Here is a 71073-nt window from a genome sequence, read left to right as displayed (position 1 = left end):
GAAAGTCTGGATGCCAGCCTGAGTTGATGGATGTAACTGAAGTATGTCTGGTCTGACTGTGAGCTAAAGCATACTCAGAAGCAAAGAATTAAGTCCTTAGAGAGGAACCTCTTCACCTTCCCAGACTAGGAGGAGGCCAGACACCAAGAGGCAGGTTTCTGTCAAGGCCCTCAGCTAGCCAGGCTCAGCTGGTCAGAGGCTTGTGGGTAGACTCCTGAGTTCACTAAATACCCCATTTCTTGTTGACTTTCCAGGCCCACTTCTAATCTTAGTGGGCATTGCATTAAATTCCTCTCACAACTGCAGCTCCAAAGAGCTGGGCGGACACCATTTCACTGACATCAGCACCCGTGCAGCATTGCTATTCCCCCGAAAGTAACTTTGCTGAAACCAACTGGGTTATGTCCCACATGTTAGAGATGGCCGTGACCTGGGACACCACATATTTCTCTGTCTCCACAAGGTGCTATAGCTATTATATCCCTGTCTTCCAAGATATAGGGAATGTGCTCTCCTCCAACTTCTAGCCCAGGGGATTGGTGCAGAGCAATCGCCTTTTCAGAGGGGAATGAGGGCTGGAGAAATGGTTTCACAGTCAAGAGCCCAGGAAGAGTTCCTGCTCCTGCACTGAGGAGATCCACCCTCAGTGGAGAGTCAGTCACAGCATAGATTGGACCAAGATGCCAAGACTCTCCTGGCTGCATTTGAAGGACGAGATGGGCAGGTGCCAATGTAAGAATTCCTCCAACAACCTGAAAGGCAACATGACAACACCAGAATCCAGGGATCACGCAACAAGAAGACTTGAACACCCTATTCCAGAAGAAGTAGAAGAAATCTACTTTAAATGTAACATTATGAAAATAATAGAGGACCTTAAACAGGATGTGAAACACAGCTTTAAAGAAATGGAGAAGACAAACAAAATCAAACAGGTAATGGAAACAGTTCAAGACTTGAAAAATGAAATGGAGGTAATGAAGAAAACACAAACCGAGGGAAGGCTGGATATGGAAAATCTAGGTAAATGAACAGGAACTACAGAGACAAGTATAACCAACAGAATACAAGAGATAGAAGAAAGAATCTCAGACACTGAAAATACTATAGAGGAAATAAACTCACTGATTAAAGAAAATAACAAATCCAAATTTATTTCTTAAATAAATAAATTCTTAACACAAAACATCCAGGAAATCTGGGACACCATGAAAAGACCAAACCTAAGAATAATAGGGGTAAAAGGAGGAGAAGAATTACAGCTCAAAGGCCCAGAAAATATATTCAACAAAATTATAGAAGAAAACTTTCCCAACCTAAAGAAGGCTATTCCTATGAAGGTACAAGAAGCCTATAGAACACCAAATAGACTGGATCAAAAAAAAAAAAGCATCCCCTCGCCATATAATAATCAAAACACAAAACATACAGAATAAAGAACGAATATTAAGAGCTGCAAAGGAAAAAGGTCAAGTAACATATAAAGGTAAACCTATCAGAATTACACCTGACTTCTCAATGGAAACCATGAAAGCCAGAAGGTCTTGGATAGATGTGTTGCAGACACTAAGAGACCATGGATGCAAGCCCAGACTACTATACCCAGCAAAGCTCGCATTCACCATCGATGGAGAAAACAAGATATTCCAGGACAAAAACAGATTTAAACAATAAGTAACCACAAACCCAGCCTTACAGAAAATACTAGAAGAAAAACCGCAAACAAGTAAGCCAACAACACCCATAATAACACAAGCATATAACAACCCTCCACCAGCACAACTCAAAGAAGGGAAACACACAAACACTACCACAAGAAAAAATAACCAGAGTTAACAACCACTGGTCATTAATATCACTTAATATCAATGGACTCAATTCACCTATAAGAAGGCAAAGGTTAAGAGAATGGATATGAAAACAGGATCCAACATTCTGCTGTTTACAAGAAATACACCTCAACCTCAAAGACAGAAAGTCCCTCTGAGTAAAGGGTTGGGAAAAGGTTTTCCAATCAAATGGACCTAAGAAACAAGCAGGTGTGGCTATACTAATATCTAACAAAATTGATTTCAAACTAAAATCAATCAGAAGAGATGGAGAAAGACACTTTATACTCATAACAGGAACATTTCATCAGGAGGAACTCTCATCCTGAATATCTATGCCTCTAATATAAAAGCACCCACATATGTAAAAGAAACATTACTAGAACTCAAAGCACACATCAAAACCCACACTCTAATAGTAGGAGATTTCAACACTCCTCTCTCACCAATGGACAGGTCAACCAGACAGAAACTTAACAGAAAAATAAGAGAACTAACAGATGTAATGAACCAAATGGACTTAACAGACATCTATAGAACATTCCACCCAAACAGAAAAGAATATACCTTCTTCTCAGCATCTCATGGAACCTTCTTGAAAATTGATCACATAATTGGTAACAAAGCAAACATCCATAGATACAAAGAAATTGTAGTAACCACCTGTGTACTATCGGATCACCATGGACTAAAGTTAGAATTCAACAATTCTACCCCCAGAAAGCCTACAAACTCATGGAAACTGAACAGTCAACTACTGAACCACCCCTGGGTCAAGGAAGAAATAAAGAAATTAAAGTCTTCCTTGAATTCAATGAAAATAAAGACACAACATACCCAAACCTATGGGACACTATGAAAGCAGTGCTAAGAGGAAAGTTCATAGCACTAAGTGCCCACATAAAGAAAATGGAGAAAGCACACATTAGAGACTTAACAGCACACCTGAAAGCTCTAGAAAAAAAGAAGCAGACTCACCCAGGAGGAGTAGAAGACTGGAAATAATCCAAATGAGGGCTGCAATCAACAAAATAGAAACACAGAAAACAATCCAAAGAGTCAATGAAACAAAAAGCTGGTTCTTGGAGAAAATCAACAAGATTGACAAACCCTATCCAAACTAATCAAATGGCAGAGAGAGAACATGCAAATTAACAAGATCAGAAATGAAAAGGGGGACATAACCACAGACACATAATAATTCAGAGAATCATTAGATCTTACTATAAAAGCCTGTATGCCACAAAATTGAAAAATGTGAAAGAAATAAACATTTTTTAGGTAAGTACCATATACCAAAATTAAATCAAGACCAGGTGAACAATTTAAACAGACCTGTAAGTCACGAGGAAATAGAAGCTGTCATCAGAAACCTCCCTACCAAAAAAAGCCCAGGACCAGATGGTTTCAATGCAGAATTCTACCAGAACTTCCAAGAAGAGCTAATACCTATACTCCTTAATGTGTTTCACAAAATAGAAACAGAAGAGTCATTGCCAAACTCCTTTTATGAAGCTACAGTTACCCTGATACCAAAACCACACAAAGACTCAACCAAGAAAGAGAATTACAGACCAATATCACTCATGAACATTGATGCAAAAATTCTCAATAAAATACTGGCAAACTGAATCCAAGAACACATCAAAAAAATTATACATTATGATCAAGTAGGCTTCATCCCAGACATGCAAGGCTGGTTCAACATATGAAAATCAATCAATGTAATCCATCATATAAATAAACTGAAAGAAAAAACCATATGATCATTTCATTAGATGCTGAAAAGCATTTGACAAAATTCAACATCCCTTTATGATAAAGGTCTTGGAGAGATTAGGGATACAAGGTTCATACCTAAATATAATAAAAGCAATATACAGCAAGATGACAGCTAACATCAAATTAAATGGAGAGAAACTCAAAGCCATTCCACTAAAATCAGGAACAAGACAAGGCTGTCCACTCTCTTCATACCTCTTCAATATAGTGCTTGAAGTTCTAGCAATAGCAATAAGATGACATAGGGAGATCAAGGGGATTCGAATTGAAAAGGAAGAACTCAAACTTTCGTTATTTGCAGATGATATGATAGTATACATAAGCAACCCCAAAAACTCTACCAAAGAACACCTACAGCTGATAAACACCTTTAGTAATGTGGCAGGATACAAGATCAACTCCAAAATATCAGTTGCCCTCTTATACACAAAGAACAAAAAAGCAGAGAAGGAAATCAGAGAAACATCACCTTTCACAATAGCCACAAATAGCATCAAGTATCTTGGGGTAGCTCTAACTAAGGAAGTGAAAGATCTATTTGACAAAAACTTTAAGTCTTTAAAGAAAGAAATTGAAGAGGATGCCAGAAAATGGCAGGATCTCCCATGCCCTTGGACTGGGAGGATCAACATAGTAAAAATGGCAATTCTACCAAAGGCAATCTATAGATTCAATGCAATCCCCATCAAAATCCCAATAAAATTCTTCACAGACCTTGAGAGAATAATAATTAACTTTATATGGAAAAACAAAAAACCCAGGATAGCCAAAACAATCCTATACAATAAAAGTACTTCCCGAGGCATTACCATCCCTGATTTCAAACTTTATTACAGAGCTACAGTAATGAAAACAGTTTGGTATTGGCATAAAAACAGAGAAGTCGACCAATGGAATCGAATCGAAGACCCAGATATTAACCCACAAACCTATGAACACCTGATTTTCGACAAAGGAGCTAAAATTATACAATGGAAGAAAGCATCTTTAACAAATGGTGCTGGCGTAACGATGTCAATCTGTAGAAGAATGAAAATAGGGGCTGGAGAGATGGCTCAGAGGTTAAGAGCACTTACCTGCTCTTCCAAAGGTCCTGAGTTCAATTCCCAGCAACCACATGGTGGCTCACAACCATCTGTAATGGGGTCTGGTGACCTCTTCTGGCCTGCAGACATACACACAGACAGAATGTTGTATACATAATGAATAAATAAACATTTAAAAAAAAGAAAATAGATCCATTTCTATCACCATGCACAAAACTCAAGTCCAAATGGATTAAAGACCTCAATATAAATCTGGCCACGCTGAACCTGACAGAAGAGAAAGTGGGAAGTACTCTACAACACATGGGCACAGGAGACCACTTCCTACGTAGAACCCCAGTAGCACAGACAATAAGAGCAACAATGAATAAATGGGACCTTCTGAAACTGAGAAGCTTCTGAAAGCAAAGGACACTTTCAGTAAGACAAAAAGGCAACCTACTGACTGGGAGAAAATCTTCACCAACCCCACATCAGACAAAGGTTTGATCTCCAAGATATATAAAGAACTCAAGAAATTAGACATTAAAACTCTAATTAACCCAATTAAAAAATGGGGTACTGAACTGAACAGAGAATTCTCAACAGAAGAAGTTCATATGGACAAAAGACACTTAAGGTCATGTTCAACTTCCTTAGTGATCAGGAAAATGCAAATCAAAACAACTTTGAGATACCATCTTACACCTGTCAGAATGGCTGAAATCAAAAACACCAATGATAGCCTATGCTGGAGAGGATGTGGAATAAGGGGAACACTCATCCATTGCTGGTGGGAATGCAAACTTGTGCAACTACTTTGGAAATCAGTGTGGCGGTTTCTCAGGAAACTGTGTGGCGGTTTCTCAGGAAACTGGGAGTCAACCTACCTCAGGATCCTGCAATTCCACTCTTGGGAATATACCCAAGAGATGCCCAATCATACTATAAAAGCATTTGTTCAACTATGTTCATAGCAGCACTATTTGTAATAGCCAGAACCTAGAAACAGCCTAGGTGCCCCTCAATAGAAGACTGGATAAAGAAGGTGTGGCACATATACACTTTATAGTTCTACTCAGCGGTTAAAAAGCATTGACATCTTGAATTTTGCATGCAAATGGGTGGAAATAGAAAACACTTTACTGAGTGAGATAACCCAGACCCAAAAAGAGAAATATGGTATGTACTCACTCATAAGTGGATTCTAGCCATAAACAAAGTACATTGAGCCTATAATTCATGATCCTAGAGAAGCTAAATAAGAAGGTGAACACAAAGAAAAACATATATTTATCCTCCTGGATATTGGAAGTAGACAAGATCACCAGGCAAAAGTGGGGATCACGGGGGTGGGGGTGTGGTGGAGGGAAGGGGAGATGGGGATAGAGAAGGGAGAAGGGGAGGATTGGGGAGAGCTTGAGAGAATGGGATGGTTGAGATGGAGGAAGGGTGGATATGGGAGCATGGAAGAAGATATCTTAACTAAGGGAGCCATTTTAGGGTTGGCAGAGACTTGGCTCTAGAGGGGTTCCCAGGTGTCCAAGGGGATTTCCCCAGCTAGGTCCTTGGGCATCAGAGGAGAGGGTGCCTGAACTGGCCTTCTCCCATAGCCACACTGATGAATACCTTACATATCACCATAGAACTTTCATCTGGCGATGAATGGAGATAGAGACAGAGACCCACGTTGGAGCACTGGACTGAGCACCCAAGGTCCAGATGAAGAGCAGAAGGAGGGAGAACATGACCAAGGAAGTCATGACCGCGAGGGTGCATCCACCCACGGAGACGGTGGGACTGATCTAATGGGAGCTCACCAAGGCCAGCTGGACTGGGACTGAACGAGCATGTGATCAAATCAGACTCTATGAATGTGGCTGACAATGGGGGCAGACTGAGAAACCAATGATAATGACACCAGGTTTTGATTCTACTGCATGTACTGGCTTTTTGGGAGCCTAGTGTGTTTGGATGCACACCTTCCTAGGCCTGGATGGGGAGGGTCTTGGACTTCCCACAGGGCAGGGCACCCTGATTTCTCTTAGGACTGGAGAGCAAAGGGAAGAAGGAGAGGGGGGAGTGGGAAAGAAATGGGAAGATGGGAGAAAGTGGAAATTTTTATTAAATAAATTTTTAAAAATAAAACAAAAAAAGACAATTAGAATTTTTGCTACATGGAGAACTATATTAACTTGCATGAACAACAGTTTTGTTAAAATTGTACAAGCCTGGGCAATTGCAAATAGGATAATGAACAGTCCTTAACAGCTCAAAGTACAATTTGGTTTTATAGTTCCCTTAAGCAGAGTAACTTTTAACCTTTTTGAACGGATTCTGTCCTGTGCAAGCGTGGGAAACACGGCTGTAGCAGGCCTTGTCCTTCTTGCATTCCCTCTGTCTTGCTAAACAAACCTGTTAGATTATATCCCCAAGGCTAGCAGCAAGGCCTGTTCCCGTACATGGATACTTTCCTATGTCAGAGTCCTTCCTGAGGATGAGTACAGAAGTCCAGCAGGCTAAATCCCCATTTGGTTCAACCAGTTAACATGACCAACACAAATACTCCACTGCACCCTAGCCCATTCTAACACAGACTCCCCTTTTCCTCTTCTGAACATGACACGTGCAGGCCATTGCTGCTGTTTTTCTGCCTGAGTCAGAGAGCAGCCGCTTTAACTTTTCTTTCCCACTAAATAAAGGATTTCTGTGAAAACAGGTGTTTGGGTGTGGTCTGTGGGAAATCCCTGGGCAGGAAGAAACCCCTGCTGTGTGCACACACGTGGGTGGGGTCGTGGGGTTGAAGTGTGTCCTGCATTTATAACCCTGCAAGGTGGTTTCTTCCCCTTTCCTCATTGGCTGAGTAATCAGGAGGCTGCAGGCTCACACATCATCTGCAATATACATGGGATGTTTTCCCAGTGGAAACCATAGGTGGGTGTATCTCCACATTTTACGTCCTGATGCTTTGAAGTGTTCTCTGGTGTTTGACCTTCTTATCTGTGCAGGATTTTACACATGTGTGACTGTTAACAGTTTTCTGTTCTTTTTTGTTAATTGTGAGGCTAGAGAATGTGGTTCAGCTGTTGAGAGTGTTGCTTGCCTCCCGTTTAAGTCGTATTTGTGTTCCTGTCCTGACCTCCTTCAGTGATGAACAGCAATGTGGAAGTGTGAGCAAAACAAACCCTTTCTCCCCATATCTCTGACCCCCCCACCCCCAAATATTGTTGACTGCTTGAGGCAGGTACCAGGGTCTCAGTGAGTTCAAGGCCATCCTAGTCTACAGAGCAAGTTCCTTGTTGGGCTCCAAAGAGACACAGAGAAGCTCTGTTTAACAAAACAAAACAAAACTAAATAAAACCTCCCCCAAAAAGGGCCTGCACAAAAAAAGGGGTTTAAGGACCAATAGATGGCTTGATAGGTAAAACGTCTTACTGATGACCTGAGTGATCATTCCCGGAAGAAACCAGTGGACTCCGGAAAATTGTCATCTGACCTTTACACATGTACCGTGTAGTGTGCGCACCCACGTTCCCGAACACACACAAAAATAAAAGTCAAATTAAATAATGAAGACAAAACAACATCAAAGCATTTGCTGCGAATGATGCTTCACCAGGAGGGAGAGAGGATGAGTCACAGACTGGACAGACCGAGTTCGGGAGGGAGTGTTAGCTACCCACAGACTACAGGATCCAGACGACTGAAGCCAACACAAGATGCTGTATCCACACTGTGCTGTGTTCTTTTTACAGCAGTGTGATGCCCTCTCTCCAAGAATGAGCATCAGACCCTGAGTGTCAAGAATTAAGACCCCTGAAGACAAGGAAGAAAAGAGACACTCACAGTTAGGTAAAGAGCAGTGTTTGAGGTGGGTACAGCAAACACCTGTAATCCCCGTATTCAGGAACCCACTGCAGGAGGATCTTGAGTTTGAGCCCACCTGCCTAGACTACAGAGTAACCTTGTTTCAAAGAGAAAAAACAAAACAATAAAGCAAAGAAAGCTCACAGTTGGATCCTATCATGAGGTTAACTGATCAACAAGATTCCTCCAGGATTAGGACCTTTCTACCTTTAATATCTAAACCACTTAAATCAACAGGTTATGCCAGAGACACCCAGAGATCTGCAGAATTTTCTCCATGGGCCACTCACAGGCAGAAGACAATGGGTACTCAGTGTCCATGGATGAGGTCCATGGGCACCTTGTCCCCTGTGTGTCCTTCCCTGAGCATAGCATGCCCATGCTGAGGTCTCACTAGCACTGTCTCACGGTCTCACTACACAGATCCCTGCCAACCTCTAGAGCAGATACTTGTGTCAATCAGTGACACACAGCTCATCCACAAGGGGCTTCTGGCTGGTTATGAAGGCTGTGACTGGAGATACATACTCCTCATGTGACTCAGAGGGATCAGAACCCACTGTGACCCATTCCCACCTTCGTGGGACTACAAACCCTCAAACCCTGAAGCCAGAAGTTGGGGAGGACGTTTTTCCATCCAGACCCACTGAGGAAAACTGCACGGGGCATCCATTAAACACCGACAACCGTGGCTAGAAGATGGCTTAGCAGGTAAGAGCACTCCTTACTCTTCTATAGATCCCACCTCCAATTCCCAGCACCCACAGTGTTCAAAACCCTCAGTAACTCCAGCCTCAGGAGATCTGATACCCTCTTCTGGCTGCTGCAGTACCAGGTATGAGGACACCATGTGAAGGGAGAACCATCTACGTCAAATAATAAAATTTAAAACACCAACTTTATTAAGACAAGCAGCAAAAGGGGCAAATAAAAGCAAACAGCATAAATACTCTGTACAGTGTACCCTGAAAGCTGGTCTCATGACCCCCTTAGATCTAACTACAGCACACACCAGGTTATCCAGAGCCTCAGAGGACATGCACATAGTGGGCAAGAGCTCTGAATCCTCACCCAGGACACCCGATATAGAACACCCCACCTACACATATAGCTAGGCCTCACCTTCCAAACACTGAACAGTCAACTGAGCACAGTTAAACTCTTTCTGTAAACATTCCAGACTTCCCTCTGAGGTCCTGAAGCCCCTATGCTGTTCCAGATGTTCCCCTAAAATTCTGGACCAACCGTTCCCCTGAGGCTCAGAACAGGCAATCACTGGCTCTTCATATTCCCTGGGGATCTGGGGCAATGGGTGCTGCCTAAGTATCAGTGCCTTAGATATTCAGGATTCAAAAAGAAGGCTCAGAAGATTTTCAGAATTCGAATATGTTTGACAAACAACTTCTCCCCTGGCTCCCTGCCCCAGTCCTTTAGGGTTTCACTCTGCCAGGGCAGGTAGGAGTGCACCTTGAATCCTTTCTTCCACAGGGTGCAGTCGGCAGGCACGAGCTCCAACCCCAGTTCTGAGTACTCCAACATGCTGAGCCTCCAGCGGTTTATGTCCTGCTTTTCAGGTCCAGTCTCTAGGTAGGCCACCAACAAGGCTTCAGGGTTCAGCATCATCTGCCAGCGATTGACCTGTGTCCTCACTACCCATAAAGGAATCATTGACACCAAGTACCAACCAGTATCAGAGCCACCCAACACCAAGAAGAAATTCTGTTTTTGCAAACAGGATTCTACTAGCTTGTTCATGGGCCAGATGTGGCTCAACTCCAACAATAGAGGTTGGTCAGGATATACTTCCACACTGAAAATATCCCAGAAGGACAGAGGGGGGATGATGCACTTGTGGGGGCAGGGAGAGAACCTACCTAATTTCCAGGGAAGGGCCGAATACCTGTCATAATCCTCAGGGCCTGGGTCCAGGGGTACAGCTTCCTCAGGCTTCAGCTCGGTTTGTGTAGAGCCTGGGGTCAGGATGCCAGGATTAGTGACGTCCACTGTAAAATGAAACTTCTTTTCTTGGCCCTCTGCATAGCTTTGCCCTAACCAGTCCTCCACCTGAGATTCTTCCCCTGACTCAGGTTCTCCCTTCGGCTGAGATTCTTTCCCCAGCTGAGATTCTTCCTCTGGCTCAGATGATTCTTCCACCGGCTGAGAGGATTCTTCCACCGGCTCAGAGGATTCTTCCACCGGCTCAGAGGATTCTTCCACCGGCTCAGAGGATTCTTCCACCGGCTCAGAGGATTCTTCCACCGGCTCAGAGGATTCTTCCACCGGCTCAGAGGATTCTTCCACCGGCTCAGAGGATTCTTCCACCGGCTCAGAGGATTCTTCCACCGGCTCAGAGGATTCTTCCACCGGCTCAGAGGATTCTTCCACCGGCTCAGAGGATTCTTCCACCGGCTCAGAGGATTCTTCCACCGGCTCAGAGGATTCTTCCACCGGCTCAGAGGATTCTTCCACCGGCTCAGAGGATTCTTCCACCGGCTCAGAGGATTCTTCCACCGGCTCAGAGGATTCTTCCACCGGCTCAGAGGATTCTTCCACCGGCTCAGAGGATTCTTCCTCCGGCTCAGAGGATTCTTCCTCCGGCTCAGAGGATTCTTCCTCCGGCTCAGAGGATTCTTCCTCCGGCTCAGAGGATTCTTCCTCCGGCTCAGAGGATTCTTCCTCCGGCTCAGAGGATTCTTCCTCCGGCTCAGAGGATTCTTCCTCCCGCTGAGAGGATTCTTCCTCCCGCTGAGAGGATTCTTCCTCCCGCTGAGAGGATTCTTCCTCCCGCTGAGAGGATTCTTCCTCCGGCTGAGAGGATTCTTCCTCCGGCTGAGAGGATTCTTCCTCCGGCTGAGAGGATTCTTCCTCCGGCTGAGAGGATTCTTCCTCCGGCTCAGATTCTTCCTCCGGCTCAGATTCTTCCTCCGGCTCAGATTCTTCCTCCGGTTTGGCTTCTGACCCTGAGAGTTCCAGGTTCTCCTCTTCCCAAGGTTCTTCCCAGTATCCCATCTCCAGGAATCTTCTCTCTTCCAGGAAAGCTGCCTTGAAGCAAGCAAAGCAGATCTTCATCTTGTCATTGTTGACAAGCTGGTAAATCCATTCCTCATAGAGGCAGGACATGCCCTTGGCCCCACGGCTAACATTAACTGGGGGACACATGGCCAAGAAGCCTGCCTGCAGCTGATTGGATAGAGAGGAAGACTTGATTGATTGGTCTCAGGATCTGAGGACCATGTGATGCTGGGGTCAGTTGGAAATGGCTGAGAATAGAAGAATCAAGAAAAATGGGGTGCAGTTGGAGTCTAGGGTATTTTGGGCTCCAAGCTATGGGAAAGTAGTGCGAGACCTGGATGCCATTTCAATGAATACCTCCTTGAGGACGTGGACAGACTTGAGATTCTAGAAACTTCTCCAGCTTCATCCTTGCTCTAATGTCTGGGGAGCTAGAAAGGAAAAGAAAAAAAAATGAGTCTTTGGGTCACCTGGGGGCTGACTGCTGAGCTCACTGAAGGGGAGAGGGAGGGCTGGGGTCAGGTGTCCTAGTTCTCGCCTTGAACAGATTGGGGAACCCCTTAACCACAGACCCAGATACAGCAGCTTCCTCAGGTTTCATGACCCCAACCTCATATGTGGGTGTGGCCACCCAATGGGGTGGCCCACCCATATCAATATCCACAGGAGGTTCTAGTCTGTTCTGCCTCGCGGCAGCCGCCCCCTTCCACTCGGTCACGTTGAGCCGCGCCCGGGCCTCCACAGCCGCCCCTTGCCTCCCGCCTCCCGACCATGGATCCCCGCAAAGTGAGCGAGCTTCGGGCCTTCGTGAAGATGTGTAAGCAGGACCCGAGCGTCCTGCACACCGAGGAAATGCGTTTCCTGAGGGAGTGGGTGGAGAGCATGGGAGGTAAAGTACCACCTGCTACTCACAAAGCTAAATCAGAAGAAAATGTCAAGGAAGAAAAAAGAGATAATAAGACAGAGGAAAACATAAAGACGGGGGAACCATCAAGTGAGGAGAGTGATCTGGAAATAATTGAGCCAGACACTGATGCCCCTCAAGAGATGGGAGAGGAAAATGCAGAGATAACTGAGGAGATGATGGATCAAGCAAATGAAAAGAAGGGGGCTGCCATTGAAGCCCTAAATGATGGTGAGCTGCAGAAAGCAATTGACTTGTTCACTGATGCCATCAAGCTAAATCCTCGCTTGGCTATTCTGTATGCCAAGAGAGCCAGTGTGTTCGTCAAATTACAGAAGCCAAATGCTGCTATCCGAGACTGTGACAGAGCCATTGAAATAAACCCTGATTCAGCTCAGCCATACAAGTGGCGAGGGAAAGCACACAGACTCTTGGGTCACTGGGAAGAAGCAGCTCATGATCTAGCCCTTGCCTGTAAACTGGATTATGATGAGGATGCCAGTGCAATGCTGAAGGGGGTTCAACCTCGGGCTCAAAAAATTGCTGAGCATCGGAGAAAATAGGAGCGAAAACGTGAGGAGCGAGAGATAAAAGAAAGAATAGAAAGAGTGAAGAAGGCTCGAGAAGAGCATGAAAGAGCCCAAAGGGAAGAAGAAGCCAGAAGACAGTCTGGGCCTCAGTATGGCTCTTTTCCAGGTGGTTTTCCTGGGGGAATGCCTGGAATGGGAGGGGGCATGCCTGGAATGGGAGCAATGCCTGGACTCAATGAAATCCTCAGTGACCCTGAGGTTCTTGCAGCCATGCAGGATCCAGACGTCATGGTGGCTTTCCAGGATGTGGCCCAGAACCCAGCAAATATGTCAAAATATCAGAACAACCCAAAGGTTATGAATCTCATCAGTAAATTGTCAGCCAAGTTTGGAGGTCAAGCGTAATATCAAACAGCCCTTGCTGAATGAAGAGCAGCTTAGCTCACTTACTGGATGTTGCAATAATACAAACCAGTGTACCTCTGACCTCATCAGGGGAGCTGGGGTGCTTCGAAGACTATCCCTACCCTTCTGCGTCAAATGCGGCTGAAGCATTTTACAGTGGTTTGCCATTAGAGTCTTCATTCAGATAATGTTTTCCTACTAGGAATTATAAACATTTTTCAACCTTAAACATATTTTTTAAAAATTTAGGGGGTATTAATTCCTCCACTTTTCTTTACTAATCTTTGGGTTTTTCCTTTGAATTACTGGGCAAGGAAGCTGAATATGGTCGACTTACTGCTCTCATGAATGGAAATAAAGATTTGTTAGTGGGAAGTAAATTAAAAAAAAAATATCCACCATCTGATTGCAGGTGATCTCACCCACCAGTCCCAGCCACCCCTTCAGCCTCTTCCCTTCCTTGCCTTCCTGCCTGAGCTCCCATTCAGCCTACCAATGGACACTGACTGAACCAAGGCTCGCCCCAACCACAGCACCAGGACCTAATAAAAGGGTCAACACCCATGATGCTCCAGCTCATTTACATGTCTTCCTTGAGCCCAAAATGCAGGAAGCTAAGGCACTGAGTCACCCTGCTCCCCTCTTCCCAGGTGTGCATATGGTCTTGCGTCCACTGACAGGACACATGCGCTGCTTCCCTGCTTGCACCCAAGTGTCCCTCTGCTCCTGTAGGCAGCCTTGAGGTGCCCTGTGTCCCTGGGTCACTGTCCCTTCGAGGGACACGAAGACCTGGGCTTGCGTCTCATCTTGTTTGGAAAAGAGGGTTCCTTCTTTCCTGTCTCCTTAGCAAATGTTCTTTAATATTTGTGAAACTGCTCACTTGGCCTTCGACTGAGTTTTAAACATATTTCCCCTTCTGTGTCTTTTCTTCTTAAACAACTCTTGAAGGAGTTCTTCTTGGAGTTTATTTGTAATGGTTTGGGGATTCCTAGAAAAATGAGGCAAGGGATACAGGGATCCCATTGTCCTTTCTCTTGAGTTCGCCCTTCACTGAGATCTGTTTGTTTACATCTGGGAGCAGCACTCTGGGTGTTGTCACCTCATGCAGGTGCTCACTGTCGAGTCTGGACATCCCCAGGTTAGGACTTGTGTATGATGACATGCCCTCATCAACACAGGGCCATGGGCACCAGTTCACTGTCTCTACATATGCCCCGTGGCACTCTGTCCTCCCCAGGCCCTAGAATCACTGACATGCCCTCTGCAACTGTTTTGCCCTATCCAAAATGTCATATACCAGCCACAAGCAACAAGAAACTACCTCAGTTTCCTTTCTTGGGAACAAACAGCTAGGTTTCCGAGCTGCCGTGGGGCAGCAGAAAGCGAGGTTCACCTCGGGGTTCAGTAATACTCCATTAACTGGACACACCTCTGTTTATCCACTCACCTCCTGAAGAATACCGTGCTGCTCTCTGGGAGTTTGACAAGGAAAGCTGCTATGTTCAGTTGTGAGCTTGACAGATACCTGGAACTCTTCACAGGCCCGGTATGGTCTTCTCTCCTCCTCCTCGCCCCTCTCCCTTATCAACCTTTTGTCTGTGAGCTCTTGAACTGCTCAGCTGTCTCTTCTTCAGCTTCAACTAGTCAGCTGTCTCTCCTTGGTCTTGCCTTTGGGCCTTTCTGTTCAACTGCCAACACCTGTGGGATTTAAATGACAATGTTCCCCATATTATTGTGTATTTGAACACTTGATTTAACGTTGGTGGGGCTGCTTTGGGGACGTTTAGTGGGATGCAGGCTTACTGTAGGAAGTGTGTCACTGGCGGTGGCCTTTGAGACTTTGAGAGTTCTTAACCCCACCTGCTTCCAGTTTGCTCCCTCATCTTCATGTTTGTAGCTGGAGATGTGTCTCTCACCTTTCTGTTCTGCCTCCCCTCAGATGTCTTCTCTTCTGTCAATATGGTTTGTGTCCACTCAATGCCACTGAAACTGTTTTCACTTTTTAGGATGAGAGAAAAACTACCCCACTTCATTCAATGTTCCAGAGAAAACATAGGACAGATAAAAACAGAGGTCTTTATTTAAAACCTTTGCCATACCCCTCCTTCCCATATAACCAGCCCGTGTTCCTTACCTTGTCCTTCCCATTGCCTTCTGCCTGTTCTCTCTGCCTGTGCATGGCCCATCTAGAAATTTCTGCAGTTCCCTGGGTGTCCCTGGCATCACCTGGTGATTTAAGTGGTTTAGTTATTAATGATAGAAAGGTCCTAATCCTGGAGGAATCTTGTTGACCAGTTAACCTCATGATAGGATCCGACTATGAGTTTCCTTTGCTTTATGGTTTTGTTTTTTCTCTTTGGAAAAGGTTACTCTGTAGTCTAGGCAGGTGAGCTCAAACTCAAGATCCTCCTGCACTGGGTTCCTGAATACGGGGATTACAGGTGTTTGCTATACCCACCTCAAACACTGCTCTTTACCTAACTGTGAGTGTCTCTTTTCTTCCTTGTCTTCAGGGGTCTTAATTCTTGACACACAGGGTCTGATGCTCATTCTTGGAGAGAGGGCATCACACTGTTGTATAAAGAACACAGCACAGTAATGAGGCGGCAGCTTAGTTTTGGCTTCATTGGCCTGGATCTTGTGGTCCATGTGTAGTTGAGTGTCCCTTCCCAACTTGGTCTGTCCTGTGTGTGGTTCGTCCTCTCTCCAGCCTGGTGAAGCATCCAGCACAGCACACAATTTGCTGTTGTTTTGTTTTCAATATTTAATTTGACTTTTATTGTTGTGTGTGTTTGAGATTGTGGGTGCACACACTCCATGGTACATGTAGAGGTCAGAAAACAACTTTCAGGAGACCAGTCTCTTCTTCCAGGAATGATCACTTAGGTCATCAGTAAGAGATTTTACCTATCAAGCCTTCTCATTGGTCCTTTTTTTTCTTTTTTTGGTTTTTCGAGACAAGGTTTCTTTGCAGCTTTTTTAGAGCCTGTCCTGGAACTAGCTCTTGTAGACTAGGCTGGCCTCGAACTCACAGAGATCCACCTGCCTCTGCCTCCCAAGTGCTGGGATTAAAGGCGTGCGCCACCACCGCCCGGCTCCTCATTGGTCCTTAATCCCTTTTTTTTTTTTTTTTGTGCAGACCCTTTTGGGGGGAGGTTTTATTTTGTTTTGTTTTCTTTTGTTAGACAGGGTTCTCTGTGTCTCTTTGGCACTTGCTCTGTAGACCAGGATAGCTTTAAAATTACAGAGACCATGGTGCCCGCCTCTAGAAGTCAACAGTTTTTTAGGGGGAAGGTTGGGGAGAAAGGCTTTGTTTGGCTCACACTTCCACAGTCAGGACAGGAACTCAAACAGGACTGGAACTGGAGACAGGTAACACTCTCAACAGCTGAACCACCTCTCTCACCTCACAATCATTAAAAAAGAAAAAGAACAGAAACTATTAACAGTAACACATGTGTAACAACCTGCAGAGGTAAGAAGGTCATGCACCCGAGAACACTTCAAAGCATCAGGACATAAAATGTGGAGATAAATCCATATGGTTTCCACTGGGAAAACATCCCATGTATATTGCAGATGATGTGTGAGCCTGCAGCCTCCTGATTACTCAGCCAATGAGGAAAGAGGGGAAGAAACCACCTTGCAGGGTTATAAATGCAGGGCACACTTCACCCCCAACACCCACCCACGTGTGTGCACACAGCAGGGGCTTCCTATGCCCATGGATTTCCCACAGACCACACCCAAACACTTGTTCTCACTGAAATCCTTCATTTAGTGGGAAAGAAAAGTTAAAGCGGCTGCTCTCTGACTCAGGCAGAAAAACAGCAGCAATGGCCTGCACGTGTCCTGTTCAGAAGAGGAAAAGGGGAGTCTGTGTTAGAATGGCTAGGATGCAGTGGGATATTTGTGTTGCACATGTTAACTAGGGGAACCAAATGGGGATTTAACTTGCTGGACTTCTGAACTCATCCTCAGGAAGGACTCTGACATAGGAAAGTATCCATGTACAGGAACAGGCCTTGCTGCTAGCCTTGGGGATGTAATTTAAGAGGTTTGTTTAGCAAGGCAGAGGGAAAGCAAGAAGGACAAGGCCTGCTACAGCCGTGTTTGCCATGCTAGGACTGGACAGAATCTGTTAAAAAAAAGTTTATACTATAAAGCCAAATTAGAATTGAAATGTTAAGGACTGTTCAGTATCCTTTTTGTAATTACCTGTTCTTGAACTATTTTAACAAAACTGTTGTTTATGCAAGTTAATACAGGTCACCATGTGGCACAAGTTCTAATTGTCTTAATAATAAAAACCCAGAGTCAGATATTGAGGTAAATGCGGAAAGAAGAGGAACATAAAGAAACCAGTCACTAAAGAGACTTTTACCTCTACCAAATCCTCACACTGAAGAGGGAAAGATTATGTCTCTAAGGAATCTCAAACTGAATGTTCAGACTGAAAGCCCTGAGCTCCTGTCTTCTCGCACCTTATGTTCTTCTCTCTGCCCATCCATATGACTCCTGTCTCCACCCCCTGGTGCTGGGATTAAAGTCATGTGAAACCAAGTGCTGGGCTCAAAAGTGTGAATTCTATTTCTCTTTCAGAATGATTCAATGTAGTATAGGGTAGAGTGTCCTTGAACTTACATCTGCCTCTGTCTCCAGGGTGCTAGGATTAGAGATGTGTGTGACCACAGCCTGGACTCTATAGCCAAGTTTTGTGGCTAACACCACACTCTTATCTTCAGGCATGCATTATTTGTTAGATCTTAAACAAAATATCACATCATCAGGTTAACTGATGATTTTGCTTCTGTAAACAAAAACTTGTTTTATTCAAGATGGCCTACTACTCCCCTGTAAATAAATGTAACGCTATGTTTTTTGCCTTTATAAACCTCTGACTTATGCAACTGGAAGCTACAGTTCCGTATAGACCTGGAGCCAGTATATGAAGAAAAGCTTCTTCTTATTCTTTTTTTTTTTTTTTTTTTTTTTTGGTTTTTCGAGACAGGGTTTCTCTGTGGCTTTGGTGCCTGTCCTGGAACTAGCTCTTGTAGACCAGGCTGGCCTCGAACTCACAGAGATCCGCCTGCCTCTGCCTCCCGAGTGCTGGGATTAAAGGCGTGCGCCACCACTACCCGGCAAGCTTCTTCTTTTTAAAATGTGTTAATGGTTAGACTGGTGAATGTCTGAAGGACCCACAGACCCATTAACGTATCACTTCCAAGGCAGAGAGCCTCCAGCTGTATCAAAGTGGAGAAAGCTAGCTGTCAGCAAGGAATGCCACTTTAATCCTCTTTACTTTTGACTGTGGGTGCAATAGCTATATCATTGAGGTTCTGCCTTTATTTCTAAAAAAAGAAAAAACTATAGTGTGTGACCTGGAATTGTAATTCAAATAAACCTCTTGTCCCCACAGTTTCCTTTTGTTAGTGCATTTTATCACAACCACAGAAACGAAGATGGACCATCCTCTGTCTACCCACACGTGAGCTTAGCAAAGGGACTTATCAGCAAGTCAGAATTTCCCTCATGAACGTCAGACCAGAACAAGTTTAGAAGAAAGCAAAGGAGACCAGGTGACACATGAACACCCACAAATATTCCTGAAGAGAAACACTATTGGACTTGTTGGGTCTTGTTATAGGGTAAAAGGTCCAACCCAAATTCTGGATTTGAAAAGCGTCCAAACCCACCAATCCCAGAACTCGAAATACTTCCAATCCCCTCTGTAGGAATCACCCTGACAAACTCTGCCCTGAGAAACCCTTTATATAACCCGCCTCCTGCTCAGTTCCCTGCTGCTTCTCTGTGGAGCACAGGCAGCCCCATCTGTGTCTTTCCCAATAAATCTCTTGTGTGAGGTTTGTTGTGCAGTGTGACCCTGTGACTCTCACAGCCAGGATAGATTTCCCCTCAGAGCCGCAACACTTCCACTGGGGAGATTTTCCCCTCAATACTGTAGACTAACACTTGCCTGAACCATGAGGGACAGCACAGGAAGTGTCTCCTACCTGACTTGAAGAGTCAGCAACACAGCCTGGTTATATGGGAAGGAGGGGTATGGCAAAGGTTTGAAATAAAGAACTCTGATTTTATCAGTCCTATGCCTTCTGTGGAACATCAAATGAAGTGGTAGATTTTTCTCACCCTAAAATGTGAAAACAGATTCAGCGGCATTGAGTGGACACAGAAACATGTCTAGCTGAGGTGTTGCTTTCCCAAACTAGTGCAGGCTCTGGAGATGCTGTGACTGGATCATGTCTTCAGCGGGTATTGTGCAGGTCCTCTGGAGCAGCTGATCTGTCCTTAGAGTGGCCTTGTCTACAACAGCCAGGCTGACAGGAGGGTGGTCCAGTCAGGTTTCTAGTCAAGAACCCAATCAAGCCTGCATGACCAAGAGAGGTATCTCTCAAATTTATGTTCTTCTTGGCAACTTAAGCTACGTATAGAACGCATTTATAATCCAATGCCGTGCCAAACACTTAGAAAAAGCTTGACACATAGCTAACAATTTTATTACTTGTGAAAAAACTTAGTAGTATTGACCAATGTTCATTAGTGCCCAGTGCCTAACAAAATGCATCTCTGGTCTTTAAGCTCCCCAGCCTTGATATTTTATTATTATAGTCAGGCAGACTAAGACAAGAGGCAAGTCAACAAAAGCATCTAAGAACGAGGGGCTAGGAATGTAGCTTAGCTTGTACAATGCTTGTCTAGTGTGCACAGAGCCCTGGGTTCATCCCCAGCACTAAATACCTGAACATGATAGTGTGTGTGTGTGATACCAAGACTCAAGTCATGGAGACAAAAAAAAAAATCAGGAATTCAAGGTACACACAGTGTATTGGAAGCCAGACTAGGGTACATAGAGTTCATCTAAAAAGAAAAAAGAAAGAAAGCAAAAGAAACCTAAGAATTAATAGAGTATAAAGAAAATTTCAGGTACCAAGACAGATACAGAGGATCCACCTCACCCTGAAAAACTCAGCAAGGTGTTAAACATTGTTAAAACCTTTTCAAAGTTAGTGTTAATGACAGGCTATTCAAGACCTTTACTGTAAGCTCTGCCTGGGGTGCTTGTTTTCCTGTAAATAAATGGAGATGTTGGGGATGGAGTGGAAAATATCATTCCACAACATGCAGCTATTGGATTCTGACCGCTTTGAGCAAAAGGACTGTCAGTCAAGTAGCCAGCCAACTACACTTGTGACAGCATAAATGCCTTGAACACGCTGCGTGGATCATAGATGGCAGCCTGGCTCCTCAAGGTGCCGCTTTAGCAAGGGAGGTTCTAACAATTTGTAGGGGACTCTTTGCTCTCAGGAGCCCTGGTGAAATCTCCATGACCCTGTAACCATTTCTGCTCAAGCCTGAGGAGAAGCACTTCCTCTGATGGACTAGCAGAGAGACTGCTGGGTTATGATTAGTGCCAAAAGACAAAGACGTGATTGGCTAAAACAAACCCTCATTTGTATGTGAGGCACACTATGATTGGTTGAAACAAATAATCTCATTAACATGGGAGGCAACAAGTGATATACCAAACACTACTTCTCTGGCTAAATAAACAGGTTGTTCAGGCTTATTTAAAGAGTTGGGGGGATACATGCTGTGTGCCTCTTTTGATATTGTAGGATTGGGGCCAATAAAAGGTCTCTCTCTGTCTCTCTCTCTCTGTCTCTCTCTCTCTCTGTCTGTCTCTCTCTCTCTCTCTGTGTCTCTCTCTCTGTCTCTGTGTCTCTCTCTCTCTCTCTCTCTCTCTCTCTCTCTCTCTCTCTCTCTCTCTCTCTCTCTCTCTCTCTCTCTCTCTCTCTCATCCCTGGCTGACCTGGAACTTGCATTGTAGACCAGCCTTATCTCAAAGAAACAGAGACCTAGATTTGACTCCCAAATGCTGAAACTAAAAGATACGTACTGCCACATCCAGCTTTTAAATTTCTTTATTTTATCTGTATGTTTATGTATGTTCATTTATGAAGGGATGCCAGAAGCCAACATCAGATGTCTTCATCATTCTCCATGGTCTGGTTTGACACAGGGTCTCTTTCTGAACATGGCTCTTGCTGATTCCAACAGACATGAACTCCAGAGATCCTTCTGTCTTTGCCCTCCACCCAACAGTGTTGGCATTACAAGCACTTGCCACAACACTCAGGATTTTTTTGCATGGGTTCAGGGTACCAATGGGTGCAAAGCAAATGCTTTACCAACTGAGCCATCTCCTCAGCTTTTCAAGCACCTGGGGAGTGATCGTTTCTTATCTACTTTAGTAGTGCAGGCTGAGTTGGTAACATGAGGAAAGCAGCCCAGAAGTGGGGGCATGGCAGATGTGGTTTGTTAACTTCTTTTTGTTTGCTGAGATGGAATATCATGACCAGTGTAACTCACAGTAGAAAAAAAAATTATTTTCTCTTATAGACCAAATTGACAGAGGAGAAGGCAACGGGTTGGGGGTAAGGGGTAGGCAGAACAGGAAGGCGAGAGAATGCATCTCTAGCTATAAACATGAAGATGAGAGAGCAAACTGGAAGCAGGGGGTGTTAAGAACTGGCAAAGTCTCAAAGGTCACTGCCAGTGACACACTTCCTACAGTAAGCATGCATCCCCCTAAACGTTCCCAAAGCGGCCCCACTGGGAAGTAAGTATTCAAATACACAATAATATGGGGACATTGATCAATCCAACCCCACAGGTGTTGGCAGTTGAACAGAAAGGCCCAAAGGCAAGACCAAGGAGAGACAGCTAGCTAGTTGAAGCTAAAGAGGAGACAGCTGAGCAGTTCAAGAGCTCACAGACACAGGTTGATAAGGGAGAGGGGCGAGGAGGAGGAGAGAAGACCATACCGGGCCTGTGAAGAGTTCCAGGTATCTGTCAAGCTCACAACTGAACATAGCAGCTTTCCTTGTCAAACTCCCAGAGAGCAGCACGGTATTCTTCAGGAGGTGAGTGGATAAACAGAGGTGTGTCCAGTTAATGGAGTATTACTGAACCCTGAAGTAAAACTTGCTTCCTGCTGCCCCAGGGCACCTGGGAAACCTAGCTGTATGTTCCCAAGAAAGGAAACTGAGGTAGTTTCTTGTTGCTTGAGGTCAGCATGTGACATTTTGGATAGGGCAAAACAGTTGCAGAGGGCATGTCAGTGATTCTAGGGCCTGGGGAGGACAGAGTGCCACGGGGCATATGTAGAGACAGTGAACTGGTCTCGCAGGCCCTGTGTTGATGGGGGCATATCATGATACCTGTACCTAACCTGGGGATGTCCAGACTAGACAGTGAGCACCTGCATGAGGTGACAACACCCAGAGTGCTGCTCCCAGATGTAAACAAACAGATCTCAGTGAAGGGCAAACTCAAGAGAAAGGCCACTGGGAACCCTGTATTCTCTGCGTGATTTTTCTAGGAGTCCCAAAAGAATTACAAAAAAAAACTCCAGAAGAAATCCCTTCAAGAGTTGTTTAAGAAAGAAAAGGCCCAGAGAGGGGAAAATGTATTTAAAACTCAGTAGAGGGCCCAGTGAGCAGTTTCACAAGTTTTCAAGAACTTTTACTAAAGAGACATAGAAGAAGAAATTCTCTTTTTCAAACAAGGGAAGCCGCAGGCTCAGGTCTTCGTGTCCCTCAAAGGGACAGTGACCCAGGGACACAGGGCACCTCAAGGCTGCCTACAGGAGGCAGAGGGACTCTTGGGTGCAAGTTGGGAGGCAGCGCATGCGTCCTGTGAGCGGGCGCCAGGCCACATGCGCACCTGGGGAGAGGGGAGCAGGGTCACTCAGTGCCTTAACTTCCTACCTTTTGGGGCTCAAGGAAGACATGTAAATAACTCATGCATTATGAGTGTTGGCCCTTTATCGATCCTGGTGCTGTGGTGGGGCGAGCCTTGGTTCAGTCAGTGTCCATTTGTAGGCTGACTGGGAGCTTAGGCAGGAAGGCGAGGAAGGGAAGAGGCTGAAGGGGTGGTGGGAACTGGATTGGTAGGATGGCCTGCACTCAGAGGGTGGATATTGGTCTGGGTGGGCCTCCTTCATTGGCTGGCCACGCCTATGTGTGAGGTTGTGTTCAGAAGCCCAGAGGAAGCTGCTGCACCTGGGTCTGTGGTTAAGGGGTTCCCCAGTCTGTTCAACTGAACAGTGAGAACCAGGGCACCTGACCCCAGGCCTCCACCCTTCAGTGAGCTCAGAAGTCAGCCTCCAGGGGGCACCAAGACTCATTCTTTCCTTGCCTTTCTAGCTCCCCAGACATTAGAGCAAGTGTGAATCTGGAGAAGTTTCTGCAATCACAAGACTGTCCACTTCTCCAAGGAGGTAGCCATTGAATTGGCACCACGTTCTCCCACCAATACCCCGGAGCCCACACTACCCTACAGCCCCTACTGCACCCCATTTTCTCCTGTTTGTCCTCTTCTCGGCTTTTCCCGCCTCTCCCCAGCATCACGTGGTCTCCAGATCCTGAGACCATCAATCAAGTCTTCCTATCTCCGTCCATCAGCTACAGGCAGGCTTTTGGCCATGTGTCCCCCAGTCAACGTTCGCCGTGGGGTCAAGGGCATGTCCTGCCTCTATGCGGAGTGGCTATACCAGCTTGTCCATGGAGAAGAGATGAAGACATGCTTTGCTTGCTACAAGGCAGCTTTCCATATTAATAGAATATTGCTGGAGATGGTTTTCTGGGAAGAAGACCCGATACAGTATGAGTCCCAGGAGCTCTCAGAGTCAGAATTCAAGCCAGAGGAAAATTCTAAGCCTGAAGAAGAATCTCAACCGAAGGAAGAATCTGGGCCAGAGGAGAAGAGGTCAGGGCAAACCTGTGCAGAAGGTCAAGGACATATGTCTGATGCCATCAGTGACCAATCAAGTTCTGGCTTTCTGAGTCCAGGCTCTGTAGGGACAGAGCTAGAACCTGTAGAAGCTGTACACCTGGACCCCGGCGCAGAGACTGATGGGTGGATGCAGGCCCTTCGCTGGCAATTAGGTAGCTTCTGTCCCTGCCCCCACGAGTGCATCCTCCCCCCGCTGTCCTTCTGGGATATTTTCAGTGTGGACCCATCTGCTGAGCAAGCTGTATTGTTAGAATTGAGCCCCCTCTGGCCCATGGAAAAGGTAGTAGAAACATGGTTGTTAAAACTGGATTTCAACTTGGTGTTGTGTGGCCGTGGTACCGTCTGCTATTTGCTGTCAATGACTCCTTTATGGGTTGTGAAGACCCAAGTCAATCGCTGGCAGGTTTTGCTGGACCCTAAAGCCTATTTGCTGGCCCACCTGGAGACTGGACCTCAAAAGCAGGCCCTGAACCGCTGGAGGCTGAGCATCCTTGAGCCCTCAAAGCTGGGGTTAGAACTGGTGCCTGCTGACTGCAACCTGCGGAAGGGAGGCTTTAAGGTGTGCTCCTACCTGCCCTGGCAGAATGACACCCCAGAGGAATTGAGCAGGGAGCCAGGAGAAAGGCTGTTTGTCAAAGATACTCAGAAGCTGAGGGACCTTTGAGCTTCCTCTCCTGAGCCTTCTTTTTGAATCCTGAATATCTGAGGCACTGATACTTAGGAAGACCCTATTTGCCCCAGATCCCCTGGGAATATAAAAAGCCAGTGATTGCCTGTTCTGAGCCTCAGAGGAACGGTTGGTCCAGAATTTTGTGGAAGCATGTTGGACTGTCTAGAGGCTTTGTGACCTCAGAGGAAATCTGGCATGTTTACAGCAGGAGTTTAGCTGTGCTCAGATGACTGTTCATTGTTTAGGAGATGAGAACTAACTATATGTGTAGGTGGGGTGTTCTGTATCGGGTGTCCTGGGTGAGGAGTCAGAGCACTTGTCCACTATGTGCATGTCCTCTGAGGCCCTGGATGACCTGGTGTGTGCTGTAGTTAGATCCTGCCTTGGGGAATCATGAGACCGGGTTTCCGGGTACACTGTACAGAGTATTTATACTGTTTGCTTTTATTTGCCCCTTTTGCTGCTTGTCTTAATAAACTTGGTGTTTTGTATTTTATTATTTGACATGGATGGTTTTCCCTTCACATGGTGTCCTCATACCTGGTACTGCAGCATCCAGAAGAGGGTATCAGATCTCCTGAGGCTGGAGTTACTGAGGGTTTTGAACACTGTGGGTGCTGGGAATTGGAGGTGGGATCTATAGAAGAGTAAGGAGTGCTCTTACCTGCTAAGCCATCTTCTAGCCACGGTTGTCAGTGTTTAATGGATGCCCTGTGCAGTTTTCCTCAGTGGGTCTGGATGGAAAAACGTCCTCCCCAACTTCTGGCTTCAGGGTTTGAGGGTTTTTAGTCCCATGAAGCTGGGAATGGGTCACAGTGGGTTCTGATCCCTCTGAGTCACATGAGGAGTATGTATCCCCAGTCACAGCCTTCATAACCAGCCGGAAGCCCTGTGTGGAAGAGCTGTGTGTCACTGATTGACACAAGTATCTGCCCTAGAGGTTGGCAGGGATCTGTGTAGTGTTCCCCATGTCTGATCTGCTCATGTGAGACCGTGAGACAGTGCTAGTGAGACCTCAGCATGGGCATGCTATGCTCATAGGGAAGGACACACAGGGGACAAGGTGCCCATGGACCTCATCCATGGACACTGAGTGCCCATTGTCTTCTGCCTGTGAGTGGCCCATCAAGAAAATTCTGCAGATCTCTGAGTGTCTCTGGCATAACCTGTTGATTTAAGTGGTTTAGTTATTAAAGGTAGAAAGGTCCTGATCCTGGAGGAATCTTGTTGATCAGTTAACCTCATGATAGGATCCAACTGTGAGCTTTCTTTGCTTTATTGTTTTGTTTTTTTCTCTTTGACAAAGGTTACTCTGTAGTCTAGGTAGGTGGGCTCAAACTCAAGATCCTCCTGCATTGGGTTCCTGAATACGGGGATTACAGGTGTTTGCTGTACCCACCTCAAACACTGCTCTTTACCTAACTGTGAGTGTCTCTTTTCTTCCTTGTCTTCAGGGGTCTTAATTCTTGACACTCAGGGTCTGATGCTCATTCTTGGAGAGAGGGCATCACACTGCTGTAAAAAGAACACAGCACAGTGTGGATACAGCAGCTCGGTCTTGGCTTCAGTCGTCTGGATCCTGTAGTCTGTGGGTAGCTAACACTCCCTCCCGAACTCGGTCTGTCCAGTCTGTGACTCATCCTCTCTCCCTCCTGGTGAAGCATCATTCGCAGCAAATGCTTTGATGTTGTTTTGTCTTCATTATTTAATTTGACTTTTAATTTTGTGTGTGTTTGGGAACGTGGGTGCGCACACTACATGGTACATGTGTAAAGGTCAGACAATTTTCCGAGTCCACTGGTTTCTTCCGGGAATGATCACTCAGGTCATCAGTAAGACATTTTACCTATCAAGCCATCTATTGGTCCTTAAACCCCTATTTTTGTGCAGGCCCTTTTTGGGGGAGGTTTTATTTAGTTTTGTTTTGTTTTGTTAAACAGAGCTTCTCTGTGTCTCTTTGGAGCCCAACAAGGAACTTGCTCTGTAGACTAGGATGGCCTTGAACTCACAGAGACCCTGGTACCTGCCTCAAGCAGTCAACAATATTTGGGGGTGGGGGGGTCAGAGGGATTGGGAGAAAGGGTTTGTTTTGCTCACACTTCCACATTGCTGTTCATCACTGAAGGAGGTCAGGACAGGAACACAAATACGACTTAAACGGGAGGCAAGCAACACTCTCAACAGCTGAACCACCTCTATTTCCTCACAATCATTATCAAATAAAAAGAGCAGAAAACTGTTAACAGTCACGCATGTGTAAAATCCTGCACAGATAAGAAGGTCAAACACCAGAGAACACTTCAAAGCATCAGGACGTAAAATGTGGAGATACACCCACCTATGGTTTCCACTGGGAAAACAGCCCATGAAAATTGCAGATGATGTGTGAGCCTGCAGCCTCCTGATTACTCAGCCAATGAGGAAAGAGGGGAAGAAACCACCTTGCAGGGTTATAAATGCAGGACACACTCCACCCCCAACACCCACCCACGTGTGTGCACACAGCAGGGGCTTCCTATGCCCAGGGATTTCCCACAGACCAAACCCAAACACTTGTTCTCACTGAAATCCTTTATTTAGTGGGAAAGAAAAGTTAAAGCGGCTGCTCTCTGACTCAGGCAGAAAAACAGCAGCAATGGCCTGCACGTGTCATGTTCAGAAGAGGAAAAGGGGAGTCTGTGTTAGAATGGGCTAGGGTGCAGTTGAGTATTTGTGTTGGTCATGTTAACTGGTTGAACCAAATGGGGATTTAGCCTGCTGGACTTCTGTACTCATCCTCAGGAAGGACTCTGACATAGGAAAGTATCCATGTACAGGAACAGGCCTTGCTGCTAGCCTTGGGGATGTAATCTAACAGGTTTGTTTAGCTAGGCAGAGGGAAAGCAAGAAGGACAAGGCCTGCTACAGCTGTGTTTGCCACGCTAGGACTGAACAGAATCCGTTCAAAAAGTTTAAAAATTACTGTGCCTAAGGGAACTATAAAGTCAAATTAGTATTGAAATGTTAAGGACTGTTCAGCATTTTTTTGTAATTACCTGTTCTTGAACTATTTTAACAAAAATGTTGTTTGTGCAAGTTAATACAGGTCACCATGTGGCACAAATTCTAATTGTCTTAATAATAAAAACCCAGAGTCAGATATTGAGGTAAATACAGAAAGAACAGAGACATAAAGAAGTCAGTCACTAAAGAGACATTTACCTCTACCAAATCCTCACACTGAAGGGGGAAAGATTATGTCTCTAAGGAATCTCAAACTGAATGTTCAGACTGAAAGCCCTGAGCTCCTGTGTCCTCGCACCTTATGTTCCTCTCTCTGCCCATCCATATGACTCCTGTCTCCACCCCCTGGTGCTGGGATTAAAGTTATGTGAAACCAAGTGCTAGGCTCAAAGTGTGAATTCTATTTCTCTTTCAGACTGATTCATTCTTGTGTAGAGCAGAGTGCCCTTGAACTCACAGAGATCCATCTGCCTCTGTCTCCAGGCTTCTGGGATTAAAGGTGTGAGCCTCCACTGCTTGGCCACTATAGCCAACTAGTGTGGCTAGCTTCCCACTCTGATCCTCAGGCATGCATTATTTGTTAGATCTTAAACAAAATATCACATCATGAGGTTAACTGCTGATTTTGCCTCTGTAAAAGAAAGCTTGTACTCCTCAAGATGACCTTCAGCTTATCTGTAAATAAATGTAGCAGTGGATCATAGATGGCAGCCTGGCTCCTCAAGGTGCCGCTCTAGAAAGGGAGGTTCCAACAATTTGTAGGGGACTCTTTGCTCTCAGGAGCCCTGGTGAAATCTCCATGACCCTGTAACCATTTCCTCTCAAGCCAGAGGAGAAGCACTTCCTCTGATGGTCTAGCAGAGAGACTGCTGGGATATGATTAGTGCCCAAAGACAAAGACGTGATTGGTGAAAACACAAACCCTAATTTGTATATGAGGAACACTATGATTGGTTGAAACACACTCTTTTTTAAAATTTTTTAATTTTTATTTATTTTTCTTAAATTATATAATTTTACAAATTTTCACCTCCTCCCCTTCTCCCATTTCCCTTCACCTCCCTCCACCCTCCTCCCCCTCCCTCTCCAGTCCAAGTAGCAGTCAGGGTTCCCTGCCCTGTGGGAAGTCCAAGTTTCTCCCCCATCCATCCAGGTCTAAGAAGGTGAGGATCCAAACAGACTAGGTTCCCACAAAGCCAGTACATACAGTAGAATCAAAACCCAGTGCCTGTCCTTGGCTTCTCAATCATCCCTCCTCATCAGCCATGTTCAGAGAGTCTGGTTTGATTACATGCTCCATCAGTCCCAGTCCAGTTGGTCTTGGTGAGCTCCCATTAGATCAGTCCCATCGTCTCGGTGAATGGACGCACCCCTCATGGTCCTGACTTCCTTGCTCATGTTCTCCCTCCTTCTGCTCCTCATTTGGACCTTGGGAGCTCGAAACACACACTTTCATTAGCAGGTGAGGCAAGCTGTGATTAGCCCAAACCTCCTTCTCTGGCTAAATAAACAGGTTGTTCAGGCTTATAAAAAGCATTGTGGTATAACCTATTGTGTGCCTTTTTTGATATTGCAGTATTGGGGCCAATAAAAGGCTGCTCTGTCTCTGTCTCTGTCTCTCTCTCTCTCTCTGAAATAGGGTCTTGCTATCCAGCCCTGGTTGACCTGGAACTTGCAATGTAGACCAGCCTTGTCTCAAAGAAACAGAGACCCAGACATGACTTCCAAATTCTGAAACTAAAGGCATGTACTTCCACATTCAACCTATAAATTTATTTATTTATATGTATATTTAGGTATGTTTGCATGTTCAAGTATGTGTGTTCACATATGTCAAAGTGTTGGGGCAGCTGGCCCAATCCCTGCGTTCAGGGGCGTGGCTGCTCCAGCGGGGGAGCATTCCCTTTAAATAGGATTGGGGGCCGGAAGGCAGCCCCGTTCTTGGCGCTCGCCCGCGCTCTCCTTCTGCTCCGTTGGACCCTTGTTTCTGTGAGTTCCCTTATCTCCCTTTGTATTAAAATTGAGTAATTATAAAAGGACTATTTTTGGTTATTTCCAATCTTTGCCGCTTCATCTGGCGCCCAACGTGGGGCAAAACCCCGGGCAGCCAAGCCACCTGAAACCACTCGTATCCCACATCTGCTGCGGTCAGCAGATTCCTGCTCAAAATTCATAGGCGGGTGGAGCCGGCTCAACTTTAATTAAGCTGATTGAGCCGGAGAACGCATTTTTTTTAATTATTATTATTCCCACGCCTCCATTCGGAGCAACGCAGTATCCTTTACTGTGCCGGGCAAACAGCTCCTGGGCCGGGCAAACAGCTCCTGGGCCGGAAGACAACACTGGGTGTCTTCATCATTCTCCATGGTCTGGTTTGACACAGGGTCTCTTACTGAACATGGTTCTTGCTGATTCCAACAGACATGAACCCCAGAGATCCTTCTGTCTTTGCCCTCCACCCAACAGTGTTGGCATTACAAGCACTTGCCACAACACTCAGGATTTTTTTTTTTTTTTGCATGGGTTCTGGGAACCAATGATTGCAAATCAAATGCTTTACCAACTGAGCCATCTCCCCAGCTTTTCAAGCACCTGGGGAGTGATCGTTTCTTATCTACTTTAGTAGTGCAGGCTGAGTTGGTAACATGAGGAAAGCAGCCCAGAAGTGGGGGCATGGCAGCAGTGGTATGTTAACTTCTTTTTGGTTGCTGAGATGAAATATCATGACCAATGTAACTCACAGTAGAAAAAAATTGTTCTATTATACACCAAATTGACAGAGGAGAAGGCAACGGGGGCGGGGTAGGATGAATAGGAAGGCGAGAGGAAAACATCTTTAGCTACAATAGTGAAGATGAGAGAGCAAACTGGAAGCAGGGGGTGTTAAGAACTGGCAAAGTCTCAAAGGTCACTGCCAGTGACACACTTCCTACAGTAAACATGCATCCCCCTAAACGTCCCCAAAGCAGCCCCACTGGGAATTAAGTATTCAAATACACAATAATATGGGGACATTGATCAATCCAACCCCACAGGTGTTGGCAGTTGAACAGAAAGGCCCAAAGACAAGACCAAGGAGAGACAGCTGGCTAGTTGAAGCTGAAGAAGAGACAGCTGAGCAGTTCAAGAGCTCACAAACACAAGGATGATAAGGGAGAGGGGCGAGGAGGAGGAGAGAAGACCATACCGGGCCTGTGAAGAGTTCCAGGTATCTGTCAAGCTCACAACTGAACATAGCAGCTTTCCTTGTCAAACTCCCAGAGAGCAGCACGGTATTCTTCAGGAGGTGAGTGGATAAACAGAGGTGTGTCCAGTTAATGGAGTATTACTGAACCCCGAGGTGAACCTCGCTTCCTGCTGCCCCACGGCAGCTCGGAAACCTAGCTGTTTGTTCCCAAGGAAGGAAACTGAGGTAGTTTCTTGTTGCTTGAGGTCAGCATGTGACATTTTGGATAGGGCAAAACAGTTGCAGAGGGCATGTCAGTGATTCTAGGGCCTGGGGAGGACAGAGTGCCACGGGGTATATGTAGAGACAGTGAACTGGTGCCCATGGCCCTGTGTTGATGGGGGCATGTCATCATACACATGTCCTAACCTGGGGATGTCCAGACTAGACAGTGAGCACCTGCATGAGGTGACGACACCCAGAGTGCTGCTCCCAGATTTAAACAAACAGATCTCAGTGAAGGGCGAACTCAAGAGAAAGGACAATGGGATCCCTGTATCCTTTGCCTCATTTTTCTAGGAGTCCCAAAACCATTACAAATAAACCACAAAAAGAACTCCTTTAAGAGTTGTTTAAGAAAGAAAAGACACAGAAGGGGAAATATGTTTAAAACTCAGTCGAAGGCCGAGTGAGCAGTTTCACAAATATTAAAGAAACGTTTGCTAAGGAGACATGGAAGAAGGAACCCTCTTTTCCAAACAAGAGAAGTCACAGGCCCAGGTCTTCTTGTCCCTCAAAGGGACAGTAACTCAGGGACATAGGGCTTCTGAAGGCTGCCTACAGGAGCAGAGGGACACTTGGGTGCAAGTAGGGAAGCAGTGCATGTGTCCTATGAGCAGGCACCAGGCCTCATTAGTGCCTGTGGAGAGGGGAGCAGGGTGACTCAGTGCCTTAGCTTCCTGCATTTTGGGGCTCAAGGAAGACATGTAAATGAGCTGGAGCATCATGGGTGTTGACCCTTTCTTAGGCCCTGGTGTCCACTAGTAGGGATGACTGGCAGCTCATCCAGGATGGTTAGGAAGAAAAGGGGCTGAGTAGGTGGTGTGGAATGATTGTGTGGGATCGCCTACACCGAGAGGGTGGATATTGTTCTGGGTTGGCCTCCTTCATTGGCTGTCCATGCCCACCTGTGAGCTTGGGGTCATGAGCCCAGAGGCAGCTGCTGTACCTGGGTCTGTGGTTAAGGGGTTCCCCAGTCTGTTCAAGGTGAACAGTGAGAACCAGGGGACCTGTGACCAGCTCTCCTCCCTTCTGGGATCTCAGCAGCGTCCTCAGCAGGGGGCCCCAGTCTCATGCTTTCTTTTTCTTTCTAGCCTTTCAGACATTGGAGCAAGTGTGAAGATGGAGAAGTTTCTGGAATCTCAAGACTGTCCACTTCTCCAAGGAGGTAGCCATTGAATTGGCACCCAGGTCTCGCACTACTTCCCCATAGCTTGGAGCCCAAACTACCCTAGACCCCCTACTGCACCCCATTTTCTCATGATTCTCCTATTCTCAGCTTTTCCCGCCTGACCCCAGCATCACGCGGTCTCCAGATCCTGAGACCATCAATCAAGTCTTCCTCTCTCCGTCCATCAGCTACAGGCAGGCTTTTGGCCATGTGTCCCCCAGTCAACGTTCGCCATGGGGCCAAGGGCATGTCCTGCCTCTATGCGGAGTGGCTATACCACCTTGTTCACGGAGACCAGATGAAGATCTGCTTTGCTTGCTTCAAGGCAGCTTTCCATGCAAATAGAAGATTGCTGGAGATGGAATACTTGGAAGGGCTACCATTGCAGGATAAGTCCCAGGAACGCTCAGAGTCAGAACGCAGTTCAGAGGAAGAATCTCCTCAGCCTGAGGTAGAATCTCAGTCTGAGGTAGAATCTCAGCCTGAAGTAGAATCTCAGCCTGAAGTAGAATCTTGGCCAGAGGAAGAATCTTGGCCAGAGGAGTGGTTAGGGCACATCTGTGCAGAATGTCAAGGAGATATGCCTGATGCCTTCAGTGACCATTCAAGTCCTGGCTTTCTGACTCCAGGCTCTGTAGGGTCAGATCTGGAGCCTGAGGAAGCTGTACCGCTGGACCCAGGCCCCGAGGATACTGACTGGGATCAGGCCCTTCCCTGGAGATTAAGTAGCTTCTATCCCTGTCCCCACCAGTGCATCCTCCCGCCTCTGTCCTTGTGGGATACTTTCCAAGTGGACCCATATCCTGAGCAACCTGTATTGTTAGAGTTGAGCCCCCTCTGGCCCATGTACAGTGGAGTAGAAACATGGTTGGCAAAACTGGATTTTAACTTGGTGTTGTATGGCTTTGGTACCGTCTGCTATTTGCGGTCATTGACTCCTTTATGGGCTGTGAGGACCCAGGTCAATCGCTGGCAGGTGTTGCTGGACACTAACACCTTGTCACGGGCCCACCTGGAGACTGTACCTGAAAAACTGAGCCTGGACCGCTGTAGACTGAGCATCCTAGAGTACTCAGTGCTGGGGTTAGAGCTGGTGCCTGCTGACTGCACCCTGCGGAAGGGCGGCTTCAAGGTGCACTCCTACCTGCCCTGGCATAGTGACACCCCAGAGGAATGGAGCAGGGAGCCAGAAGAGAGATTGTTTGTCGATGATATTGTTATGCTGGATGAGCCCAACATCTGAATGACCAGACATTTTCCTCTCCTGAGGCTTCTTTTTGACTCCTGAATATCTGAGGCACTGAAACTTAGGCAGCCCCATTGTACCAGATCCCCTGGGAATATGAAGATTCAGTGATTGCCTGTTCTGAGCCTCAGGGGAACGGTTGGTCCAGAATTTTGTGGAAGCATGCTGGACAGTCTAGAGACTTTGGGACCTCAGAGGGAAGTCTGGCATGTTTACAGCAGGAGTTTAGCTGTGCTCAGATGACTGTTCATTGTTTAGGAGATGAGAACTAACTATATGTGTAGGTGGGGTGTTCTGTATCGGGTGTCCTGAATGAGGAGTCAGAACTCTTGTCCACTATGTGCATGTGCTCTGAGGCCCTGGATGACCTGGTGTGTGCTGTAGTTAGATCCTGCCTTGGGGAATCACGAGACCGGGTTTCAGGGTTAACTATACAGAGTATTTATGCTGTTTGCTTTTATTTGCCCCCTTTTGCTGCTTCTCTTAATAAACTTGGTGTTTTAAATTTTATTATTTGACATGGATGGTTTTCCCTTCACATGGTGTCCTCATACCTGGTACTGCAGTAGCCAGAAGAGGGCATCAGATCTCCTGAGGCTGGAGTTACTGAGGGTTTTGAACACTGTGGATGCTGGGAATTGGAGGTGGGACCTATCCTATAGAAGAGTAAGGAGTGTTCTTACCTGCTAAGCCATCTTCTAGCCACGGTTGTCGGTGTTTAATGGATGCCCTGTGCAGTTTTCCACAGTAGGTCTGGATGGAAAAACGTCCTCCCACACTTCTGACTTCAGGGTTTGAGGGTTTTTAGTCCCATGAAGCTGGGAATGGGTCACAGTGGGTTCTGATCCCTCTGAGTCACATGAGGAGTATGGATCCCCAGTCACAGCCTTCATAACCAGCCGGAAGCCCCGTGTGGAAGAGCTGTGTGTCACTGATTGACACAAGTATCTGCCCTAGAGGTTGGCAGGGATCTGTGTAGTGTTCCCCATGTCTGATCTGCTCATGTGAGACCGTGAGACAGTGCTAGTGAGACCTCAGCGTGGGCATGCTATGCTCAGAGGGAAGGACACACAGGGGACAAGATGCCCATGGACCTCATCCATGGACACTGAGTGCCCATTGTCTTCTGCCTGTGCATGGCCCATGGAGAAAATTCTGCAGATCTCTGGGTGTCTCTGGCATAACCTGGTGATTTAAATGGTTCAGTAATTAATTATAGAAATGTCCTGGAGGAATCTTGCCGATTTGTGAACCACATAATAGGATCCGACTATGAGTTTTCTTTGGTTTATTTTTTTGTTTTTTCTCTTTGAAACAAGGTTACTCTGTAGTCTAGGCAGGTGGGCTCAAACTCAAGATCCTCCTGCAGTGGGTTCCTGAATACGGGGATTACAGGTGTTTGCTATGCCTTCCTCAAACATTGCTCTTTACCTAAGTGTGTCTCTTTTCTTCATTGGTTCAAGGGTCTTAATTCTTGACACACAGGGTCTGATGCTCATTCTTGGAGAGAAGGCATCACACTGTTATATAAAGAACACAGCACAGTAATGAGGCGGCCGCCTTGGTGTTGGCTTCAATGGTCTGGAGCCTGTGGTCCGTGGGCAGCTAACTGTCGCTACCAAACTTGGTCTAACCTCTCTGTGGTTCGTCCTCCCTCCCTCCTGGTGAAGCCTAAATCACAGCAAACATTTTTCTGTTGTTTTGTCTGTATTATTTAATTTGACTTTTTTGTTATGTGTGTTAAACAGGGTTTCTCTGTGTTTCTTTGAAGCCCATCCTGGAACTTGCTCTGTAGACTTGAACTCGGAGAGACCCAGGTGCCTGCCTCAAGCAGTCAACAATATTGGGGGCAGGAGGGTATTGAGAGAAAGGGTTTGTTTGGCTCACACTTCCACATTGCTGTTCATCACTGAAGGAAGTCAGGAATAACACAACTGGAACCTGAGGTAGGCAACACTCTCAACAGCTGAACCACCTCTCTTGCCTCATAATCATTAACAAAGAAAAAGAACAGAAAACTATTAAGTCACACACGTGTAACAACCTGCACAGGTAAGAAGATCATGCACCACAGAACACTGCAAAGCATCAGGACATAAAATGTGGAGATACACCCACCTATGGTTTCCACTGGGAAAACAGCCCATGAAAATTGCAGATGATGTGTGAGCCTGCAGCCTCCTGATTATTCAGCCAATGAGGAAAGAGGGGAAGAAATCACCTTGCAGGGTTATAAATGCAGGACACACTCCACCCTGAAAAATCCACCCACGTGTGTGCACATAGCGGGGCTTCCTTCTGTTCAAGGATAGGCACAGACCACACCCAAACACCTGATCTCACTGAAATCCTTTATTTAGTGGGAAAGAAAAGTTAAAGCGGCTGCTCTCTGACTCAGGCAGAAAAACAGCAGCAATGACCTGCACGTGTCCTGTTCAGAAGAGGAAAAGGGGAGTCTGTGTTAGAATGGGCTAGGGTGCAGTGGAGTATTTGTGTTGGGCATGTTAACTAGGTGAACCAAAGGGGCTTTAGCCTGCTGGACTTCTGTACTCATCCTCAGGAAGGATTGTAGCATAGGAAAGTATCCATGTAAGGGAACAGGCCTTGCTGCTAGCCTTGGGGATGTAATCTAACAGGTTTGTTTAGTTAGGCAGAGGGAAAGCAAGAAGGACAAGGCCTGCTACAGCTGTGCTTGCCACGCTAGGACTGAACAGAATCCGTTCAAAAAATGTAAAAATGACGGTGCTTATAGGAAATATAAAGCCAAATTGGACTTTGAGATGTAAAGTATCTGGACTGGACAGTATCCTTTATTTAATTGCCTGATCTTATATAATTTTACCAAAACTGTTGCTTATGCAAGTTAATATAGGTCACCATGTAGCACAAATTCTAATTGTATTAATAATAAAAACCCAGAGTCAGATATTGAGGTAAATGCAGAAAGAAGAGAAAAATAAAGAAGCCAGTCACTAAAGAGACTTTCACCTCCACCAAATCCTCACACTGAAGGGGGCAAGATTATGTCTCTAAGGAATCTCAAACAGTGTTCAGACTGAAAGCCCTGAGTTCTGTCTCCTCCCTCCATCTATATTCCTCTCTCTATTAGTATGACTCCTGTCTCCACCCCCTGGTGCTGGGATTAAAGTCATGTGAAACCAAGTGCTAGGCTCAAAAGTGTGAATTCTGTTTCTCTTTCAGACTGATTCAACCTTGTGTAGAGAGGAGTACCCTTGAACTCACAGAAATCCATCTGCCTCTGTCTCCAGGCTGCTGGGATCAAAGGTGTGAGCCACCACTGCCTGGCCTCTATAGCCAACTATTGTGGCTAGCTCCCCACTCTGATCTTCAGGCATGCATTATTTGTTAGATCATATCAAAATACCACATTGTCAGGTTAACTGCTGATTATGCTTCCATAAACAAAAGCTTGTATTACTCAAGATAACATTCGGCTTATCTGTAAATAAATGTAACGTGATGTTCTTTGCCTTTATAAACCCCTGACTTATACGGCTGGGAGCTACATTTCAGGATGTACCTGGAGCCAGTATATGAAGAAAAGTTTCTTCTTTGTTACAATGTGTTAATGGTGAGACTGGTGAATGTCTGAAGGACCCACAGACCCATTAATGTATCACTTCCAAGGCAGGGAGCCTCCAGCTGTATCAAAGGGCAGAGAGCTAGCTGTCAGCAAGGAATGCCACTTTAATCCTCTTTACTTTTGACTGTGGGTGCAATGTGACTAGAGGATTGAGGTCCTGCCTTTATTTCTAAAAAAGAAAAAAAAAAACTATAGTGTGTGACCTCAAATTGTAAGCCAAATTAAACTCTTGTCCCCAAAGGTTCCTTTTGTTAGTGCATTTTATCACAACCACAGAAATGAAGAAGGCTCAACCTCTGTCTACCACACACATGAGCATAGCAAAGGGACTTATCAACAAGTCAGAATTTCCCTCATGAACGTCTGACCAGAACAAGTTTAGAAGAAAGCAAAGGAGAACAGGTGACACATGAACACTCACAAATATTCCTGAAGAGAAACGCTATTGGACTTGTTGGGTCTTGTTGTAGGGTAAAAGGTCCAACCCAAATTCTGGATTTGAAAAGCGTCCAAACCCACCAATCCCAGAACTCGAAATACTTCCAATCCCCTCTGTAGGAATCACCCTGACAAACTCTGCCCTGAGAAACCCTTTATATAACCCGCCTCCTGCTCAGTTCCCTGCTGCTTCTCTGTGGAGCACAGGCAGCCCCATCTGTGTCTTTCCCAATAAATCTTGTGTGAGGTTTGTTGTGCAGTGTGACCCTGTGACTCTCACAGCCAGGATAGATTTCCCCTCAGAGCCGCAACACTTCCACTGGGGAGATTTTCCCCTCAATACTGTAGACTAACACTTGCCTGAACCATGAGGGACAGCACAGGAAGTGTCTCCTACCTGACTTGAAGAGTCAGCAACACAGCCTGGTTATATGGGAAGGAGGGGTATGGCAAAGGTTTGAAATAAAGAACTCTGATTTTATCAGTCCCATGCCTTCTGTGGAACATCAAACAAAGTGGTAGATTTTTCTCACCCTAAAATGTAAAAACAGATTCAGCTGTATTGAGTGGACACAGAAGCATGTCCAGCTGAGGTGTTGCTTTCCCAGACTAGTGCAGGCTCTGGAGATGCTGTGACTGGATCATGTCTTCAGCGGGTATTGTGGAGGTCCTCTGCAGCAGCTGATCTGTCCTTAGAGTGGCCTTGTCTACAACAGCCAGGCTGACAGGAGGGTGGTCCAGTCAGGTTTCTAGTCAAGAACCCAATCAAGCCTGCATGACCAAGAGAGGTATCTCTCAAATTTATGTTCTTCTTGGCAACTTAAGCTACGTATAGAACGCATTTATAATCCAATGCCGTGCCAAACACTTAGAAAAAGCTTGACACATAGCTAACAATTTTATTACTTGTGAAAAAACTTAGTAGTATTGACCAGTGTTCATTAGTGCCCAGTGCCTAACAAAATGCATCTCTGGTCTTTAAGCTCCCCAGCCTTGATATTTTATTATTATAGTCAGGCAGACTAAGACAAGAGGCAAGTCAACAAAAGCATCTAAGAATGAGGGGCTAGGAATGTAGCTTAGCTTGTACAATGCTTGTCTAGTGTGCACAGAGCCCTGGGTTCATCCCCAGCACTAAATACCTGAACATGATGGTATGTGTGTGTGTGATACCAAGACTCAAGTCATGGAGGCAAAGGATTAGGAATTCCGGGTGCACACAGTGTATTGGAAGCCACCCTAGGGCACATAAAGTTCATTTCAAAGACAAAAGAAAGAAAACAAAGAAATCTTAGAATAGAATATAAAGGAAATTAAAGTTCCAAGACAGAGATGGAGGATCCACCTCTCCCTGAAGGACTCAGTGAGGTGTTAAACATTGTTAAAACCTTTTCAAAGTTAGTGTTAATGACAGGCTCATCAAGACCTTTACTGTAAGCTCTGCCTGTGGTGCTTATTTTCCTGTAAATAAGTGAACATGTTGGGTCTAGAGTAGACAATAGTATTTAGTTGATGTGGGAGAGTCTTCTGTTTGAGTTGATTTCATTGGCTAATAAAGAAACTGCCTGGCCCATTTGATAGACCGCCCCTTAGGTGGGTGGAGTAGACAGAACAGGAAGAGGAAGTGAGGTAGAAGGATCAGTAAGATGCCACACCTCTCCTAAGTTAGGCAGACCACCGTGCCTCTCCTCAGGGAGAAGCCAGATGCGATGAAGCTCCAGCCCAAGATGGACACACGCTAGAATCTACCTGGTAAGGCACCACTTTGTGGTGCTACACAGATTATTAGATATGGGTTAGTCAAGATGTGAATAAGAGTGTGAAAATAATGGGCCAGGCAGTGTTTAAAAGAATACAGTTTCCATGTAATTATTTCGGGTGTAAAACTAATCATGCGGGAGCCGGGCAGGATGAAAAGCAGGCCTGCCCATAGCTCCTCACTACAGAATGGCACCCAACGTGGATAACTGAATCCACAGAAAGCTTGAGAAAGCTTGGGAAAGAATAGAGTAAAGCATGGCTTCTTGGTAGCAGCAATTTCTCGGGTCCTGAACATGTGTTTTTCGGTTTTCAGCCGTAGCAGGAAAAAAGCTGTGCTGTTTTAAAATGCCAGCTTTCTGGGCCGTCCTGCTAGGGCAAACTCTGACTCTTTCAAGCAGGCGGTCCTGACTATGGAGCTTTTGACTGTTGTTTAACACTGTTGCAGCTTGCTCGCTGGCAAGTACCTTGAAACGCCACAGAGCTGTGGTGATAAACATGGCTACAGCCTGTACCTCTGCCATGAGGCTGCATAGCTAAGGAATGGGCTGGATCTAGCTGTCAAAGTCACGGCTTTAGTCCTACCGATATTGTTTGGTAAATTAAAGACTCATGTGGTCACAAAAAGAGAGATATACAGTAAAAAGTAAAAAAAGAAAAAGAGAGAAAGAGTAATTTGGGTGTGATGGTACACACCTTTAATCCCAACACTTGGGAGGCAGAGGTAGATTGACCTCTGTGACTTCAAGGTGTGGCAGAAGACACCTTTAATCCCAATGCCTGGGAGGCAGAGACAGACAGATCTCTGTGAGTTCAAGGTGTGGTAGCATACACCTTTAATCCCAGCACTGCGGGGGCAGAAGCAGAAGGATCTCAGAGTTCAAGGACAGCCTGGTCTACAGAGTTATTCCAGGACAAAGATATACAGAGAACCTATCTCAAAAAGTAAAAGTAAAAATAAACGAAATAGAGGTTAAAGTAAAGCCACATAAAGATGGAAAATACACAGAGAATCTTGATACTGTATACTATTATACTCTCTTTGAATTGTTTGAATGCTGAGGAAGAAGCAACAGCTGCTAAAAGATATTTGTTTATAAATGCTGCTGAACTAATCCAACATAGATATTTTGAAAATACTTTGACTTCAGAATTTGGATCTAAGGATATGATACTTTGGAAAAGAGATTCTTCTTTTATTTTTACAGAAAATGAGACCCTATGGATTGCTTCTATCCCAATATGGTATGATAGACCACGACCTCCTGAAAGGTTGCTGTGAACACCTTCAGAAAATTACTTCACCCAGCTGATGACTGAGATGAACCTGGCACACAGGTTATACCATGAAAGACCTAAATTACAGCGCCCCCATTCAGCAAGAAGCAGTTTGGAGAGAAATAACTGCGCCCACATTCCCAAATATTGTTTAGAAATGTACTTTTACATTTAAAGGGGGAGATGATATAGATATGAATAATTTGCATTGGTATAGATCTTAAGGTCAATTTTGTTATATGTATATGTATTTCTGCTCTTGATTAAGGTATTGTGATTGTGTAATTCAATAATGTAATGTATAATTAGGAAATATAGGTTGTTAATGGATAATCATCGATAATAGTTAAGCTTGTAGTCATGTTACTTAGATTTTCTAGATATATAGAGATATGTTTAAGTTAAATAGGCATTCTTCATATCTTTCAAAGACTACAGAATATCGCATTAAATGTTTTAATAATTTAGGACTGTTCATGACAGTGAGACATGAATGCTCCTGGCAGCACCAACCTACTTCAAGAAGATGATGGGCATCGAAGAGGATCATTATGGAGTTTGATAGCCATTTGGGCAAGAAGCTGCTCTTGCCTGGACTATTGCATAAACTGGACACAGAGAACCCTTAGAGAGAGGACTGCTGAACTTGCCTAAATGTGAGATGAGCTTTCGGGGTTCCTGATTCAAGAAAGAGTCTGTGAGACATTCTGAAGGACACAGCAGATACTGACTGAACTGCATTTGAAATTTCCTGCTTCATGGAAATGTCTCTGGATACTGTGGGCCTATAGGCTGAAGATAGATGCCCCAACAATACAAAAGAACTTTGGGTGACTGTCCAGGCAGCGAGATGTCTCTATCATTTCTAGAGTTATATGGAAATTGCATATTTCTTATTTACTTAGGTAATATTGTGTTCTTCTGGAGTCTTTGATGGAGCTGAAGAATAGATAGATAGTTATAGTTGTTTTCCTTTGTTATGATAAAGATAAAGTAGATATAAATATTGTAACTGTAATTTTTGCATGATAACTGTTTTGTTATATGTAATTTTACTATGTTAAAGTGAAAGCTTTTCTTTTTTGTTTAAACAGAAAAAGGGGAAATGATGTAGGTGTGTCTTCTATCTATCTGATGATTTCTTTGGATAATTAATAAAGAAACTGCCTGGCCCATCTGATAGACCGGCCCTTAGGTGGGTGGAGTAGACAGAACAGGAAGAAGGAAGTGAGGTAGATGGCTCAGTCAGATGCCACGCCTCTCTTAAGTTAGGCAGACCGCCGTGCCTCTCCTCAGAGAGAGATGCCAGATGCGATGAAGCTCCAGCCCAAGATGGACACACGCTAGAAACTAAACGGTAAGGCACCACTTCATGGTGCTACACAGATTATTAGAAATGGGTTAAAGCAAGATGTGAGAATTAGACAATAAGAGGCTAGAAATAATGGGCTAGGCAGTATTTAAAAGAATACAATTTGTGTGTTGTTATTTCGGGTGTAAAGCTGGCCATGTTGGAGCTGGGCAGGATGAAAAGCAGGCCTGTCCGCAGCTCCACACTACATTTAGTAATATTCAGCTGTTGGATTCTGACTGCTTTGAGCAAAATGACTGTCAGTCAAACAGCCAGCCAACTACACTTGTAACTGCAAAATTCCCTTGAAAACGTTGCAGTGGATCATAGATGGCAGCCTGGCTCCTCAGGGTGGTGCTATAGCAAGGGGGGTTCTAACAATTTGTGGGGGATTCTTGGCTCTCAGGAGCCCTGGTGAAATCTCCATGACCCTGTAACCATTTCTGCTCAAGCCAGAGGAGAAGCACTTCCTCTGATGGTCTACCAGAGAGACTGCTGGGTTATGATTAGTGCCAAAGACAAAGACATGATTGGCTAAAACAAACCCTCATTTGTATGTGAGGCACACTATGACTGGTTGAAACACACACACACACTTTCATTAGCATTTGAGGCAAACTGTGATTCATCCAAACACCCCTTCTGGCTAAATAAACAGGTTGTTCAGGCTTATTTAAAGCATAGGGGGATACCTACTGTATGCCTCTTTTGATATTGCAGAATTGGGGCCAGTAAAAGACTTCTCTCTCTCTCTCTCTCTCTCTCTCTCTCTCTCTCTCTCTCTCTCTCTCTCTCTCTCTCTCTTTCTGAGATACGATCTCACTACCTAGCCCTGATTGACCTGGAACTTGCAACTTGCAATTTAGACCAGCCTTGTCTCAAAGAAACATAGACCCAGATATGACTCCCTAATTCTGGTACTAGTGGTATGTACTTCCAAGTCTAGCTTTTAAAATTCATTATTTTATATGTATGTTTATATACGTCTGTTCACATATATGAAGGGAAGCCAGACGCCAACATCAAGTGTCTTCATCATTCTCCATGGTCTGGTTTGACCCAGGGTCTCTTTCTGAACATGGAACTTTGACCTCTGCCCCACAGTGTTGGAATTACAAGCACTTGCAAGAACACTCAAAATTTTCAAGGGTTCTGGGGATCAATGGTTGCAAAGCAATTGCTTTATCAACTGACTCATCTCTCCAGCTTTTTGAAGGGCCTTGAAAATGATCCTTTCTTATCTACTTTAGTAGTGCAGACAGAGTTGGTAACAAGGGGAATGCAGCCTAGAAGTAGGGCGTGGCAGCAGTGGTTCTTACTTGTTCTTATTTGTTGCTGAGATAAAATATCATGACCAATGTAACTCACAGTAGAAAAAAATTATTTTCTCTTATAGACCAAATTGATAGAAGAGAAGGCAGTGGGGGAGGGGAGGAGATGGGCAGAACAAAAGGCGAGAGAAGACATCTCCAGCTACAAACATGAAGATGAGAGAGCAAACTGGAAGCAGGTGGGGTTAAGAACTCGCAAAGTCTCAAAGGTCACAGCCAGTGACATATTTCCTCCAGTAAACCTACATCCCCATAAAGATCCCTAAAGTAGCCCCACCAACTGGGAATCAAGTGATCAAATACACAATAATATGGGGGCATTGATCAATCCAGCCCCACAGGTGTTGGCATTTGAACAGAAAGGCCCAAAGGCAAGACCAAGGAGAGACAGCTAGCTAGTTGAAGCTGAAGAGGAGACAGCTGAGCAGTTCAAGAGCTCACAGACACAAGGTTGATAAAGGAGAGGGGCCAGAAGGAGGAGAGAAGACCACACCGGGCCTGTGGAGAGTTCCAGGTATCTGTCAAGCTCACAACTGAACATAGCAGCTTTCCTTGTCAAACTCCCAGAGAGCAGCACGGTATTCTTCAGGAGGTGAGTGGATAAACAGAGGTGTATCCAGTTAATGGAGTATTACTGAACCCTGAGGTGAACCCTGGTTCCTGCTGCCCCACAGCAGCTCGGAAACCTAGCTGTTTGTTCCCAAGGAAGGAAACTGAGGTAGTTTCTTGTTGCTTGAGGTCAGCATGTGACATTTTGGATAGGGCAAAACAGTTGCAGAGGGCATGTCAGTGATTCTAGGGCTGGGGAGGACAGAGTGCCACGGGGCATATGTAGAGACAGTGAACTGGTGCCCATGGCCCTGTGTTGATGGGGGCATGTCATCATACACATGTCCTAACCTGGGGATGTCCAGACTAGACAGTGAGCACCTGCATGAGGTGACGACACCCACAGTGCCGCTCCCAGATTTAAACCAACAGATCTCAGCGAAGGGCAAACTCAAAAGAAAGGACAATGGGATCCCTGTATCCTTTGCCTCATTTTTCTAGGAGTCCCAAAACCCTTACAAATAAACTCCAAAAAGAACTCCTTCAAGAGTTGTTTAAGAAAGAAAAGACCCAAAGGGGGAAATATGTTTAAAACTCAGTCGAAGGCCAGTGAGCAGTTTCACAAGTTTTCAAGAACTTTTACTAAAGAGACACGGAAGAAGAAATTCTCTTTTTCAAACAAGGGAAGCCGCAGGCTCAGGTCTTCGTGTCCCTCAAAGGGACAGTGACCCAGGGACACAGGGCACCTCAAGGCTGCCTACAGGAGGCAGAGGGACTCTTGGGTGCAAGTTGGGAGGCAGCGCATGCGTCCTGTGAGTGGGCACCAGGCCACATGCGCACCTGGGGAGAGGGGAGCAGGGTCACTCAGTGCCTTAACTTCCTACCTTTTGGGGCTCAAGGAAGACATGTAAATAACTCGAGCATTATGAGTTTTGGCCCTTTATGGATCGTGGTGTTGTGGTGGGGCGAGCCTTGGTTCAGTCAGTGTCCATTGGTAGGCTGACTGGGAGCTCAGCCAGGAAGCCAAGGAAGGAAGGGGCTGAAGGCTGGGTGGGGACTGGTTGGGTGGGTTGGCCTGCACCAAGAGGGTGCATATTGTTCTGGGTTGGCCTCCTTCATTGGCTGTCCATGCCCACCTGTGAGCTTGGGGTCATGAGCCCAGAGGCAGCTGCTGTACCTGGGTCTGTGGCTAAGGGGTTCCCCAGTCTGTTCAAGGTGAACAGTGAGAACCAGGGGACCTGTGCCCAGCTCTCCTCCCTTCTGGGATCTCAGCAGCGTCCTCAGCAGGGGGCCCCAGTCTCATGCTTTCTTTTTCTTTCTAGCCTTTCAGACATTGGAGCAAGTGTGAAGATGGAGAAGTTTCTGGAATCTCAAGACTGTCCACTTCTCCAAGGAGGTAGCCATTGAATTGGCACCCAGGTCTTGCACTACTTCCCCATAGCTTGGAGCCCAAACTACCCTAGACCCCCTACTGCACCCCATTTTCTCATGATTCTCCTATTCTCGGCTTTTCCCGCCTGACCCCAGCATCACGCGGTCTCCAGATCCTGAGACCATCAATCAAGTCTTCCTCTCTCCGTCCATCAGCTACAGGCAGGCTTTTGGCCATGTGTCCCCCAGTCAACGTTCACCATGGGGTCAAGGGCATGTCCTGCCTCTATGTGGAGTGGCTATACCACCTTGTTCACGGAGACCAGATGAAGATCTGCTTTGCTTGCTTCAAGGCAGCTTTCCATGCAAATAGAATATTGCTGCAGATGGTTTACGGGGATGAGGAACCATGTCAGGATAAGCCCCAGGAACTCTCAGAGTTAGGAGTCAAGCCAGAGGAAGAATCTCAGCCTGAGGTAGAATCTCAGCCGAAGGAAGAATCTGGGCCAGAGGAGCTGTCAGGGCAAATCTGTGCAGAAGGTCAAGGAGAATTGTCTGATACCATCAGTGACCATTCAAGTCCTGGATATCTGAGTCCAGGCTCTGTAGGGTCCGATCTGGAGCCTGAGGAAGCTGTACCTCTGGACCCAGGCACTGAGGACAATGAGTGGAACCAGAACCTTCCCTGGAGATTAGGTAGCTTCTATCCCTGCCCCCACCAGAACATCCTCCCCCCTCTTTCCTTGTGGGATATTTTCCATGTGGACCCATCTCCTGGGCATCCTGTATTGTTGGAGCTTAGTCCCCTCTGGCCCATGAGCAACATAGTAGGAACATGGTTAGAAAACCTGGATTACAACTTAGTGTTGTGTGGCTGTGGTAACATCTGTTACTTGCTGTCAATGATTCCTTTATGGGCTGTGAGGACCCAGGTCAATCGCTGGCAGGTGTTGCTGGACACTAAAGCCTTGTTCCGGGCCCAGATGGAGACTAGACCTCAAAACCTGGACTGCTGGAGACTGAGCATCCTGAAGCACTCAAGGATGGGGATAGAGCTGGAGCGTGCTGACTGCACCCTGCAGAAGGGCGGCTTCAAGGTGCACTCCTACCTGCCCTGGCACAGGGACACCCCAGAGGAATGGAGCAGGGAGCCAGAAGAGAGATTGTTTGTCGATGATATTGAGATGGTGACTGAACTGAGAGCTTCCTCTCCTGAGCCTTCTTTTTGACTCCCGAATATCTGAGGCACTGATACATAGGAAGCCCCCATTGCCCCAAATCCACAGGGAATATGAAGATTCAGTGATTGCCTGTTCTGAGCCTCAGGGGAACGGTTGGTCCAGAATTTTAGGGGAGCATCTGGAACAGCCTAGGGGCTTCGGGACATCAGAGGGAAGTCTGGCATGTTTACAGCAGGAGTTTAGCTGTGCTCAGATGACTATTCAGTGTTTGGAAGGTGAGCCCTAGCTATATGTGTAGGTGGGGTGTCCTGGGTGACTAGTCAGAGCTCTTGTCCACTATGTGCATGTGCTCTGAGGCCCTGGATGACCTGGTGTGTGCTGTAGTTAGATCCTGCTTTGGGGGATCATGAGACCGGGTTTCCAGGTACACTGTATAGAGTATTTATACTGTTTGCTTTTATTTGCCCCTTTTTGCTGCTTCTCTTAATAAAGTTGGTGTTTTAAATTTTATTATTTGACATGGATGGTTTTCCCTTCACATGGTGTCCTCATACCTGGTACTGCAGCATCCAGAAGAAGGCGTCAGATCTCCTGAGGCTGGAGTTACTGAGGGTTTTGAACACTGTGGATGCTGGGAATTGGAGGTGGGACCTATCTTATAGAAGAGTAAGGAGTGTTCTTACCTGCTAAGCCATCTTCTGGCCACGGTTGTCAGTGTTTAATGGATGCCCTGTGCAGTTTTCCACAGTGGGTCTGGATGGGAAAACGTCCTCCCACACTTCTGACTTCAAGGTTTGAGGGTTTTTAGTCCCATGAAGCTGGGAATGGGTCACAGTGGGTTCTGATCCCTCTGAGTCACATGAGGAGTATGTATCCCCAGTCACAGCCTTCATAACCAGCTGGAAGCCCCATGTGGAAGAGCTGTGTGTCACTGATTGACACAAGTATCTGCCCTAGAGGTTGGCAGGGATCTGTGTAGTGAGACCGTGAGACAGTGCTAGTGAGACCTCAGCGTGGGCATGCTATGCTCATAGGGAAGGACACACAGGGGACAAGGTGCCCATGGACCTCATCCATGGACACTGAGTACCCATTGTCTTCTGCCTGTGCATGGCCCATCGAGAAAATTCTGCAGATCTCTGGGTGTCTCTGGCATAACCTGTTGATTTAAGTGGTTTAGTTATTAAAGGTAGAAAGGTCCTGATCCTGGAGGAATCTTGTTGATCAGTTAACCTCATGATAGGATCCAACTGTGAGCTTTCTTTGCTTTATTGTTTTGTTTTTTTCTCTTTGAAAAAGGTTACTCTGTAGTCTAGGCAGGTGGGCTCAAACTCAAGATCCTCCTGCATTGGGTTCCTGAATACGGGGATTACAGGTGTTTGCTATACCCACCTCAAACACTGCTCTTTACCTAACTGTGAGTGTCTCTTTTCTTCCTTGTCTTCAGGAGTCTTAATTCTTGACACACAGGGTCTGATGCTCATTCTTGGAGAGAGGGCATCACACTGCTGTAAAAAGAACACAGCACAGTGTGGATACAGCAGCTTGTGTTGGCTTCAGTCGTCTGGATCCTGTAGTCTGTGGGTAGCTAACACTCCCTCCCAAACTCGGTCTGTCCCATCTGTGGCTCATCCTCTCTCCCTCCTGGTGAAGCCTAAATCACAGCAAATGCTTTGCTGTTTCATCTTCATTGTTTGACTTTTACTGTTGTGTGTGTCTGAGAACATGGGCGCACACATGTCATGGGACACCTGTGGAGGTCAGAGGATGACTTTCAGGAGTCCCCTGGATTGCTCAGTTCTTCAGTAAGAGATTTTACCTATCAAGCCATCTCATTGGTCCTTAAGCCTTTTGTGTGTGTGTGTGTGTGTGTGTGTGTGTGTGTGTGTGTGTGTGTGTGTATGCAGACCCTTTATGGGGGAAGTTTTATTTTTTGTTTTCTTTTGTTAAACAGGGTTTATCTGTGTCTCTTTGGAGCCCATCCTGAAACTTGCTCTGTAGACCAGAATGGCCGTGAACTCACAGAGACTCCGATGCCCACCTCAAGCAGTCAGAAATATTTGGGGGTGGGGGAATTGGTATGGGGAGAAAAGGTTTGGCTCACACTTCCACATTGCTGTTCATCACTGAAGGAAGTCAGGACAGGAACTCAAACATATCTGGGACTGGAGGCAGGCAACACTCTCAACAGCTGAACCACATTCTCTAGCCTCACAATCATTAACAAAAGAAGAACAGAAAACTATTAACAGCCACACATGTGTAACAACCTGCACAGGTAAGAAGGTCATACACCACAGAACACTGCAAAGCATCAGGACATAAACTGTGAAGATACACCCACCTATGGTTTCCACTGGGAAAACAGCCCATGAAAATTGCAGATGATGTGTGAGCCTGCAGCCTCCTGATTACTCAGCCAATGAGGAAAGAGGGGAAGAAATCACCCTGCAGGGTTATAAATGCAGGACACACTCCACCCTGCAAAACCCACCCACGCGTGTGCACATAGCGGGGCTTCCTCCTGTTCAAGGATAGGCACAGACCCACACCCCAAACACCTGATCTCACTGAAATCCTTTATTTAGTGGGAAAGAAAAGTTAAAGCGGCTGCTCTCTGACTCAGGCAGAAAAACAGCAGCAATGGCCTGCACGTGTCATGTTCAGAAGAGGAAAAGGGGAGTCTGTGTTAGAATGGGCTAGGGTGCAGTGGAGTATTTGTGTTGGGCATGTTAACTAGGTGAACCAAAGGGGCTTTTAGCCTGCTGGACTTCTGTACTCATCCTCAGGAAGGATTGTGGCATAGGAAAGTATCCATGTAAGGAAACAGGCCTTGCTGCTAGTCTTGGGGATGTAATCTAACAGGTTTGTTTAGCTAGGCAGTGGGAAAGCAAGAAGGACAAGGCCTGCTACAGCTGTGCTTGCCACGCTAGGACTGAACAGAATCCGTTCAAAAAGTTTAAAAATTACTGTGCCTAAGAGAACTATTGAAGTCAAGTTGGACTTTGAATTGTTAAGGACTCTTAAGTATTCTTGTTGTAATTACCAGGCCTTGTACAATTTTAATAAAACTGTTGTTTGTGCAAGTTAATATAGGTCACCATGTAGCAGAAATTCTAATTGTATTAATAATAAAAACCCAGAGTCAGATATTGAGGTAAATGCAGAAAGAAGAGGAACATAAAGAAGCCAGTCACTAAAGAGACTTCCACCTCCACCAAATCCTCACACTGAAGGGGGAAAGATTATGTCTCTAAGGAATCTCAAACTGAATGTTCAGACTGAAAGCCCTGAGCTCCTGTGTCCTCGCACCTTATGTTCTTCTCTCTGCCCATCCATATGACTCCTGTCTCCACCCCCTGGTGCTGGGATTAAAGTCATGTGAAACCAAGTGCTGGGCTCAAAAGTATGACTCTGTTTCTTTTTCAGAGTGATTCAATCTTGTGTAGAGCAGAGTACCCTTGAACTCACAGAGATCCATCTGCCTCTGTCTCCAGGATGCTGGGATCAAAGGTGTGAGCCACCACTGCCTGGCCTCTATAGCCAACTAGAGTGGCTAGCTCCCCAATCTGATCTTCAGTCATGCATTATTTGTTAGATCATAAACAAAATATCACATCATCAGGTTAACTGCTGATTTTGCTGCCATAAACAGAAGCTTGTTTTGCTCAAAACGACCTAATGATCACCTTTAAATAAATGAAATTTTTGTTCTTTGCCTTTATAAACCCCTGTCTTATGGGACTGGGAGCTACATTTGAATATAGACCTGGAGCCAGTATATGAAGAAAAAGTTTCTTCTTTGTTACAGTGTGTTCACTGTCATACTGGTGAATGTCTGAAGGACCCACAGACCCATTAATGTATACTTCCAAGGAAGAGAGCCTCCAGCTGTATCAAAGTGGAGAAAGCTAGCTGTCAGCAAGGAATGCCACTTTAATTCTCTTTAATTTTGACTGTGGGTGCAATAGCTATATGAGTGAGGTTCTGCCTTTATTTCTAAAAAAAAGAAAAAACTATAGTGTGTGACCTGGAATTGTAATTCAAATAAACCTCTTGTCCCCAGAGTTTCCTTTTGTTAGTGCATCTTATCACAACCACAGAAACGAAGATGGACCATCCTCTGTCTACCCACACGAGCTTAGCAAAGGGACTTATCAGCAAGTCGGGAGTTCCCCCATGAACGTCTGACCAGAACAAGTTTAGAAGAAAGCAAAGAAGACCAGGTGACACATGAACACCCACAAATATTCCTGAAGAGAAGCTTTGTTGGACTTGTTGGCTTCTCGTTTTAGGGTAAAAGGTCCAACCCCACTTCCGGGTTTGAAAAGCTATCAAACCCACCAATCCCAGAACTCGAAATACTTCCAATCCCCACCATGGAAAACCTATCCTGGAAAACCCTGCCCAAAGAAACCCTTTATATAACCCGCCTCCTGCTCAGTTCCCTGCTGCTTCTCTGTGGAGCACAGGCAGCCCATCTGTGTCTTTCCCAATAAATCTCTTGTGTGAGGTTTGTTGTGCAGTGTGACCCTGTGACTCTCACAGCCAGGATAGATTTCCCCTCAGAGCCGCAACACTTCCACTGGGGAGATTTTCCCCTCAATACTGTAGACTAACACTTGCCTGAACCATGAGGGACAGCACAGGAAGTGTCTCCTACCTGACTTGAAGAGTCAGCAACACAGCCTGGTTATATGGGAAGGAGGGGTATGGCAAAGGTTTGAAATAAAGAACTCTGTTTTGATCAGTCCCATGCCTTCTCTGGAACATCAAATGAAGTGGTAGATTTTTCTCACCCTAAAATGTGAAAACAATTTCAGCGGCATTGAGTGGACACAGAAGCATGTCTAGCTGAGGTGTTGCTTTCCCAGACTAGTGCAGGCTCTGGAGATGCTGTGACTGGATCATGTCTTCAGCGGGTATTGTGGAGGTCCTCTGCAGCAGGTGATCTGTCCTCAGAGTGACCTTGTCTACAACAGCCAGGCTGACAGGAGGGTGGGACAGTCAGGTTGCTGAGATGAAATATCATGATCAATGTAATGCACAAAAAAAAATATTATTTTCTCTTATAGACCAAATTGATAGAAGAGAAGGCAGTGGTGGGGGGGGGGAGGAGATGGGCAGAACAAAAGGCGAGAGAAGACATCTCCAGCTACAAACATGAAGATGAGAGAGCAAACTGGAAGCAGGTGGGGCTAAGAACTCTCAAAGTCTCAAAGGTCACTGCTAGTGACACACTTCCTACAGTAAGCCTGCATCCCCCTAAATGTCCCCAAAGCAGCCCCACTAGGAATTAAGTGTTCAAATACACAATAATATGGGGGCATGGATCATCCAATCCCACAGGTGTTGGCAGTTGAACAGAAAGGCCCGAAGGCAAGACCAAGGAGAGACAGCTGGCTACTTGAAGCTGAAGAAGAGACAGCTGAGCAGTTCAAGAGCTCACAGACACAGGTTGATAAGGGAGAGGGGCGAGGAGGAGGAGAGAAGACCATACCGGGCCTGTGAAGAGTTCCAGGTATCTGTCAAGCTCACAACTGAACATAGCAGCTTTCCTTGTCAAACTCCCAGAGAGCAGCACGGTATTCTTCAGGAGGTGAGTGGATAAACAGAGGTGTATCCAGTTAATGGAGTATTACTGAACCCTGAGGTGAACCCTGATTCCTGCTGCCCCACAGCAGCTCGGAAACCTAGCTGTATGTTCCCAAGGAAGGAAACTGAGGTAGTTTCTTGTTGCTTGTGGCCAGCATGTGACATTTTGGATAGGGCAAAACAGTTGCAGAGGGCATGTCAGTGATTCTAGGGCCTGGGGAGGACAGAGTGCCATGGGGTATATGTAGAGACAGTGAACTGGTGCCCATGGCCCTGTGTTGATGGGGGCATATCATGATACCTGTACCTAACCTGGGGATGTCCAGACTAGACAGTGAGCACCTGCATGAGGTGACAACACCCAGAGTGCTGCTCCCAGATTTAAACATATATTCAGTGATTGTTCAGCTCAGGAGGGAGGCCACTGGAAAACTTCTGTTTTCTGGTTGGTTTTTCCCTGTGTCCCTGACTTCCTCTACAAATAAACTTCAGACAAAATTCTTTCAAGAGTTGTTTAAGAACGAAAAGTCCCAGAGAGGGGAAAATGTGTTTAAAACGCAGTCGAGGGCCGAGTGGGCAGTTTCACAAGTTTTAAAGAACTTTTACTAAAAAGGGAAGAGGGGACCCTCTTTTTCAAACAAAATAAGCCGCAGGCTCAATCTCAGGCCTTCGTGTCTCCTGAAGTGACTGTGATTCAAGACATAGGGCATCTCCTGTGCAAGCAGGCCAGCAGCACATGCATTCATGAGGGTTGCCAGGCCACAAGTGCATCTCCGGCCCAAGGTGATTCAGCCCCTTAGCTTTCTACATTTTATGGCTCATGAAGATATGTAAATGAGCAGGAGCATCATGGGTATTGGCCCTTTATAAGGGTGCTGTGTCGGAGGCGCCTCTCTGGGATCAGCGTCCATTAGCAGGCTTACTGGGAATTCAGCCAGGCAGGTGAGGATGGGAAGGGGTTGAGAGGGTGGCAGGGACTGATTGGGTGGGTGAGGGGGTCTTGATCTGCGTGGGAGCGCAGTGGGCAGGGGGGGATCCAGATTTAGGCTTCCAGGCCTCCTTCAGTTGGGGGCCGGGCCATGAGCCCCGAGGAAGCTGCTGAGCCTGGGGCTGTGGTGAGGGAGCCCCCAGGCTGCTCAAGGCGCGAGCAGTGCACCCCGAGGAACCTCAGCCCCAGCCCTCCTCCCCTCGGTGGTCTCAGCAGCCTGCGCAGCAGGCGGCGCCAAGCCTCGTTTTCTTTCCCTTTCAAGCTCCCAGACATTGGAGCAAGTGTGAAGCTGGAGAAGTTTCTGGAATCTTAAGACTGTCCACTTCTCCAAGGAGGTATCCATTGCATTGGCACCCAGTTTTCTCACCACTATCCCATAGCCTGGAGCCCAAAGTACCCTAGACCCCCTACTGCACCCCATTTTCTCCTGGTACTCCCATTCACGGCCCTCCCCACCTGACCCCAGCATCACGCGGTCTCCAAAGCCTGAGACCATCAATCAAGTCTTCTTTCTCTGTCCAATCAGCTGCAGGCAGGCTTCTTGGCCATGTGTCCCCCAGTCAGCATTCGCCATAGGACCAGGGGCATGCCCTACCTCTTTGTGGCCTGGCTATACCACCTTGTCCATGGAGACCAGATGAAGATCTGCTTTGCTTGCTTCAAGGAAGCTTTCCTGGTAGTTAGAAGAACGTTGGAGACGGGAGATTGGGAAGAGGAAGTGTTGGATAATGAGTCTGTAGTACTTTCAGAGGACGGATCTGATCCAGATGCATGGCTGGGGTTGGAGCTCACTGAGTTCCAGAGCCATGGGTATTTGCCACAGATGGAAACTGAGCATGCGGGGCCTGGGTTCCCGGTATCAGCCCCTGTATGGCCGGTACCCGAGCCTGTGCCTACTGAGCTGCGGCCTGACGAAGCTGTACCCCTGGACGGAGGCCCCGAGATTGATGACTGGACCCAGGTGCTTCCCTTGAGATTAGGCATCTTCCGTTGCTGCCTCCACCGGCGCATTATTCCTCCTCTGTCCTGGTGTGATGTTACCTATTTCAACCCGTATCCTGGGCAACCTGTATTGTTGGAGTTGAGCCCCATCTGGCCCATGCAGTTGCTAGTAGAAAGCTTGTTGGTACACCTGAAGTTTGTCACTGTGTTAGGTGACTTCGATGACGTCTGCTACTTGCTGTCAATGCGTCCTTGTTGGGCTGTGAGGACCCAGGTCCATCGCTGGCAGATGTTGCTGGACCCTGGTGAGCTGAGGAAGGCCTATCTACAGAATGAACCTCAACAGCCGAACCTGTACCGCTGGAGGCTGAGTGTTTTGGAGTCCTCAGAGCTGGGGGTGGAGCTGGTGCCTGCGGACTGCAGCCTGCGGAAGGGAGGCTTCAAGGTGCACTCCTACCTGCCCTGGGACAGTGACACCCCAGAGGACTGGAGCACGGATCCAGGGGAGAGGGTGTTTATCAAATATGTTGAGTCTCAAAGGGACCTGAGCTATAGCGTACGCCGTCACTTCATTGATAACTTCCTTTCCTGATCCTTCCTTCCTGACTCCCGGATAACTCAGGCACTGATACTTAGGCAGCCCCCATTGCCCCAGATCCCCAGGGAATATGAAGAGCTAGAGGTTGCCTGTTCTGAGCCGCAGGGGAACTGTTTGTTCAGCATTTTAGGGGAGCATCTGGAACAGCCTAGGGGCTTCAGGACCTCAGAGGGAAGTCTGGCATGTTTGCAGCAGGAGTTTAGCTGTGCTCAGCTGACTGTTCAGTGTTTGGAAGGTGAGGCCTAGCTATATGTGTAGGTGGGGTGTTCTGTATCGGGTGTCCTGGGTGACTAGTCAAGAGCTCTTGTCTACTTTGTGCATGTCCTCTGAAGTGACCTGGCGTGTGCTGTAGTTAGATCCTGCCTTAGGGGGTCATGAGACCGGGTGCCAGGGCTAACTGTATGAAGTGTTTATGCTGTTTGCTTTTATTCATGCCTCTTTCGCTGTTTCTGTTTAATAAAGTCAGTGTTTTAAACTTTATTATTTGATGTGGATGGTTTTCCCTTCATATGGTGTCCTCATACCTGGTACTGCAGCAGCCAGAAGAGGCCCTGGAGCCTGTGGTTGCCCAGTTATTGGGTAGCTAACTCTCCCTTCCAAACTGGGTCTGTCCCATCTGTGGTTCGCCTTCTCTCCCTCCTGGTGAAGCATCAATCACCGCAAACACTTTGTTGTTTTGCCTTCGTTATTTAATTTTACTTTTATTATTGTGTGTGTTTGAGAACATGGGTGCACACACACCACAGTACACATGTGGAGGTCAGAGGACAACTTTCAGGAGTTGACTGTCTTCTTCCAGGAATGGCCACTCAGGCTAAGTGGTGGTGTCGCATACCTTTAATCCCAGCACTTGGGTGGCAGAGGCAAGCAGATCTGAGTTCGAGGCCAGCCTGGTCTACAAGAGCTAGTTCCAGGACAGGCTCCAAAGCCACAGAGAAAACCAAAACCCAGTCTCCAAACACAAAAACAAAAACAAAAAATTTCACAGACAGCTGAGCCATCTCTCCAGCCCCCAGGCTTTTAAAAAAAAATTTTTACAATTATTTATTGTGGGGTGTGTAGGGGTATGGGTATGAGTGTGTCACACCACAGCATGCATTAAATTGAGGTGACATCACACAACAAAATTATGTGAAATAAAAAAAAAATCAATGGCACTTGACATGTAGGGTAATTTTTTTTCTTCCACCACATGGAAGAAAAATAATGGGTCTGTGAGATTGACCTCAGGCCATCAGTCTTGGCGGAAGTGCCTTTCCCCACTGAGCCATTTCACGGGCCCTTGCAGGCTTCTTTTTTTTTGTTTGTTTATGTTTTTCGAGACAAGGTTTCCCTGTAGTTCTAGAGCCTGTCCTGGAACTAGCTCTTGTAGACCAGTCTGGCCTCGAACTCAGAGATCCGCCTGCCTCTGCCTCCCGAGTGCTGGGATTAAAGGCGTGCGCCACCACCGCCCGGCTGCAGGCTTCTTTTTTTTAAATAATTCCACCACAGCGTGATATTCTAGGGATTGGGGTGCATCCTAAGGAGAGGCCATCTAAGGAGCTCACGTTCTCTGTTTAGTGAACCTGTGCTGAATTCTCTGTTCCTTTTATCTAAAAAGGAGAAAGTGTGGTTCAGCATAACCTTTGAAAGAATTACACACAGGTGTATTGATGCTCTTAGCAGCATTGCTCACAGTAGTAAAAATTAAAAACTAAATTTCCAGCAAGCCACAAGCAGATAAATTGTGGCAATCCGTACACGGTGACAAAATGGTATCGCGGGTGCATCCGGCAGCACAGATGGACCTAGTGAAAGGGTTGTGAGCAGAGCACAGGCTGTGTGGCTGTGTTCATGAAAGACGTTCAGAGTAGACCAGTCCCTTCAGGACAGCAGGCGGCCGTTAGAGTCTGGGAGGGATAACTGAGTGGGTATAGGGTGACTCCTAGAGCCTTGGAAATGTTCTGATATCAGGTGGGGGAGCGGCTGTGCACACCGCGAACTCATTAAGTGCCATTTAATTTTTCATATCCAATCACTTTGACGTGTGAATGCCACCTCAAGTTCATCAAATGTTGCAGTTCAAGGGTGCTGGCCCAGAGAAGGGATCACCACCCTTTTCTCAGAGCACCTGGGTGGAAAAACCATGTCAAATATTGCCTGTGGAAATGCTTCCACAACCCTATGGCTCCTGCGTTTGAAGCTGTACCAACATCACACTTGCATTTATAGCTTGCCAGTCTCCTAAAGACAGTTGTTCCCAACAATGAAAAACTTTTTGTCCTCTTCCAGTCGCAGGCGCTTCGGGAGCCGCCGGTTACCGTCCAGCCATGGCCAAGTCCAAGAACCACACCACACACAACCAGTCCCGGAAATGGCACAGAAATGGCATCAAGAAACCCCAGTCACAAAGATACGAATCTCTCAAGGGGGTCGACCCCAAGTTCCTGAGGAACATGCGTTTTGCCAAGAAGCACAAGAAAGGCCTGAAGAAGATGCAGGCAAATAACGCAAAGGCCGCGAGTGCACGTGCGGAGGCCGTCAAGGCCCTGGTGAAGCCCCAGGTGGTGAAGCCCAAGGTGCCAAAGGGCCCCAGCCGCAAACTCACCCTTCTCGCTTTCATCGCTCACCCCAAGCTTGGGAAGCAGATTAGAAGCTACATGGCCAGGGGTCGTAGGCTCCAAAAAACAAAGCCCAAGGTTCAAGCCAAGGCAGAGGCCTCAGCTGCAGCTCAGGCTCCCAAAGGTGCCCAGGCCCCTGTCAAGGCCCCATAAGAAAGGTCTCAGTCTGCCAGTGTGAAGGGATGGACTGGTGTGGATATCTACACAGTGTCTGCAGATGGTCAGGACCTTGTGCTGTTTTACAAATAAACTTGAGGCAAGTTCAAAAAAAAAAAAAAAGAAAAAAAAAAAGAAAATTTTTGTCGTTGACGTGACTCCAACAATACCCTGAAACGTTGACTCTACTTCTAGTGTTATTTCAAAGATGAGAAAGCTGGGGTGCAGAGATGCAGCAGCTGCAGCCCTGACTTCTTTGATCACTTGAAGATCTAACCCAGAGCCTGACACTGGTGGGCATGTTTTCCTGGGAATGGAATGGAGGAGCCATGGGAAACCGGTAGGGTGTGCAGGGGAGGGTGTAGAGCCTGTCAGAGTGACACATGAACTCTTGTCGGTGGAGGGAGAAGAAAAAGTATAAATTAGCAAGTGCATTATGGTGTCATTTATGACAACGTTTCAACGGAGCATCATTAACTATACACGGAAAAGCCACACGTGGCCAAAGGCCAAAACATCTTGGGAGACGCTCCAGTCTTAGAGAAACAGTGCCTCTGGGGGAGAAGGAAGATGGGAACATGGAGGAGAGAGGGGTGTTCCTACTTACATATCAATATGAAATAACTATCAGGAAGGACTGTCATTTTGTGATCTAGGTGGAGACGGTGTCTTTTACTCACTTGTGCATCAAAAACAATGATGGGGATCACGTTGACAATGGCAGTGCTGGTGGCAAAGATGGTGACGCTGACGATGGTGGTGGTGGTAAGAACTGGAAGATGAGGGAGATCTCCCAGGAGGGAACCTAGACAAGGGTCCCACCTCTTAGACCAGGCTCCTCTCTTGGTTTTAGGGTCAGTGGAAGGTCAGAGCACTCCCACTGCAGTCAGACTTGCATGAGTTGATGCTCCTGGCCTGCTTATCACTCGGGAAGGAGAGAATGGCCATGCTGAGAGGAGAGAGGTTTCTGAAGTTGTATGATAAAAGATTGGGGTTGTTCCTAGGTATTGTAAGGAGACACGGCTTTGGTGTACTTCTTGCAAGAAAATTTGGCCTTCACTCCTCCCTCCACCTTTGCCATCCCCAGAAAGGCTCCCCATGACTCCGTGCACCATCTCCTCACCCAGGACGTTAGGTATTTGTGGATCCTGAACTGGGACCTTTTTTCTGAAGGTCACTCGGCCTTTTGGAACCAGAAGACAGCCGTGTTTGGACCCCATGGTCTCTCATCTGCAGCAGGAGGCCCCTGAGGCTGATTCTCAGGGAAACTGGGGTGTTAGATATTTCTCTTTGCTTCTGTGTTTCAGCTGTCAATGGCTTGGGAATTCCCGGTCAGGAACGGGTCTGCATTCAGCCCACCTGCCAGCTTTAGAACTTCCATCTCTTGGGATCACTGGGATGTTCACTAACCAATGGCCCCTCTCCTCAGCTGCAGACTGGTACCAGTTTTAATTGATTTCATTGTGGTCATCGTCTCTCCAGCTGGGTCTCAGAGCTGAAGGGCATTATGCCCGGAGGCAGGAAACGGCAGTGCCGGAGCCTGGAAGTAGGGGAAATTATTCTCTGTACAAAAAGACGCATCTCCTGGAGATGTGGAGTGGTGGCAGTCTATGGGGTGCTCAAGCAGTGGGGGCAGGGAGGTGAATGAACCCCCCGCTGTGGCTGTATGGTGTAGCCACAGCACCCTGGGAAGCATCCCAGCCTCTGATGTGGGTGGGCCTCAAAAGCCATCTCTGCACTGCCCACAATGTCAGGCGTGCATCAAAACCTAGGTTCCCTCACTCTCAGCCTGTTCTTACCTTTCCCAATGTTTCCCATGAGAAATTGCTGCTCTTGTGGACCACAATGGTAGAGAGAAGGACCGCTGGTCTTTGAGCACCTAGTGGTATACTTATAAAGCATTGGGCTTCTTTAAGAAGTCGAAAAGCACCTGTATGCGGGCTGGATGTGCACCCGAGAAAGAGATTCCCCCCGCCCCCAACTGGTTCTTACCCACAAAGCCTCATTTTTTTTTTTTTTTTTGCAGAGTGTGGTAATGCAATTAGAAATGAGTTCTTTCAGAGAAATTGTCGTTCTCGGACATAATGAAGCCATTATGTGCAGAGCACAGCTTCAGAAGTCACATTTAAAGAAAGTGCAGGCGGCACGATCACAGCGTATGATTTAATGGCCCATGAAGTGACTTGCAGATAGGTAGGGTGTTTCTTCACAGAGCATAACAGATGTGGGGACTGCGGGAAGCATTTGCCTTTGGACAGTGCAGGTCTGTGTGAGCATTTGAGCCCCTGTGGACACTCAAGTTCCCCCTGTTCCCCTGAGAATGGTTCTCAGATGACCTCCCAAAGCTTTCGCTTTGAACCCCTTCCTTCTGCCCTCACCTCTGCTAAGCATCCTTGGGATGACCCAGCAACTCTACTGTCCATGGAGTTTGTCCAGCATCCACATTAGATAGGCATTGGTCCTTCAGAAAATGGTGTTGCTGTGTGGATTGGGGCTCTGTAGGATCAAGGACTTGGCTGGGATTCAGCTCGGTAGAGGGGTCCCTAGCTGTACTAGAAGGGGAAATGATGTCAAACAACAAGGGCTCATAGCTGCTGCTAGAAGTGCAGAGAATCAAGAAACAACTGTGACCATCCTTGGTCATCCATGTATCTGGCCTGTAGACATCCATATATTGGGGCTTATTGACCGGTCAGCTTCCCCTAGGTAAACCATTGGCTTCTAGAGGCCTTTCTCCATAGTCTGGACTCTCATCAAGCCTGAGCTCACATTGGCTGTATAGATTGAGGCTCTGGTTCCGCTGTAAGGAGAGTGCAGATGTGACTTCCTACCTGTCCCTGTTATTTGAGGCCTCCCCAGCTTCCAGGGGTCCCCTCTCTACCTACACAGACACAGTTGAAAGTGGGGCCCAGTGGCCCTATACCCCAGAGAGATGCCTACTGCAGTCTGGGGTCCAGTCTCCAGCAGAACAGGAGTTTGTGACTACCTTTTTCCCTAAACCCCCTCAGATAGAAAAGTCTAACTGGGCTGACTCCGTGGAGTCCCATCAAACGCTCTTGATGGTTTCCTTCTTTGTTCTTTATCTACTTTATTCTCCCTCCTATCTCATGTTTTTTTACAGCTTTTCTGCCCCAATAGAATCTCCCAGGCAGTACAAGAGTCAGAGCAGCTGCTTTCCACTTTTCAAGTGAATAATTATAGGTAAAAAATATGTTTTTCATCTCCCTCACATGATCAAACATTTTATGTATTACAGGTGAAAAACAAGTTGTCCCAAAAACCCACATATATTTGTAATCAAGAGAAAGAGCCGCAGCAAACATGTAAAGGCACGGCAGAAGCAAAAGACATTCCAGGGTCTGTAGACTCGTGACCTTGCCTAAACGAGATTGACCCATCAGAGGATTGCCTTCTGGTGGGCTGACTCCTGGAACTTTAATTACAACTTGCTGTTTCTCTGGCGTGGCCAACAGTTGCCCACCAGAAGGCTTTCTCACTCTCCTGGCTGAAAGTACAGATCCTGAGGTGGGAACCGGGACTTAAAGAGATGTGGGAATCAGACTGCTTGGTGTACTGGGTGGCACAGTGGAGGAGGGACTTGAACCAGAGGAGTGTGAGCAAAGGGGATGAGGCCGGGGGACCACCCTGAGGCCTCATTCAAACCCCAATGGTGTGGGAAGTCTTTCTGTCTATGTGTTGTTTTTATTGGTTAATGAATAAAGAACTGGCTTCAACTATAGCATGGGAGGAGGAAGGTGGAACAGAGAGATGCCATGGAGCCGCCAGAGACGGATGCTGGGAATTTTACAGGGTAAGCCACAGCTACGTGGTGATATGCAGATTAGTAGAAATGCATTAAATTAATATGTAAAAGTTAGCCAATAAGAAGCTAGAGCTAATGGGCCAAGCAATGACTTAATTAATATAGTTTCTTTGTGATTATTTCGGGACTGGGCAGCCAGAACAAACAAGTGGCTCCCACCTCCTACACCCCACATCTGAGCTCCGCATAGGAAGTGGAACCCCACAGAGTAATCTCTGTGCATTGTTTTCTATGATGGTCTGGTTCCCAGTCCCAGAGCCATAGGGGACTCATCTTTGTCCAGTGTATGACCAACATGGACCAGTCCTTCTGAGCACTACCCATGCAACATGTCAGGGGGGTTAGCCACCCCACAGGATGCCTTTAACAGGACCTCCGCCACAGATAAGGGTAGAGAGGAGAGTGGCTCCCTATAGCCCAAGTTTGCTTCTATGGTCTCTCCCAGAAGACTGAGCCCCAGAGAATGTGGAAGCAACCACATCATTCGATGTAAGCAACAGGAAGACTACAGGGTTGCTACCCAAACCTAGGCACCTGTTTATTTTGAGAATGATTGATTAATCATGGTCCCAAAGTTATCCCCTATTCACACTCACGGCTCACCTTCACAGTAACTTCAAGCCTCGCTCTGACACTGGTGGTTAAATGAGGTGTGGAGAGAATGAGCCCCACCAGCATACACAGAGATCCTTCCGTGTAGCAGAAAGGCAAAGTCAGGAAGCCGAATAGCAGTGCGCTGCTTTTCTGGGATCCGCGCCCGGCCAACCCCTCTGTGGCAGCGACCTCGGCCCAGGTCCGGCGCCCATCTCCGCGGAGGAGCCCTCCCGAGGGCCTGCGCGGCTGGTTATTAATACCCAGACCGGCACATTCCCAGCTGGCAGGGGGACAGGTGGCTGCTGCTGCTCAGGAGCGGGCGTGGTGTGGAACTCTCAGGAGGCAGGAGACCCACACCGCACCGTGTGCCCCGCCGCCCCGCCTGGAGAGCGCTCGGAAGGGACATTCCTTCCGAGCGAGTGACATTAGCCAACCTGCGCGCGCGGTGATGGCCACTGGGTCTCGAGTGTCTGAGTGACTGGACGCGGGCGCCTCTCTTAAGCCCCGGGCTGGGAGGCAACCGATGGCTTCGTGACAGACAGAGGTGAGCACACGGCCGCGGGCTGCACAACCCAGGGAGCATGGATCTGGGCGCGCGGGGCGTCCGCCAACCCCAAACCCAGCTTGCACCTCTCGATCCCGGAGGGCGCGGCCCGCTGGAGTCCCCGAAGTGCCAGGGAGCGCCTGTGTGCTGCTCCGGGTCTGGTGGGTCTCAGGGCAGCGCACTCATAGGAAAGTTTCACCCTCCCTGGACCGGTGACTGGAGGGTCAGTCGTGGCTTCTGCTTCCTTTGGCCTTCCTAGCCGGGCAGGAGGACCCCCGTGTCTCTGGGGCTGATCTGTAAGGTGAGACAGCAATGGGCAAGGGCTTCGGTGCAAATGCAACCAGGAGCTGCGGGTGTGGAGACCATGTCTCCTCACCCTAGACCTGCCTGATTCTTCCGCTTTGGCTGAGGGGAAAGAGCACTTCTAGAGGCCGTTTCAAGGCCTGGATGTTGGGGAGGCCTGTGCAACTCTGGGTCTTCTCTCTGCTTCCTCTCAGAAAGTTCACTCTTTAGGTCCACCCTCTAGGCCTTTCTTTTTCTTGTGAGGTCAACCTATCCGAGCAAGAGCCCCAATATACTTATACAATAAACATAAGAAGCTTAGCGGGGTTTTTGTTTTCATTGGTTTGGTTTTTTGTGCCAGGGTTTCTCTGTAAAACCTCTTTTGAGCCCTGGTTGTCCTGGAACTCGAAACTCGCACTGCAGACCAGGCTGACCTCAGACTCAGGGATCCGCCTGCCTCTGCCTCCAGAGTGCTGGGATTATAGGTGTGCGCTGCCACCCCTGGTTGGAGCTTAGAGTTTTTGCTGGGGGGAGGGGGTTGTTTGCTTGTTTGTTTGTTTTACATGTTTACCTGCGGGAGGTCCACTGAGGGCAGGGAATGTGCATACCTAGCCCCAGGGACTTCTAGTGTTACACACACACACACACACACACACACACACACACACACGGAGACTGCTTTGACCTCCTGTAACCGTGACCTTCTCCATTAATGAACTTATCTCAGAGGGAGCCACATTTAAGCTCCTGCCTGCTACTGTCCTTCAGAACCACGTCTCTCGCAGACTGCAGTGCTAGGCTTTTCCATTTCTGTGGGTCATTTGTACGGAACTTTTGCTTTATACTGTTGCTGCTGCTATGTATGGTCACTTGGGTTGTTTCAAACTCATTAGACATGAAGCTGCTGTTCTTTGGAGTGTCAGTGGGATCACTGGTGACGTGGAACACACCTGTTTTGCTTCGTTGAAGAGCTGTAGGCATTTCACGGTCTCGACTGGAGTCCCTGAGGATTCTAGTTATAACCCCCGTAACTCAACAACAGGTGCGCTGATCTTTCTGGATATGGGCATGTAACGAGTGTTTTTCTGCCCCCGCCAGTCAGCTCCCAAATAATGACACAGAGACTTAGGATTAACTATGAAAGCTCGGCCTTAGCTTAGGTTTGCTCCTAAGTTCTAATAACTTAAATTAACCCATTTATATTAATCTATGTTCTGTCACGTGATGTTACCTCTCTTCCATCTTGCACCTCCTGTTTCCTCTCATGTCTCCTGGCTACTCCTGTGTACCTAAATTCCTCCTCCTCCTCCTCCTCCTTTCTCTCCCCAGAGATCCCGCCTATACCTCCTGCCTCATTGTCGGCCACTCAGCTTTTCTTGACACCAGTCACAGAAACCCACCCTCACACAGTGTGCAAACATCCCACAACACAGGCACGCTGTGTGCGTGCACATGCGTGTGTGCTTCTTAGAGTCTCTTTGTGGTTTCGATTTGCGTTTCTCTGACAGTAACAAGCTATGCAGAACGTCTTTTCCTTAGCTTGTGGCCTTTGGGGTATTTTCTTTCAGACATTCCTGCTCAGTTTGCCTCCCCACAGCCCGCCCCACACATAGCTAATAATTACTCTTTTCTCTATGGTTTACAGTTCTCACGTGTATACTGATCCCTGGTCCATTGGTCTGACGTATATTTTCACATCTCACCTTTACTTGTTTGATGAAGTTCTTCATTTTGATGAAGTTTGGGGTTTGTGGTTTTTTTTAAAAAGACATTTCTATTTATGTGTACGAATGTTTTTGTTTGGATGTATGTATGTGCTCCACATGTGTCTCTGGTGCCTGAGGAGGTCAGGGGAAAGTGTCAGATCCCCTGGAGCTGGAATGACAGATGGTTATTAGTGGCTGAAGCAGTGTGAATGAAAATGGCCCCAGAGGCTCATAGGGGCACTATTGGAAGGTGTGGCCTTGTTAGAGGAAGTGTACCACTGGGGTGGGTTATGAGGTCTCAGAAGCTCAAGCCAGGCCTAGTTTTTCATTCTCTTCCTGCTGCCTGCAGATCCAGATGTAGACCGCTCAGCTATCTCCCCCCCCCATCCCCGCACCATGTCTGCCCGCCTGCATGCGACCATGCTTCCCGCCATGACGATAATGGACTAAACCTCTGAAGTGTAATCTAGCTCCAGTTAAATATTTTCCTTTATAAGAGTTGCCGTGGTGATAGTGTCTTTTTGCAGCAACAAAACCCTAACTAAGACAGCTGCCATGTGGGTGCCGGGAATCCAACCCAGCTCCTCCGCAAGAGCAGCAAGTGATCTCTCCAGCCCCAATTAAGTTTGTTTTTAAGTAATCTTTTCCTGAGCCACAGAGATCATTCAGCGATTGAGAGCACCTGCTGCTCTTGCAGAGGAGCTGAGTTTGGTTTGCAGTAACCACAAGGTGGTTCACAGCCATCCGTAATTCCAGTTTCAAGGTATCTGATTTTTTCCTGGCCCCTGAGGATACCAGGCATGTATCCTGTGTACATACATTTGTGAAGTCAAAAAGCACTCATACATATAAAACAAATTAATCTGAGAGAGAGAGAGACAGAGACAGAGAGAGAGACAGAGAGAGAGAGAGAGAGACAGAGAGAGAGAGAAAGGTGGGGGTGGGGCTGTACTCTAAAATTTTTTTTAAAAGTTGGGCATGGTGGCACACATAGGAGGTAGAAGCAGGTAGATCTTTGTGAGTTCAAGGCCATTTTGATATTCTGACCTGCATAGTTCCAGGGCAACCATGGCTGCATAGTGAGTCTTTGCTTTAAAATAAAACCATTTTCTGGGGGGTGATGTTTCCATGGGTGAGGGTGCTTGCCTCCAAGACTGAGTTAGAGCCTGAAGACCTGCATGGAAAAGAAGGAAAGAATCAATCCCAAAGGTTGTTCTAACCTCTACATGAACACTGTGGCATTCACACATGCACACACGTACTCACACATGCACACATGCACTCACACACACACTCACATATGCACACATGCACTCACACACGCACACACACTCACATGCACACACACTCACACATGCACACACGCACTCACAAATGCACACACGCACTCACATGTGCACACACACATACACACGCACTCACACATGCACACATGCACTCACACACACACACATGCACACATGCACTCACTCACACTCACACATGCACACACACACTCACACACGCACACACACTCACACATGCACACACACTCACACATGCACACATGCACTCACACATGCACTCACACATGCACACATGCACTCACATGTGCACACACACATACACACGCACTCACACATGCACACATGCACTCACACACACACACTCACACATGCACACATGCACTCACTCACACTCACACATGCACACACACACTCACACATGCACACATGCACTCACACATGCACACATGCACTTACATGTGCACACACACACACACTCACACATGCACAAACGCACTCACACGCACACACCAAATAAGACTACAATTTAAACAATTTTTTAGAAAAAAAATAAATATTTTCCTGCCATGGATCATAATTTTTTTTCCAAAGGTTTTTTTTGATTGACCGCCCTCCATCACTGTGTGTGTAATGTGAGACAGGGATCCAGGCTTATATGAAAAATAAAAATTCAAAGGCCTTTACCTACTTTTCTATTGGAACATTTAAGCTCAGTAGACATTACTTTTGTGGCGGGAAGAAACCCTTTCAAGTATACAAGTGACATAAAATGGAAAACGGGACTTAGGACTCTTGTCTCTGCCTTGCTGTGATCAGCTTTTCAGAAACAGAAAGGCCTTACGTTTGCATTGGGGTAGACTGGCACCCTACAGGGGAGTTTCCTGGGAGACAGTGGGTCCCAATGGCTATAGGGTCCCCTGTGTAGCGGGGGAGATGACACAAAAGGGGTTCTTCTGAGGGTTCCAACCGGGGACAGGACTTGGTGAGCCCTCATCTCTTTTCGGAGGGGCAGTGATTGTGTCCCTCGTAGAGGCTGCTGGGGCATGGAAGTGACGATCTTGCACCTTTGACGTTAACCTTCTCCCACAGGACACAGTTCCCACAGGCCTCCTCTCTGAGCAGTGGGATCCCCACCAGAAGCCCAGTGTGAGGGCAGAGAGATGGCACTGAGCCTGGAGTCTACAACCAATTTCCCCACGCTAGCCATGTCAGAAACTGTGTCTGAGTTGCCTGGCGGCCCCAATGTGTCCCTCAACAGTTCCTGGACTGGACCAACAGATCACAGCTCCCTGCGAGACCTGGTGGCCACGGGGGCCATTGGGGCGGTGCTTTCCGCCATGGGTGTGGTGGGCATGGTGGGAAACGTGTACACCCTGGTGGTCATGTGCCGCTTCCTGCACGCCTCAGCCTCCATGTATGTCTATGTGGTCAACCTGGCACTGGCCGACTTGCTGTACCTGATGAGCATCCCCTTCATCGTAGCGACCTACGTAACTAAGGACTGGCACTTTGGAGATGTGGGCTGCCGTGTTCTCTTTAGCCTGGACTTCCTCACCATGCACGCCAGCATCTTTACTCTGACCATAATGAGCAGCGAGCGCTACGCAGCAGTGCTGAGACCCCTGGACACAGTGCAGCGCTCCAAGGGTTACCGTAAGCTGCTGGCACTGGGCACCTGGTTGCTGGCGCTGCTGCTGACCTTACCCATGATGCTTGCCATCCGGCTAGTTCACAGAGGCCCCAAGAGCCTTTGCCTGCCATCCTGGGGCCCTCGTGCCCACCGTATTTACCTGACGCTTCTCTTCGGGACCAGCATTGTGGGGCCCGGCCTGGTCATTGGGCTGCTCTATGTCCGCCTGGCCAGGGCCTACTGGCTATCTCAGCAAGCCTCTTTCAAGCAGACGCGGCGGCTGCCAAACCCCAGGGTGCTCTACCTCATCTTTGGCATCGTCCTCCTCTTCTGGGCCTGCTTCCTACCCTTCTGGCTGTGGCAGCTGCTGGCCCAGTACCACGAGGCCACGCCACTGGCACCCCAGACTGCACGCATTGTCAACTACCTGACCACTTGCCTCACTTACGGCAACAGCTGCGTCAATCCCTTCCTTTATACACTGCTCACCAAGAACTATCGTGAGTACCTGCGTGGCCGCCAGCGAGCACTGGGTAGTAGCAGTTGCCGTGGCCCAGGGAGTGCTGGCAGTTTCCTGCCCAGCCGAGTCCACCTCCAGCAGAACTCTGGCCGCTCGCTGTCCTCCAGCAGCCAGAAGACCACAGAGACCCTCATGCTGTCCCCAGTTCCCGCTAGTGGGCCCTTTGTCTGAGCGTGCAAGGACCCAAAGCCAGGCTGCCGAGAAGCCCGTTCCCAGAATCCCCTACTCAAACCTAACCATCTTGTCCGTCCTTCTCGGCTGTCTTCCGGAAAGTTCCCTGTGTTTTCTTCACTGTTGCTCACTCCAGCTCTGTCAGCACCTTTCCCTCAGTGCCAACACGCGCCTCCTTCAAACCTGTCTCTCAGAGTCTTCAGACCCTGCGGCCCAGACCCGCTTCCGTAGACCCTGGTGAGCTGAGTCATCTAAAGCCTACTTACCCAGAGCAGCTAGCGCCAGGCTGTGAACCAGATCTGTAGAAAACCCTTCCAGCCTTGAGGACCCTCCCCAACTGGTTGGTGAGGGCCCAGCAGCCAAGCTCTACCCTCTCCCTCTCCCTCCCCTAGCCCGTCCCAAGGTAGCTTCATGTCTTTGTGCGCACAAGGAACAATAAACCCTGTACTCTGCAGTCTGCCCTGCCTCGTGCTGGGGTTGAAAGTTGGGATGGGGATGGTCCTGGACTCAGGGGATCCCCAGTGTGAAGCACCTGAGTGTTTGGTGAGGGCATGCCTGCTTTCCAAGCCTTTGCCTATGAATGGGAGCCCTCCCCTTTATTTAAGGTGGACAGGAGGGCGGGTAACAGAGGTTGTGAGAGACTGGGGGGTGGGGCATTGGTGGACCAGGAGGAGAAGCTGCCCAGCTAGCAGTGAAGGAAAGGAAGCCCTGCAGGCTACAATTCTTAGATAAGATAGTCAAAACCCAAACGTGGCTCACAGTGACAGGGATATGGCCCTGCCTTCACTGCTCCTGGACAAACTGTTTCCCTGTCCCAAGTACCATCTTCAGGACATCCTTTGTTGGCTGGCCATTCCTCTTGCCGTGACCAGACCACACCTGTCCACTGCTTCAGGATGATCATCAGAGGCCGGTGTACCTTACCCTTGCTGAAGGTCGGGTGCACTCCTGTGGCAGGATACGGAGTGCAGGTCTCTGGAGTGATACCACATTCTAGAAGTAGATTCTGGTGGCTGGCCACAGTACTTTGTGCTTCTCCATGGCTGAGATACTAGATTTATTTTTGCTATTAAAAAAAAAATAAGAGGGACACACACACACAAAGGGGTTGGACCTATAATCCCAGGAGTTGAGGCTTGAGGTCAGCCTGTGCTACATATCAAAGACTTTGTCTCTAAATTTAAACAAACAAACAAAACTTTTTTGAGGTAGTGTCTCACTAATGCAACCCTGGCTGGCCTCAAACTCACTCGTAGACAAGGCTGGCCTTGAACTCAGAGATCCACCTGCCTCTGCACCCAGAGTAGTTGGGATTAAAGGCATGCGCCACCATGCTCAGCTCTAAATTTAAAAAATTAAAAGAGCTGGGAATATAGCTCAATGTCAGAAAACTTGCTTAGCGTGTGAGAGGCCCCAGCTCTGCAAAACCAGAAACTGACTAGTGAATCACTTGAGGATGTGGGCGGTGGGACAGAGCATCCTAACCCAGCTGGAGACCCCTGCCCTGTGATGCCCCTCTCCTTTACCCCAAACCTTACTGCGTCTCTGATGCGGGGCTTCAGCTTTAGAAAGCCCCTTTTCTTGATAAAGTCCAATTCCAGTTCTTGTCTCAAAGAACTCAGAGCTGGGTCCAAGTTTGTTCCACCCTTACTTGACACCCAGTCCTGGGCAGGGGTGGCCCTCTTTCAAGGCCCCCCATTTCTCTGGGAGGCTTCCTCCTTCTCCAGAGTTCAGATGACCCAGAGAAAGGGGTTTCTGCAATACCATACGCCCACTTAGGGCACTGTGACCAGAGTCAGCACACAACTGAAGGGGTGGATACCTTGTCCAGAGAGGATCACACCTTCCCTCAGAGACTGTTCTACAGTACAGGATGGGGTGGCCATGAACTGGAAAAGCCTCAGCAATGTGGAGTATAGCTTCATCCCCAGAGCCAATGTCAGGGGGGTAACCTAGTGAGGTCTGTGAGAACATGTGTCCTCACCCAGAGGGACCTGATATATCCTAGACGTCCCTACCATCCAAACAGAACAAAGTCCTAAAGCTGGAGCTTCTAAAAGACCACTTGTAATAAGAACCACCGTCCTGGGAAGACTTGGATGAATAACCGGTATCTCTGTCACTATCCTAGAGTCTTGGTACCTGCTAGATCTGGCCTCGGGGCCTCTTTGGGCCAGCACTGACAGAGATTGGTACCAGAACAATGATAATGTGTACTTACATGTGCACGTGCACATGTGCACATACACACACACAAGTACACACACATGCAGGCACACACACACAAGCACACACATGCGCGCGCACACAAACATGCACGCCCACACAATGCATGCACACACGCATGTACACTATCCACATAGAACAAATGCACCAAGTGCACACCACAAACATGTATCCCACCACACATTCCACATCACACACAACTAACGCATAAGACATTCACCTCACACATTCACCCCAGTACGCATACCATACCAAACACAACACATGCATATGTGCACATGCCACAGACACAACATACAATGTACACAAAACACACAGCATATACAAACACACACTAGACACATTCAGCACACTCTGCCATCCTCTAGAGATGCGGCCTCCGACAAGCTGACAATGGTGGTAACATGTCAGCTTCCGACATGAGTGATTCTAAGCCTGGCTTCCAAGTCTCTCTGTGTCTCTGGGACTCAAGAGAGGTGAGGCTGGTGGGGTTGGGCATGACCACCATCACAGAGTCACACCTTGGCTCTGTCCTCCTTTGGCCCACAGCTACAGAGGCAGGCCTATAGATGGCCTGCCTGCCCTCGAGTCTAGCTGGAAGAGACCTTCCTGTCATACCCAGAACCAACAGAAAGCTCTGCTGGAGAATTTCTATTCAGGGAAAGTTACAATTATAATGGAGAAAGCCTATGTTGCTCTGGCAAGCCAGGAGAGGACTCGATGATAGGAGGGAGGGGAAGGGGTCAGGAGAACTGGAAGAAAGAAGGAGGTGGAGTGGCCACACTCCCAGACTTGATCTGGCTGTTAATAAGCTGACAGGGTCTCCATCTGAGTCCAGGCGTAG

The 71073-nt window shown here is 47.1% G+C and overlaps 5 protein-coding genes and 1 pseudogene across 5 annotated transcripts; all 6 read left to right on the top strand.

The window, feature by feature from the left end:
• The first annotated feature begins 12274 nt into the window (after window positions 1–12274).
• LOC119812961 lies at window positions 12275–13729 on the top strand (annotated as a pseudogene).
• An 18940-nt stretch (window positions 13730–32669) lies between these two features.
• LOC119813604 (testis-expressed protein 19.2-like) lies at window positions 32670–33704 on the top strand. Its single transcript, XM_038328980.1, has one exon. The coding sequence runs from the start codon at window positions 32670–32672 to the stop codon at window positions 33702–33704; it is 1035 nt and encodes a 344-aa protein (XP_038184908.1).
• Window positions 33705–45623: 11919 nt separating this feature from the next.
• LOC119813602 (testis-expressed protein 19.2-like) lies at window positions 45624–46616 on the top strand. The gene has a single exon (XM_038328978.1). The coding sequence runs from the start codon at window positions 45624–45626 to the stop codon at window positions 46614–46616; it is 993 nt and encodes a 330-aa protein (XP_038184906.1).
• Window positions 46617–53698: 7082 nt separating this feature from the next.
• LOC119813596 (testis-expressed protein 19.2-like) lies at window positions 53699–54685 on the top strand. Its single transcript, XM_038328973.1, has one exon. The coding sequence runs from the start codon at window positions 53699–53701 to the stop codon at window positions 54683–54685; it is 987 nt and encodes a 328-aa protein (XP_038184901.1).
• Window positions 54686–57000: 2315 nt separating this feature from the next.
• Window positions 57001–57444, top strand: LOC119813605 (60S ribosomal protein L29-like). The gene has a single exon (XM_038328981.1). It carries the CDS (start codon window positions 57001–57003, stop codon window positions 57442–57444), a length of 444 nt encoding a protein of 147 aa, XP_038184909.1.
• Window positions 57445–66842: 9398 nt separating this feature from the next.
• Uts2r (urotensin 2 receptor) lies at window positions 66843–68003 on the top strand. The gene has a single exon (XM_038324701.1). It carries the CDS (start codon window positions 66843–66845, stop codon window positions 68001–68003), a length of 1161 nt encoding a protein of 386 aa, XP_038180629.1.
• The last annotated feature ends 3070 nt before the right edge of the window (window positions 68004–71073 follow it).

The sequence above is a fragment of the Arvicola amphibius genome, chromosome 4, assembly GCF_903992535.2.
Source record: "Arvicola amphibius chromosome 4, mArvAmp1.2, whole genome shotgun sequence".
Classification (NCBI taxonomy): domain Eukaryota; kingdom Metazoa; phylum Chordata; class Mammalia; order Rodentia; family Cricetidae; genus Arvicola; species Arvicola amphibius.
This window is presented reverse-complemented; position numbering and strand designations above follow the sequence as displayed.

What these genes read in the sequence shown, in the direction of transcription:
- LOC119813604 (XM_038328980.1), top strand. Translation starts at nt 32,670, where the DNA reads ATGTGTCCCCCAGTCAACGTTCGCCATGGGGCCAAGGGCATGTCCTGC.
- LOC119813602 (XM_038328978.1), top strand. Translation starts at nt 45,624, where the DNA reads ATGTGTCCCCCAGTCAACGTTCACCATGGGGTCAAGGGCATGTCCTGC.
- LOC119813596 (XM_038328973.1), top strand. Translation starts at nt 53,699, where the DNA reads ATGTGTCCCCCAGTCAGCATTCGCCATAGGACCAGGGGCATGCCCTAC.
- LOC119813605 (XM_038328981.1), top strand. Translation starts at nt 57,001, where the DNA reads ATGGCCAAGTCCAAGAACCACACCACACACAACCAGTCCCGGAAATGG.
- Uts2r (XM_038324701.1), top strand. Translation starts at nt 66,843, where the DNA reads ATGGCACTGAGCCTGGAGTCTACAACCAATTTCCCCACGCTAGCCATG.